Consider the following 71,835-nt stretch of genomic DNA (forward strand, 5'->3'; position numbering starts at 1 on the left):
AAACCTAGAAACAAACGAACCCATGCAAACCAATCAAACAAAGAGACTAAAAAAACCCCAAATAAAACCAACGGGAATGAAGAGTTAGTATTAGTTTTGAGTTCATCACAGCAGGTAAATGGCTGCTTTCCACAGGATCACCATAAAAAGCCACAGATAAGAGCTGCTCCAAAATACACCCAACAGGAGAACCATCAAAGTGATACATAGCAAGTCTGGGGGCAGCTCCCCATGAAGGTGAGGGATGAGCACAGAGTGGTAGAGCTCCAGCCTTCCCCACCCTGCAGGCTGCTCTTTGCTCCTGATGTAAGAGCCTTGCAGGACTGTGGCCCCTCTCGGTGCATTATAAATCATTCCCACAGCTGTCACTTGAGCCACTGGCATGTCCAGAGCGAGATGCAGGCACAATCCTACTGCCCGCTGAGCCTCTCTGGGAGATCCTGAGCATCTTCCTGCCCAGAGCCACAAAAGAGCTCAGGCTCTGCCTGAACTGGGTGTTCAGGGGAGGTTTCCATATCCCTGCGAGATGTGCTCATCCTTCATCAGGCTGTGCCCAGCCTGGATCAGGGCAGGTTGGAGGCCACATGGGATCCCATCCTTTGCCCTGCCATGTGATCCTCCATGCAGTGGGGATAAAGAGCCCAGCACTGGGGAACCCCAGGTGCTGCAGCAGTGATATTTTTGGGAGAAACACGGAGCTGTGCATGGCCAGCTTGAAGTCTGCACTGCTGTGAGCACCAGGCCTGCCATGCTGAGCCCAGGGCCACAACCAGTGCTCACCCGGGCTGGGACATTGAGTCCCAACATGGGATCCCATGGGACAGGGCACGCTGGGATTCGCCCCTGCAGCTCCCCAGTGTGTCCAGAGAGACAGCAAGGAGACATTGACCTCTGTCAGCGGAACCCTCTGAGTGGGACGACCACTGCTGGGGTGGCTGTGCCAGCTCCCCCATGAACCTCCAGCCCTGGGAACCGGGAGGAAGTGGAAAACACAACTTGGCCAATACTGCCTGTGCCGGAAGCAAATGGAAAGAGAACTGGGGTGTGAAAACCCAAGGTTGTTTATTTACATAAGAACAGCAATGAAAACACAGAACACATTTACTTTTGTAAGAATATTTGTAATAACAACAATTTATAGAAGGTATATACCTAAGAACATATCTAACAACAATATTTGAAATGTATTTACAGAAGACAAAACGAAGCCCTAAAACCTATATGCCAAAAAGATGAACAAACTCTAGAAACTATGTACAAAAAGGTGCCATTTCAGTCCAGGATCTCCATCAGTCCGGGAAGAAAAGCAGGTGCCATGGTCACTCCAGTCAGGCACAGAGGGCTCTTCCGTGTGTCCCCAGGCTGGCACACTGGGACTCTGCTGCCAGAGCTGAGGCTGGCTGGGTCTGGGGGCTGGGCCCCAGGCACTGCCATGGGGCTTGTGTGGCCCAAAGCAAGAACAGGACAGGCTGGGCATGGCCAGCAGAACCCAAGGCACTGGGTACCACGTTCCTGAGCAGGGACCAGCCAGCCCAATCCCGCCCCAGCCTGGCTGCAGGGAACCCACTGTGCCTGTGGGGACCACATGCCTGTCCTGCTGCTGGCATTGCTCTTCATCTCAGGACCATGGCCTCCTCTTCATCTTCCTCATCAATGTCCATCTCCTGGGTGTACTCTTCCATTTCCACGTCCATCTCCTCATCCTCATCAACCTCCATCTCTTCCTCTCCAGTCTGTTCTCCATCCACCTCCATCTCCTCCTCCGTATCCATTATGGTGCCCACCTCCATCTCTTCCTCTCCCCTCTTTTCTCCCTCCACTTCCATCTTCTCCTCTCTATCAGTCTGTCTGTCCACCTCCATCTTGTCTTCTCTACCTGCAACAGCCTGCAGAGGTAGCAAAACCTCAGAGTGGGGTCCCTGTCCCACCCCATCCCCCCAGAACTCCAGCCCACACCCGGGCAGCTGGGGGGATCCACCTCCATGGAATGGCACCGTACCTTCCTCAGGACAAATGTGAGCATCCTGCAGGGATGGATGACACAATCCAGGCCTTAGGCAGCTTTTGAGACTGATGAGATGAGGTCTCGGGGGCAGGAACAAGAAGGGTGACAGGAGCAGCAGGAGCAGCGTGCAGCGTGTGCTGAGCCCAGGGCCAACGGCTGTGTTGTGCTGCTTGCTGGCTGCTGGCAGTTCCAGATGGGACATGGATTGTGACATGACCACTGAGCTAGAGAGCCTTTGGTTCCATGCTTAGCAACGTTCCCCCAGACCATGGTGCTCAGAGCCCTGTTCCCAAGGATGGAGCATCCACAGCCTGGGCCAGTGCCTCAGCACCCTCAGTGGAAGAGAGCAGCTTCCTCAGATCCAACTTCAATCAGCCTCCTGCAGCTGAAAGCCGTCCCCCCCCTTGTCCTGTTGCCACAGGCCCTGTGGACCACCCTGTCCCAATCTTTCTTGTGGCACCCTTGCAGTCCTGCAGAGCTGCAGTGAGGCCTCCCCAGGGTCTCCTCTTTCCAGGCTGAGCATCCCCAGCCCCACGTGGAAAGCAGGCAGTGTGATCAGGGGGAGTCCAGGCTGGAGTCAAATGGCATCAGGAACTGAGAGACGGAAGCTTTAGGCCCAGGATTGCCTCTCAATGTACAAAATTAGTAAGAGTGGAGGGCAAGATGGTGGGACACTGCTTCTGCTCTAATTGGTGAATATAGTCTCTGTTTTTTTCTTTTTTTCTCTCATGCCGTTGCACTTTTGGCTGTTTGAAAGGAAGCTTGGCACAATATCCATTGTCTTCTCCATTTGTGAATCACCGAGCAGAGTCTGGGCAAGCTGATGTTGCAGAGCAAATCCTGCAAATGGACTGGTCATCCTGAGCCTGGAGAATGCAGTTAAACCCAGCCAAAAGTAATTTCTGGAAAGTCAAGCCTGGTGTACATTCTCTTGACTTTGGCTATGCCAACTTCACCTGAGTCTTATGAAAAAGCAAACAAAAGACTCAAACCAAAACAGACAAAACCTAGAAACAAACGAACCCATGCAAACCAATCAAACAAAGAGACTAAAAAAACCCCAAATAAAACTAACGGGAATGAAGAGTTAGTATTAGTTTTGAGTTCATCACAGCAGGTAAATGGCTGCTTTCCACAGGATCACCATAAAAAGCCACAAATAACAGCTGCTCCAAAATACACCCAACAGGAGAACCATCAAAGTGATACATAGCAAGTCTGGGGGCAGCTCCCCATGAAGGTGAGGGATGAGCACAGAGTGGTAGAGCTCCAGCCTTCCCCACCCTGCAGGCTGCTCTTTGCTCCTGATGTAAGAGCCTTGCAGGACTGTGGCCCCTCTCGGTGCATTATAAATCATTCCCACAGCTGTCACTTGAGCCACTGGCATGTCCAGAGCGAGATCCAGGCACAATCCTACTGCCCGCTGAGCCTCTCTGGGAGATCCTGAGCATCTTCCTGCCCAGAGCCACAAAAGAGCTCAGGCTCTGCCTGAACTGGGTGTTCAGGGGAGGTTTCCATATCCCTGCGAGATGTGCTCATCCTTCATCAGGCTGTGCCCAGCCTGGATCAGGGCAGGTTGGAGGCCACATGGGATCCCATCCTTTGCCCTGCCATGTGATCCTCCATGCAGTGGGGATAAAGAGCCCAGCACTGGGGAACCCCAGGTGCTGCAGCAGTGATATTTTTGGGAGAAACACGGAGCTGTGCATGGCCAGCTTGAAGTCTGCACTGCTGTGAGCACCAGGCCTGCCATGCTGAGCCCAGGGCCACAACCAGTGCTCACCCGGGCTGGGACATTGAGTCCCAACATGGGATCCCATGGGACAGGGCACGCTGGGATTCGCCCCTGCAGCTCCCCAGTGTGTCCAGAGAGACAGCAAGGAGACATTGACCTCTGTCAGCGGAACCCTCTGAGTGGGACGACCACTGCTGGGGTGGCTGTGCCAGCTCCCCCATGAACCTCCAGCCCTGGGAACCGGGAGCAAGTGGAAAACACAACTTGGCCAATACTGCCTGTGCCGGAAGCAAATGGAAAGAGAACTGGGGTGTGAAAACCCAAGGTTGTTTATTTACATAAGAACAGCAATGAAAACACAGAACACATTTACTTTTGTAAGAATATTTGTAATAACAACAATTTATAGAAGGTATATACCTAAGAACATATCTAACAACAATATTTGAAATGTATTTACAGAAGACAAAACGAAGCCCTAAAACCTATATGCCAAAAAGATGAACAAACTCTAGAAACTATGTACAAAAAGGTGCCATTTCAGTCCAGGATCTCCATCAGTCCGGGAAGAAAAGCAGGTGCCATGGTCACTCCAGTCAGGCACAGAGGGCTCTTCCGTGTGTCCCCAGGCTGGCACACTGGGACTCTGCTGCCAGAGCTGAGGCTGGCTGGGTCTGGGGGCTGGGCCCCAGGCACTGCCATGGGGCTTGTGTGGCCCAAAGCAAGAACAGGACAGGCTGGGCATGGCCAGCAGAACCCAAGGCACTGGGTACCACGTTCCTGAGCAGGGACCAGCCAGCCCAATCCCGCCCCAGCCTGGCTGCAGGGAACCCACTGTGCCTGTGGGGACCACATGCCTGTCCTGCTGCTGGCATTGCTCTTCATCCCAGGACCATGGCCTCCTCTTCATCTTCCTCATCAATGTCCATCTCCTGGGTGTACTCTTCCATTTCCACGTCCATCTCCTCATCCTCATCAACCTCCATCTCTTCCTCTCCAGTCTGTTCTCCATCCACCTCCATCTCCTCCTCCGTATCCATTATGGTGCCCACCTCCATCTCTTCCTCTCCCCTCTTTTCTCCCTCCACTTCCATCTTCTCCTCTCTATCAGTCTGTCTGTCCACCTCCATCTTGTCTTCTCTACCTGCAACAGCCTGCAGAGGTAGCAAAACCTCAGAGTGGGGTCCCTGTCCCACCCCATCCCCCCAGAACTCCAGCCCACACCCGGGCAGCTGGGGGGATCCACCTCCATGGAATGGCACCGTACCTTCCTCAGGACAAATGTGAGCATCCTGCAGGGATGGATGACACAATCCAGGCCTTAGGCAGCTTTTGAGACTGATGAGATGAGGTCTCGGGGGCAGGAACAAGAAGGGTGACAGGAGCAGCAGGAGCAGCGTGCAGCGTGTGCTGAGCCCAGGGCCAACGGCTGTGTTGTGCTGCTTGCTGGCTGCTGGCAGTTCCAGATGGGACATGGATTGTGACATGACCACTGAGCTAGAGAGCCTTTGGTTCCATGCTTAGCAACGTTCCCCCAGACCATGGTGCTCAGAGCCCTGTTCCCAAGGATGGAGCATCCACAGCCTGGGCCAGTGCCTCAGCACCCTCAGTGGAAGAGAGCAGCTTCCTCAGATCCAACTTCAATCAGCCTCCTGCAGCTGAAAGCCGTCCCCCCCCTTGTCCTGTTGCCACAGGCCCTGTGGAACACCCTGTCCCAATCTTTCTTGTGGCACCCTTGCAGTCCTGCAGAGCTGCAGTGAGGCCTCCCCAGGGTCTCCTCTTTCCAGGCTGAGCATCCCCAGCCCCATGTGGAAAGCAGGCAGTGTGATCAGGGGGAGTCCAGGCTGGAGTCAAATGGCATCAGGAACTGAGAGACGGAAGCTTTAGGCCCAGGATTGCCTCTCAATGTACAAAATTAATAAGAGTGGAGGGCAAGATGGTGGGACACTGCTTCTGCTCTAATTGGTGAATATAGTCTCTGTTTTTTTCTTTTTTTCTCTCATGCCGTTGCACTTTTGGCTGTTTGAAAGGAAGCTTGGCACAATATCCATTGTCTTCTCCATTTGTGAATCACCGAGCAGAGTCTGGGCAAGCTGATGTTGCAGAGCAAATCCTGCAAATGGACTGGTCATCCTGAGCCTGGAGAATGCAGTTAAACCCAGCCAAAAGTAATTTCTGGAAAGTCAAGCCTGGTGTACATTCTCTTGACTTTGGCTATGCCAACTTCACCTGATTCTTATGAAAAAGCAAACAAAAGACTCAAACCAAAACAGACAAAACCTAGAAACAAACGAACCCATGCAAACCAATCAAACAAAGAGACTAAAAAAACCCCAAATAAAACCAACGGGAATGAAGAGTTAGTATTAGTTTTGAGTTCATCACAGCAGGTAAATGGCTGCTTTCCACAGGATCACCATAAAAAGCCACAGATAAGAGCTGCTCCAAAATACACCCAACAGGAGAACCATCAAAGTGATACATAGCAAGTCTGGGGGCAGCTCCCCATGAAGGTGAGGGATGAGCACAGAGTGGTAGAGCTCCAGCCTTCCCCACCCTGCAGGCTGCTCTTTGCTCCTGATGTAAGAGCCTTGCAGGACTGTGGCCCCTCTCGGTGCATTATAAATCATTCCCACAGCTGTCACTTGAGCCACTGGCATGTCCAGAGCGAGATGCAGGCACAATCCTACTGCCCGCTGAGCCTCTCTGGGAGATCCTGAGCATCTTCCTGCCCAGAGCCACAAAAGAGCTCAGGCTCTGCCTGAACTGGGTGTTCAGGGGAGGTTTCCATATCCCTGCGAGATGTGCTCATCCTTCATCAGGCTGTGCCCAGCCTGGATCAGGGCAGGTTGGAGGCCACATGGGATCCCATCCTTTGCCCTGCCATGTGATCCTCCATGCAGTGGGGATAAAGAGCCCAGCACTGGGGAACCCCAGGTGCTGCAGCAGTGATATTTTTGGGAGAAACACGGAGCTGTGCATGGCCAGCTTGAAGTCTGCACTGCTGTGAGCACCAGGCCTGCCATGCTGAGCCCAGGGCCACAACCAGTGCTCACCCGGGCTGGGACATTGAGTCCCAACATGGGATCCCATGGGACAGGGCACGCTGGGATTCGCCCCTGCAGCTCCCCAGTGTGTCCAGAGAGACAGCAAGGAGACATTGACCTCTGTCAGCGGAACCCTCTGAGTGGGACGACCACTGCTGGGGTGGCTGTGCCAGCTCCCCCATGAACCTCCAGCCCTGGGAACCGGGAGGAAGTGGAAAACACAACTTGGCCAATACTGCCTGTGCCGGAAGCAAATGGAAAGAGAACTGGGGTGTGAAAACCCAAGGTTGTTTATTTACATAAGAACAGCAATGAAAACACAGAACACATTTACTTTTGTAAGAATATTTGTAATAACAACAATTTATAGAAGGTATATACCTAAGAACATATCTAACAACAATATTTGAAATGTATTTACAGAAGACAAAACGAAGCCCTAAAACCTATATGCCAAAAAGATGAACAAACTCTAGAAACTATGTACAAAAAGGTGCCATTTCAGTCCAGGATCTCCATCAGTCCGGGAAGAAAAGCAGGTGCCATGGTCACTCCAGTCAGGCACAGAGGGCTCTTCCGTGTGTCCCCAGGCTGGCACACTGGGACTCTGCTGCCAGAGCTGAGGCTGGCTGGGTCTGGGGGCTGGGCCCCAGGCACTGCCATGGGGCTTGTGTGGCCCAAAGCAAGAACAGGACAGGCTGGGCATGGCCAGCAGAACCCAAGGCACTGGGTACCACGTTCCTGAGCAGGGACCAGCCAGCCCAATCCCGCCCCAGCCTGGCTGCAGGGAACCCACTGTGCCTGTGGGGACCACATGCCTGTCCTGCTGCTGGCATTGCTCTTCATCTCAGGACCATGGCCTCCTCTTCATCTTCCTCATCAATGTCCATCTCCTGGGTGTACTCTTCCATTTCCACGTCCATCTCCTCATCCTCATCAACCTCCATCTCTTCCTCTCCAGTCTGTTCTCCATCCACCTCCATCTCCTCCTCCGTATCCATTATGGTGCCCACCTCCATCTCTTCCTCTCCCCTCTTTTCTCCCTCCACTTCCATCTTCTCCTCTCTATCAGTCTGTCTGTCCACCTCCATCTTGTCTTCTCTACCTGCAACAGCCTGCAGAGGTAGCAAAACCTCAGAGTGGGGTCCCTGTCCCACCCCATCCCCCCAGAACTCCAGCCCACACCCGGGCAGCTGGGGGGATCCACCTCCATGGAATGGCACCGTACCTTCCTCAGGACAAATGTGAGCATCCTGCAGGGATGGATGACACAATCCAGGCCTTAGGCAGCTTTTGAGACTGATGAGATGAGGTCTCGGGGGCAGGAACAAGAAGGGTGACAGGAGCAGCAGGAGCAGCGTGCAGCGTGTGCTGAGCCCAGGGCCAACGGCTGTGTTGTGCTGCTTGCTGGCTGCTGGCAGTTCCAGATGGGACATGGATTGTGACATGACCACTGAGCTAGAGAGCCTTTGGTTCCATGCTTAGCAACGTTCCCCCAGACCATGGTGCTCAGAGCCCTGTTCCCAAGGATGGAGCATCCACAGCCTGGGCCAGTGCCTCAGCACCCTCAGTGGAAGAGAGCAGCTTCCTCAGATCCAACTTCAATCAGCCTCCTGCAGCTGAAAGCCGTCCCCCCCCTTGTCCTGTTGCCACAGGCCCTGTGGACCACCCTGTCCCAATCTTTCTTGTGGCACCCTTGCAGTCCTGCAGAGCTGCAGTGAGGCCTCCCCAGGGTCTCCTCTTTCCAGGCTGAGCATCCCCAGCCCCACGTGGAAAGCAGGCAGTGTGATCAGGGGGAGTCCAGGCTGGAGTCAAATGGCATCAGGAACTGAGAGACGGAAGCTTTAGGCCCAGGATTGCCTCTCAATGTACAAAATTAGTAAGAGTGGAGGGCAAGATGGTGGGACACTGCTTCTGCTCTAATTGGTGAATATAGTCTCTGTTTTTTTCTTTTTTTCTCTCATGCCGTTGCACTTTTGGCTGTTTGAAAGGAAGCTTGGCACAATATCCATTGTCTTCTCCATTTGTGAATCACCGAGCAGAGTCTGGGCAAGCTGATGTTGCAGAGCAAATCCTGCAAATGGACTGGTCATCCTGAGCCTGGAGAATGCAGTTAAACCCAGCCAAAAGTAATTTCTGGAAAGTCAAGCCTGGTGTACATTCTCTTGACTTTGGCTATGCCAACTTCACCTGAGTCTTATGAAAAAGCAAACAAAAGACTCAAACCAAAACAGACAAAACCTAGAAACAAACGAACCCATGCAAACCAATCAAACAAAGAGACTAAAAAAACCCCAAATAAAACTAACGGGAATGAAGAGTTAGTATTAGTTTTGAGTTCATCACAGCAGGTAAATGGCTGCTTTCCACAGGATCACCATAAAAAGCCACAAATAACAGCTGCTCCAAAATACACCCAACAGGAGAACCATCAAAGTGATACATAGCAAGTCTGGGGGCAGCTCCCCATGAAGGTGAGGGATGAGCACAGAGTGGTAGAGCTCCAGCCTTCCCCACCCTGCAGGCTGCTCTTTGCTCCTGATGTAAGAGCCTTGCAGGACTGTGGCCCCTCTCGGTGCATTATAAATCATTCCCACAGCTGTCACTTGAGCCACTGGCATGTCCAGAGCGAGATCCAGGCACAATCCTACTGCCCGCTGAGCCTCTCTGGGAGATCCTGAGCATCTTCCTGCCCAGAGCCACAAAAGAGCTCAGGCTCTGCCTGAACTGGGTGTTCAGGGGAGGTTTCCATATCCCTGCGAGATGTGCTCATCCTTCATCAGGCTGTGCCCAGCCTGGATCAGGGCAGGTTGGAGGCCACATGGGATCCCATCCTTTGCCCTGCCATGTGATCCTCCATGCAGTGGGGATAAAGAGCCCAGCACTGGGGAACCCCAGGTGCTGCAGCAGTGATATTTTTGGGAGAAACACGGAGCTGTGCATGGCCAGCTTGAAGTCTGCACTGCTGTGAGCACCAGGCCTGCCATGCTGAGCCCAGGGCCACAACCAGTGCTCACCCGGGCTGGGACATTGAGTCCCAACATGGGATCCCATGGGACAGGGCACGCTGGGATTCGCCCCTGCAGCTCCCCAGTGTGTCCAGAGAGACAGCAAGGAGACATTGACCTCTGTCAGCGGAACCCTCTGAGTGGGACGACCACTGCTGGGGTGGCTGTGCCAGCTCCCCCATGAACCTCCAGCCCTGGGAACCGGGAGCAAGTGGAAAACACAACTTGGCCAATACTGCCTGTGCCGGAAGCAAATGGAAAGAGAACTGGGGTGTGAAAACCCAAGGTTGTTTATTTACATAAGAACAGCAATGAAAACACAGAACACATTTACTTTTGTAAGAATATTTGTAATAACAACAATTTATAGAAGGTATATACCTAAGAACATATCTAACAACAATATTTGAAATGTATTTACAGAAGACAAAACGAAGCCCTAAAACCTATATGCCAAAAAGATGAACAAACTCTAGAAACTATGTACAAAAAGGTGCCATTTCAGTCCAGGATCTCCATCAGTCCGGGAAGAAAAGCAGGTGCCATGGTCACTCCAGTCAGGCACAGAGGGCTCTTCCGTGTGTCCCCAGGCTGGCACACTGGGACTCTGCTGCCAGAGCTGAGGCTGGCTGGGTCTGGGGGCTGGGCCCCAGGCACTGCCATGGGGCTTGTGTGGCCCAAAGCAAGAACAGGACAGGCTGGGCATGGCCAGCAGAACCCAAGGCACTGGGTACCACGTTCCTGAGCAGGGACCAGCCAGCCCAATCCCGCCCCAGCCTGGCTGCAGGGAACCCACTGTGCCTGTGGGGACCACATGCCTGTCCTGCTGCTGGCATTGCTCTTCATCTCAGGACCATGGCCTCCTCTTCATCTTCCTCATCAATGTCCATCTCCTGGGTGTACTCTTCCATTTCCACGTCCATCTCCTCATCCTCATCAACCTCCATCTCTTCCTCTCCAGTCTGTTCTCCATCCACCTCCATCTCCTCCTCCGTATCCATTATGGTGCCCACCTCCATCTCTTCCTCTCCCCTCTTTTCTCCCTCCACTTCCATCTTCTCCTCTCTATCAGTCTGTCTGTCCACCTCCATCTTGTCTTCTCTACCTGCAACAGCCTGCAGAGGTAGCAAAACCTCAGAGTGGGGTCCCTGTCCCACCCCATCCCCCCAGAACTCCAGCCCACACCCGGGCAGCTGGGGGGATCCACCTCCATGGAATGGCACCGTACCTTCCTCAGGACAAATGTGAGCATCCTGCAGGGATGGATGACACAATCCAGGCCTTAGGCAGCTTTTGAGACTGATGAGATGAGGTCTCGGGGGCAGGAACAAGAAGGGTGACAGGAGCAGCAGGAGCAGCGTGCAGCGTGTGCTGAGCCCAGGGCCAACGGCTGTGTTGTGCTGCTTGCTGGCTGCTGGCAGTTCCAGATGGGACATGGATTGTGACATGACCACTGAGCTAGAGAGCCTTTGGTTCCATGCTTAGCAACGTTCCCCCAGACCATGGTGCTCAGAGCCCTGTTCCCAAGGATGGAGCATCCACAGCCTGGGCCAGTGCCTCAGCACCCTCAGTGGAAGAGAGCAGCTTCCTCAGATCCAACTTCAATCAGCCTCCTGCAGCTGAAAGCCGTCCCCCCCCTTGTCCTGTTGCCACAGGCCCTGTGGACCACCCTGTCCCAATCTTTCTTGTGGCACCCTTGCAGTCCTGCAGAGCTGCAGTGAGGCCTCCCCAGGGTCTCCTCTTTCCAGGCTGAGCATCCCCAGCCCCACGTGGAAAGCAGGCAGTGTGATCAGGGGGAGTCCAGGCTGGAGTCAAATGGCATCAGGAACTGAGAGACGGAAGCTTTAGGCCCAGGATTGCCTCTCAATGTACAAAATTAGTAAGAGTGGAGGGCAAGATGGTGGGACACTGCTTCTGCTCTAATTGGTGAATATAGTCTCTGTTTTTTTCTTTTTTTCTCTCATGCCGTTGCACTTTTGGCTGTTTGAAAGGAAGCTTGGCACAATATCCATTGTCTTCTCCATTTGTGAATCACCGAGCAGAGTCTGGGCAAGCTGATGTTGCAGAGCAAATCCTGCAAATGGACTGGTCATCCTGAGCCTGGAGAATGCAGTTAAACCCAGCCAAAAGTAATTTCTGGAAAGTCAAGCCTGGTGTACATTCTCTTGACTTTGGCTATGCCAACTTCACCTGAGTCTTATGAAAAAGCAAACAAAAGACTCAAACCAAAACAGACAAAACCTAGAAACAAACGAACCCATGCAAACCAATCAAACAAAGAGACTAAAAAAACCCCAAATAAAACTAACGGGAATGAAGAGTTAGTATTAGTTTTGAGTTCATCACAGCAGGTAAATGGCTGCTTTCCACAGGATCACCATAAAAAGCCACAAATAACAGCTGCTCCAAAATACACCCAACAGGAGAACCATCAAAGTGATACATAGCAAGTCTGGGGGCAGCTCCCCATGAAGGTGAGGGATGAGCACAGAGTGGTAGAGCTCCAGCCTTCCCCACCCTGCAGGCTGCTCTTTGCTCCTGATGTAAGAGCCTTGCAGGACTGTGGCCCCTCTCGGTGCATTATAAATCATTCCCACAGCTGTCACTTGAGCCACTGGCATGTCCAGAGCGAGATCCAGGCACAATCCTACTGCCCGCTGAGCCTCTCTGGGAGATCCTGAGCATCTTCCTGCCCAGAGCCACAAAAGAGCTCAGGCTCTGCCTGAACTGGGTGTTCAGGGGAGGTTTCCATATCCCTGCGAGATGTGCTCATCCTTCATCAGGCTGTGCCCAGCCTGGATCAGGGCAGGTTGGAGGCCACATGGGATCCCATCCTTTGCCCTGCCATGTGATCCTCCATGCAGTGGGGATAAAGAGCCCAGCACTGGGGAACCCCAGGTGCTGCAGCAGTGATATTTTTGGGAGAAACACGGAGCTGTGCATGGCCAGCTTGAAGTCTGCACTGCTGTGAGCACCAGGCCTGCCATGCTGAGCCCAGGGCCACAACCAGTGCTCACCCGGGCTGGGACATTGAGTCCCAACATGGGATCCCATGGGACAGGGCACGCTGGGATTCGCCCCTGCAGCTCCCCAGTGTGTCCAGAGAGACAGCAAGGAGACATTGACCTCTGTCAGCGGAACCCTCTGAGTGGGACGACCACTGCTGGGGTGGCTGTGCCAGCTCCCCCATGAACCTCCAGCCCTGGGAACCGGGAGGAAGTGGAAAACACAACTTGGCCAATACTGCCTGTGCCGGAAGCAAATGGAAAGAGAACTGGGGTGTGAAAACCCAAGGTTGTTTATTTACATAAGAACAGCAATGAAAACACAGAACACATTTACTTTTGTAAGAATATTTGTAATAACAACAATTTATAGAAGGTATATACCTAAGAACATATCTAACAACAATATTTGAAATGTATTTACAGAAGACAAAACGAAGCCCTAAAACCTATATGCCAAAAAGATGAACAAACTCTAGAAACTATGTACAAAAAGGTGCCATTTCAGTCCAGGATCTCCATCAGTCCGGGAAGAAAAGCAGGTGCCATGGTCACTCCAGTCAGGCACAGAGGGCTCTTCCGTGTGTCCCCAGGCTGGCACACTGGGACTCTGCTGCCAGAGCTGAGGCTGGCTGGGTCTGGGGGCTGGGCCCCAGGCACTGCCATGGGGCTTGTGTGGCCCAAAGCAAGAACAGGACAGGCTGGGCATGGCCAGCAGAACCCAAGGCACTGGGTACCACGTTCCTGAGCAGGGACCAGCCAGCCCAATCCCGCCCCAGCCTGGCTGCAGGGAACCCACTGTGCCTGTGGGGACCACATGCCTGTCCTGCTGCTGGCATTGCTCTTCATCCCAGGACCATGGCCTCCTCTTCATCTTCCTCATCAATGTCCATCTCCTGGGTGTACTCTTCCATTTCCACGTCCATCTCCTCATCCTCATCAACCTCCATCTCTTCCTCTCCAGTCTGTTCTCCATCCACCTCCATCTCCTCCTCCGTATCCATTATGGTGCCCACCTCCATCTCTTCCTCTCCCCTCTTTTCTCCCTCCACTTCCATCTTCTCCTCTCTATCAGTCTGTCTGTCCACCTCCATCTTGTCTTCTCTACCTGCAACAGCCTGCAGAGGTAGCAAAACCTCAGAGTGGGGTCCCTGTCCCACCCCATCCCCCCAGAACTCCAGCCCACACCCGGGCAGCTGGGGGGATCCACCTCCATGGAATGGCACCGTACCTTCCTCAGGACAAATGTGAGCATCCTGCAGGGATGGATGACACAATCCAGGCCTTAGGCAGCTTTTGAGACTGATGAGATGAGGTCTCGGGGGCAGGAACAAGAAGGGTGACAGGAGCAGCAGGAGCAGCGTGCAGCGTGTGCTGAGCCCAGGGCCAACGGCTGTGTTGTGCTGCTTGCTGGCTGCTGGCAGTTCCAGATGGGACATGGATTGTGACATGACCACTGAGCTAGAGAGCCTTTGGTTCCATGCTTAGCAACGTTCCCCCAGACCATGGTGCTCAGAGCCCTGTTCCCAAGGATGGAGCATCCACAGCCTGGGCCAGTGCCTCAGCACCCTCAGTGGAAGAGAGCAGCTTCCTCAGATCCAACTTCAATCAGCCTCCTGCAGCTGAAAGCCGTCCCCCCCCTTGTCCTGTTGCCACAGGCCCTGTGGAACACCCTGTCCCAATCTTTCTTGTGGCACCCTTGCAGTCCTGCAGAGCTGCAGTGAGGCCTCCCCAGGGTCTCCTCTTTCCAGGCTGAGCATCCCCAGCCCCATGTGGAAAGCAGGCAGTGTGATCAGGGGGAGTCCAGGCTGGAGTCAAATGGCATCAGGAACTGAGAGACGGAAGCTTTAGGCCCAGGATTGCCTCTCAATGTACAAAATTAATAAGAGTGGAGGGCAAGATGGTGGGACACTGCTTCTGCTCTAATTGGTGAATATAGTCTCTGTTTTTTTCTTTTTTTCTCTCATGCCGTTGCACTTTTGGCTGTTTGAAAGGAAGCTTGGCACAATATCCATTGTCTTCTCCATTTGTGAATCACCGAGCAGAGTCTGGGCAAGCTGATGTTGCAGAGCAAATCCTGCAAATGGACTGGTCATCCTGAGCCTGGAGAATGCAGTTAAACCCAGCCAAAAGTAATTTCTGGAAAGTCAAGCCTGGTGTACATTCTCTTGACTTTGGCTATGCCAACTTCACCTGATTCTTATGAAAAAGCAAACAAAAGACTCAAACCAAAACAGACAAAACCTAGAAACAAACGAACCCATGCAAACCAATCAAACAAAGAGACTAAAAAAACCCCAAATAAAACCAACGGGAATGAAGAGTTAGTATTAGTTTTGAGTTCATCACAGCAGGTAAATGGCTGCTTTCCACAGGATCACCATAAAAAGCCACAGATAAGAGCTGCTCCAAAATACACCCAACAGGAGAACCATCAAAGTGATACATAGCAAGTCTGGGGGCAGCTCCCCATGAAGGTGAGGGATGAGCACAGAGTGGTAGAGCTCCAGCCTTCCCCACCCTGCAGGCTGCTCTTTGCTCCTGATGTAAGAGCCTTGCAGGACTGTGGCCCCTCTCGGTGCATTATAAATCATTCCCACAGCTGTCACTTGAGCCACTGGCATGTCCAGAGCGAGATGCAGGCACAATCCTACTGCCCGCTGAGCCTCTCTGGGAGATCCTGAGCATCTTCCTGCCCAGAGCCACAAAAGAGCTCAGGCTCTGCCTGAACTGGGTGTTCAGGGGAGGTTTCCATATCCCTGCGAGATGTGCTCATCCTTCATCAGGCTGTGCCCAGCCTGGATCAGGGCAGGTTGGAGGCCACATGGGATCCCATCCTTTGCCCTGCCATGTGATCCTCCATGCAGTGGGGATAAAGAGCCCAGCACTGGGGAACCCCAGGTGCTGCAGCAGTGATATTTTTGGGAGAAACACGGAGCTGTGCATGGCCAGCTTGAAGTCTGCACTGCTGTGAGCACCAGGCCTGCCATGCTGAGCCCAGGGCCACAACCAGTGCTCACCCGGGCTGGGACATTGAGTCCCAACATGGGATCCCATGGGACAGGGCACGCTGGGATTCGCCCCTGCAGCTCCCCAGTGTGTCCAGAGAGACAGCAAGGAGACATTGACCTCTGTCAGCGGAACCCTCTGAGTGGGACGACCACTGCTGGGGTGGCTGTGCCAGCTCCCCCATGAACCTCCAGCCCTGGGAACCGGGAGGAAGTGGAAAACACAACTTGGCCAATACTGCCTGTGCCGGAAGCAAATGGAAAGAGAACTGGGGTGTGAAAACCCAAGGTTGTTTATTTACATAAGAACAGCAATGAAAACACAGAACACATTTACTTTTGTAAGAATATTTGTAATAACAACAATTTATAGAAGGTATATACCTAAGAACATATCTAACAACAATATTTGAAATGTATTTACAGAAGACAAAACGAAGCCCTAAAACCTATATGCCAAAAAGATGAACAAACTCTAGAAACTATGTACAAAAAGGTGCCATTTCAGTCCAGGATCTCCATCAGTCCGGGAAGAAAAGCAGGTGCCATGGTCACTCCAGTCAGGCACAGAGGGCTCTTCCGTGTGTCCCCAGGCTGGCACACTGGGACTCTGCTGCCAGAGCTGAGGCTGGCTGGGTCTGGGGGCTGGGCCCCAGGCACTGCCATGGGGCTTGTGTGGCCCAAAGCAAGAACAGGACAGGCTGGGCATGGCCAGCAGAACCCAAGGCACTGGGTACCACGTTCCTGAGCAGGGACCAGCCAGCCCAATCCCGCCCCAGCCTGGCTGCAGGGAACCCACTGTGCCTGTGGGGACCACATGCCTGTCCTGCTGCTGGCATTGCTCTTCATCTCAGGACCATGGCCTCCTCTTCATCTTCCTCATCAATGTCCATCTCCTGGGTGTACTCTTCCATTTCCACGTCCATCTCCTCATCCTCATCAACCTCCATCTCTTCCTCTCCAGTCTGTTCTCCATCCACCTCCATCTCCTCCTCCGTATCCATTATGGTGCCCACCTCCATCTCTTCCTCTCCCCTCTTTTCTCCCTCCACTTCCATCTTCTCCTCTCTATCAGTCTGTCTGTCCACCTCCATCTTGTCTTCTCTACCTGCAACAGCCTGCAGAGGTAGCAAAACCTCAGAGTGGGGTCCCTGTCCCACCCCATCCCCCCAGAACTCCAGCCCACACCCGGGCAGCTGGGGGGATCCACCTCCATGGAATGGCACCGTACCTTCCTCAGGACAAATGTGAGCATCCTGCAGGGATGGATGACACAATCCAGGCCTTAGGCAGCTTTTGAGACTGATGAGATGAGGTCTCGGGGGCAGGAACAAGAAGGGTGACAGGAGCAGCAGGAGCAGCGTGCAGCGTGTGCTGAGCCCAGGGCCAACGGCTGTGTTGTGCTGCTTGCTGGCTGCTGGCAGTTCCAGATGGGACATGGATTGTGACATGACCACTGAGCTAGAGAGCCTTTGGTTCCATGCTTAGCAACGTTCCCCCAGACCATGGTGCTCAGAGCCCTGTTCCCAAGGATGGAGCATCCACAGCCTGGGCCAGTGCCTCAGCACCCTCAGTGGAAGAGAGCAGCTTCCTCAGATCCAACTTCAATCAGCCTCCTGCAGCTGAAAGCCGTCCCCCCCCTTGTCCTGTTGCCACAGGCCCTGTGGACCACCCTGTCCCAATCTTTCTTGTGGCACCCTTGCAGTCCTGCAGAGCTGCAGTGAGGCCTCCCCAGGGTCTCCTCTTTCCAGGCTGAGCATCCCCAGCCCCATGTGGAAAGCAGGCAGTGTGATCAGGGGGAGTCCAGGCTGGAGTCAAATGGCATCAGGAACTGAGAGACGGAAGCTTTAGGCCCAGGATTGCCTCTCAATGTACAAAATTAGTAAGAGTGGAGGGCAAGATGGTGGGACACTGCTTCTGCTCTAATTGGTGAATATAGTCTCTGTTTTTTTCTTTTTTTCTCTCATGCCGTTGCACTTTTGGCTGTTTGAAAGGAAGCTTGGCACAATATCCATTGTCTTCTCCATTTGTGAATCACCGAGCAGAGTCTGGGCAAGCTGATGTTGCAGAGCAAATCCTGCAAATGGACTGGTCATCCTGAGCCTGGAGAATGCAGTTAAACCCAGCCAAAAGTAATTTCTGGAAAGTCAAGCCTGGTGTACATTCTCTTGACTTTGGCTATGCCAACTTCACCTGAGTCTTATGAAAAAGCAAACAAAAGACTCAAACCAAAACAGACAAAACCTAGAAACAAACGAACCCATGCAAACCAATCAAACAAAGAGACTAAAAAAACCCCAAATAAAACTAACGGGAATGAAGAGTTAGTATTAGTTTTGAGTTCATCACAGCAGGTAAATGGCTGCTTTCCACAGGATCACCATAAAAAGCCACAAATAACAGCTGCTCCAAAATACACCCAACAGGAGAACCATCAAAGTGATACATAGCAAGTCTGGGGGCAGCTCCCCATGAAGGTGAGGGATGAGCACAGAGTGGTAGAGCTCCAGCCTTCCCCACCCTGCAGGCTGCTCTTTGCTCCTGATGTAAGAGCCTTGCAGGACTGTGGCCCCTCTCGGTGCATTATAAATCATTCCCACAGCTGTCACTTGAGCCACTGGCATGTCCAGAGCGAGATGCAGGCACAATCCTACTGCCCGCTGAGCCTCTCTGGGAGATCCTGAGCATCTTCCTGCCCAGAGCCACAAAAGAGCTCAGGCTCTGCCTGAACTGGGTGTTCAGGGGAGGTTTCCATATCCCTGCGAGATGTGCTCATCCTTCATCAGGCTGTGCCCAGCCTGGATCAGGGCAGGTTGGAGGCCACATGGGATCCCATCCTTTGCCCTGCCATGTGATCCTCCATGCAGTGGGGATAAAGAGCCCAGCACTGGGGAACCCCAGGTGCTGCAGCAGTGATATTTTTGGGAGAAACACGGAGCTGTGCATGGCCAGCTTGAAGTCTGCACTGCTGTGAGCACCAGGCCTGCCATGCTGAGCCCAGGGCCACAACCAGTGCTCACCCGGGCTGGGACATTGAGTCCCAACATGGGATCCCATGGGACAGGGCACGCTGGGATTCGCCCCTGCAGCTCCCCAGTGTGTCCAGAGAGACAGCAAGGAGACATTGACCTCTGTCAGCGGAACCCTCTGAGTGGGACGACCACTGCTGGGGTGGCTGTGCCAGCTCCCCCATGAACCTCCAGCCCTGGGAACCGGGAGCAAGTGGAAAACACAACTTGGCCAATACTGCCTGTGCCGGAAGCAAATGGAAAGAGAACTGGGGTGTGAAAACCCAAGGTTGTTTATTTACATAAGAACAGCAATGAAAACACAGAACACATTTACTTTTGTAAGAATATTTGTAATAACAACAATTTATAGAAGGTATATACCTAAGAACATATCTAACAACAATATTTGAAATGTATTTACAGAAGACAAAACGAAGCCCTAAAACCTATATGCCAAAAAGATGAACAAACTCTAGAAACTATGTACAAAAAGGTGCCATTTCAGTCCAGGATCTCCATCAGTCCGGGAAGAAAAGCAGGTGCCATGGTCACTCCAGTCAGGCACAGAGGGCTCTTCCGTGTGTCCCCAGGCTGGCACACTGGGACTCTGCTGCCAGAGCTGAGGCTGGCTGGGTCTGGGGGCTGGGCCCCAGGCACTGCCATGGGGCTTGTGTGGCCCAAAGCAAGAACAGGACAGGCTGGGCATGGCCAGCAGAACCCAAGGCACTGGGTACCACGTTCCTGAGCAGGGACCAGCCAGCCCAATCCCGCCCCAGCCTGGCTGCAGGGAACCCACTGTGCCTGTGGGGACCACATGCCTGTCCTGCTGCTGGCATTGCTCTTCATCCCAGGACCATGGCCTCCTCTTCATCTTCCTCATCAATGTCCATCTCCTGGGTGTACTCTTCCATTTCCACGTCCATCTCCTCATCCTCATCAACCTCCATCTCTTCCTCTCCAGTCTGTTCTCCATCCACCTCCATCTCCTCCTCCGTATCCATTATGGTGCCCACCTCCATCTCTTCCTCTCCTCTCTTTTCTCCCTCCACTTCCATCTTCTCCTCTCTATCAGTCTGTCTGTCCACCTGCATCTTGTCTTCTCTACCTGCAACAGCCTGCAGAGGTAGCAAAACCTCAGAGTGGGGTCCCTGTCCCACCCCATCCCCCCAGAACTCCAGCCCACACCCGGGCAGCTGGGGGGATCCACCTCCATGGAATGGCACCGTACCTTCCTCAGGACAAATGTGAGCATCCTGCAGGGATGGATGACACAATCCAGGCCTTAGGCAGCTTTTGAGACTGATGAGATGAGGTCTCGGGGGCAGGAACAAGAAGGGTGACAGGAGCAGCAGGAGCAGCGTGCAGCGTGTGCTGAGCCCAGGGCCAACGGCTGTGTTGTGCTGCTTGCTGGCTGCTGGCAGTTCCAGATGGGACATGGATTGTGACATGACCACTGAGCTAGAGAGCCTTTGGTTCCATGCTTAGCAACGTTCCCCCAGACCATGGTGCTCAGAGCCCTGTTCCCAAGGATGGAGCATCCACAGCCTGGGCCAGTGCCTCAGCACCCTCAGTGGAAGAGAGCAGCTTCCTCAGATCCAACTTCAATCAGCCTCCTGCAGCTGAAAGCCGTCCCCCCCCTTGTCCTGTTGCCACAGGCCCTGTGGAACACCCTGTCCCAATCTTTCTTGTGGCACCCTTGCAGTCCTGCAGAGCTGCAGTGAGGCCTCCCCAGGGTCTCCTCTTTCCAGGCTGAGCATCCCCAGCCCCATGTGGAAAGCAGGCAGTGTGATCAGGGGGAGTCCAGGCTGGAGTCAAATGGCATCAGGAACTGAGAGACGGAAGCTTTAGGCCCAGGATTGCCTCTCAATGTACAAAATTAATAAGAGTGGAGGGCAAGATGGTGGGACACTGCTTCTGCTCTAATTGGTGAATATAGTCTCTGTTTTTTTCTTTTTTTCTCTCATGCCGTTGCACTTTTGGCTGTTTGAAAGGAAGCTTGGCACAATATCCATTGTCTTCTCCATTTGTGAATCACCGAGCAGAGTCTGGGCAAGCTGATGTTGCAGAGCAAATCCTGCAAATGGACTGGTCATCCTGAGCCTGGAGAATGCAGTTAAACCCAGCCAAAAGTAATTTCTGGAAAGTCAAGCCTGGTGTACATTCTCTTGACTTTGGCTATGCCAACTTCACCTGATTCTTATGAAAAAGCAAACAAAAGACTCAAACCAAAACAGACAAAACCTAGAAACAAACGAACCCATGCAAACCAATCAAACAAAGAGACTAAAAAAACCCCAAATAAAACCAACGGGAATGAAGAGTTAGTATTAGTTTTGAGTTCATCACAGCAGGTAAATGGCTGCTTTCCACAGGATCACCATAAAAAGCCACAGATAAGAGCTGCTCCAAAATACACCCAACAGGAGAACCATCAAAGTGATACATAGCAAGTCTGGGGGCAGCTCCCCATGAAGGTGAGGGATGAGCACAGAGTGGTAGAGCTCCAGCCTTCCCCACCCTGCAGGCTGCTCTTTGCTCCTGATGTAAGAGCCTTGCAGGACTGTGGCCCCTCTCGGTGCATTATAAATCATTCCCACAGCTGTCACTTGAGCCACTGGCATGTCCAGAGCGAGATGCAGGCACAATCCTACTGCCCGCTGAGCCTCTCTGGGAGATCCTGAGCATCTTCCTGCCCAGAGCCACAAAAGAGCTCAGGCTCTGCCTGAACTGGGTGTTCAGGGGAGGTTTCCATATCCCTGCGAGATGTGCTCATCCTTCATCAGGCTGTGCCCAGCCTGGATCAGGGCAGGTTGGAGGCCACATGGGATCCCATCCTTTGCCCTGCCATGTGATCCTCCATGCAGTGGGGATAAAGAGCCCAGCACTGGGGAACCCCAGGTGCTGCAGCAGTGATATTTTTGGGAGAAACACGGAGCTGTGCATGGCCAGCTTGAAGTCTGCACTGCTGTGAGCACCAGGCCTGCCATGCTGAGCCCAGGGCCACAACCAGTGCTCACCCGGGCTGGGACATTGAGTCCCAACATGGGATCCCATGGGACAGGGCACGCTGGGATTCGCCCCTGCAGCTCCCCAGTGTGTCCAGAGAGACAGCAAGGAGACATTGACCTCTGTCAGCGGAACCCTCTGAGTGGGACGACCACTGCTGGGGTGGCTGTGCCAGCTCCCCCATGAACCTCCAGCCCTGGGAACCGGGAGGAAGTGGAAAACACAACTTGGCCAATACTGCCTGTGCCGGAAGCAAATGGAAAGAGAACTGGGCTGTGAAAACCCAAGGTTGTTTATTTACATAAGAACAGCAATGAAAACACAGAACACATTTACTTTTGTAAGAATATTTGTAATAACAACAATTTATAGAAGGTATATACCTAAGAACATATCTAACAACAATATTTGAAATGTATTTACAGAAGACAAAACGAAGCCCTAAAACCTATATGGCAAAAAGATGAACAAACTCTAGAAACTATGTACAAAAAGGTGCCATTTCAGTCCAGGATCTCCATCAGTCCGGGAAGAAAAGCAGGTGCCATGGTCACTCCAGTCAGGCACAGAGGGCTCTTCCGTGTGTCCCCAGGCTGGCACACTGGGACTCTGCTGCCAGAGCTGAGGCTGGCTGGGTCTGGGGGCTGGGCCCCAGGCACTGCCATGGGGCTTGTGTGGCCCAAAGCAAGAACAGGACAGGCTGGGCATGGCCAGCAGAACCCAAGGCACTGGGTACCACGTTCCTGAGCAGGGACCAGCCAGCCCAATCCCGCCCCAGCCTGGCTGCAGGGAACCCACTGTGCCTGTGGGGACCACATGCCTGTCCTGCTGCTGGCATTGCTCTTCATCTCAGGACCATGGCCTCCTCTTCATCTTCCTCATCAATGTCCATCTCCTGGGTGTACTCTTCCATTTCCACGTCCATCTCCTCATCCTCATCAACCTCCATCTCTTCCTCTCCAGTCTGTTCTCCATCCACCTCCATCTCCTCCTCCGTATCCATTATGGTGCCCACCTCCATCTCTTCCTCTCCCCTCTTTTCTCCCTCCACTTCCATCTTCTCCTCTCCATCAGTCTGTCTGTCCACCTCCATCTTGTCTTCTCTACCTGCAACAGCCTGCAGAGGTAGCAAAACCTCAGAGTGGGGTCCCTGTCCCACCCCATCCCCCCAGAACTCCAGCCCACACCCGGGCAGCTGGGGGGATCCACCTCCATGGAATGGCACCGTACCTTCCTCAGGACAAATGTGAGCATCCTGCAGGGATGGATGACACAATCCAGGCCTTAGGCAGCTTTTGAGACTGATGAGATGAGGTCTCGGGGGCAGGAACAAGAAGGGTGACAGGAGCAGCAGGAGCAGCGTGCAGCGTGTGCTGAGCCCAGGGCCAACGGCTGTGTTGTGCTGCTTGCTGGCTGCTGGCAGTTCCAGATGGGACATGGATTGTGACATGACCACTGAGCTAGAGAGCCTTTGGTTCCATGCTTAGCAACGTTCCCCCAGACCATGGTGCTCAGAGCCCTGTTCCCAAGGATGGAGCATCCACAGCCTGGGCCAGTGCCTCAGCACCCTCAGTGGAAGAGAGCAGCTTCCTCAGATCCAACTTCAATCAGCCTCCTGCAGCTGAAAGCCGTCCCCCCCCTTGTCCTGTTGCCACAGGCCCTGTGGAACACCCTGTCCCAATCTTTCTTGTGGCACCCTTGCAGTCCTGCAGAGCTGCAGTGAGGCCTCCCCAGGGTCTCCTCTTTCCAGGCTGAGCATCCCCAGCCCCACGTGGAAAGCAGGCAGTGTGATCAGGGGGAGTCCAGGCTGGAGTCAAATGGCATCAGGAACTGAGAGACGGAAGCTTTAGGCCCAGGATTGCCTCTCAATGTACAAAATTAATAAGAGTGGAGGGCAAGATGGTGGGACACTGCTTCTGCTCTAATTGGTGAATATAGTCTCTGTTTTTTTCTTTTTTTCTCTCATGCCGTTGCAGTTTTGGCTGTTTGAAAGGAAGCTTGGCACAATATCCATTGTCTTCTCCATTTGTGAATCACCGAGCAGAGTCTGGGCAAGCTGATGTTGCAGAGCAAATCCTGCAAATGGACTGGTCATCCTGAGCCTGGAGAATGCAGTTAAACCCAGCCAAAAGTAATTTCTGGAAAGTCAAGCCTGGTGTACATTCTCTTGACTTTGGCTATGCCAACTTCACCTGATTCTTATGAAAAAGCAAACAAAAGACTCAAACCAAAACAGACAAAACCTAGAAACAAACGAACCCATGCAAACCAATCAAACAAAGAGACTAAAAAAAACCCAAATAAAACCAAAGGGAATGAAGAGTTAGTATTAGTTTTGAGTTCATCACAGCAGGTAAATGGCTGCTTTCCACAGGATCACCATAAAAAGCCACAGATAACAGCTGCTCCAAAATACACCCAACAGGAGAACCATCAAAGTGATACATAGCAAGTCTGGGGGCAGCTCCCCATGAAGGTGAGGGATGAGCACAGAGTGGTAGAGCTCCAGCCTTCCCCACCCTGCAGGCTGCTCTTTGCTCCTGATGTAAGAGCCTTGCAGGACTGTGGCCCCTCTCGGTGCATTATAAATCATTCCCACAGCTGTCACTTGAGCCACTGGCATGTCCAGAGCGAGATGCAGGCACAATCCTACTGCCCGCTGAGCCTCTCTGGGAGATCCTGAGCATCTTCCTGCCCAGAGCCACAAAAGAGCTCAGGCTCTGCCTGAACTGGGTGTTCAGGGGAGGTTTCCATATCCCTGCGAGATGTGCTCATCCTTCATCAGGCTGTGCCCAGCCTGGATCAGGGCAGGTTGGAGGCCACATGGGATCCCATCCTTTGCCCTGCCATGTGATCCTCCATGCAGTGGGGATAAAGAGCCCAGCACTGGGGAACCCCAGGTGCTGCAGCAGTGATATTTTTGGGAGAAACACGGAGCTGTGCATGGCCAGCTTGAAGTCTGCACTGCTGTGAGCACCAGGCCTGCCATGCTGAGCCCAGGGCCACAACCAGTGCTCACCCGGGCTGGGACATTGAGTCCCAACATGGGATCCCATGGGACAGGGCACGCTGGGATTCGCCCCTGCAGCTCCCCAGTGTGTCCAGAGAGACAGCAAGGAGACATTGACCTCTGTCAGCGGAACCCTCTGAGTGGGACGACCACTGCTGGGGTGGCTGTGCCAGCTCCCCCATGAACCTCCAGCCCTGGGAACCGGGAGCAAGTGGAAAACACAACTTGGCCAATACTGCCTGTGCCGGAAGCAAATGGAAAGAGAACTGGGGTGTGAAAACCCAAGGTTGTTTATTTACATAAGAACAGCAATGAAAACACAGAACACATTTACTTTTGTAAGAATATTTGTAATAACAACAATTTATAGAAGGTATATACCTAAGAACATATCTAACAACAATATTTGAAATGTATTTACAGAAGACAAAACGAAGCCCTAAAACCTATATGCCAAAAAGATGAACAAACTCTAGAAACTATGTACAAAAAGGTGCCATTTCAGTCCAGGATCTCCATCAGTCCGGGAAGAAAAGCAGGTGCCATGGTCACTCCAGTCAGGCACAGAGGGCTCTTCCGTGTGTCCCCAGGCTGGCACACTGGGACTCTGCTGCCAGAGCTGAGGCTGGCTGGGTCTGGGGGCTGGGCCCCAGGCACTGCCATGGGGCTTGTGTGGCCCAAAGCAAGAACAGGACAGGCTGGGCATGGCCAGCAGAACCCAAGGCACTGGGTACCACGTTCCTGAGCAGGGACCAGCCAGCCCAATCCCGCCCCAGCCTGGCTGCAGGGAACCCACTGTGCCTGTGGGGACCACATGCCTGTCCTGCTGCTGGCATTGCTCTTCATCTCAGGACCATGGCCTCCTCTTCATCTTCCTCATCAATGTCCATCTCCTGGGTGTACTCTTCCATTTCCACGTCCATCTCCTCATCCTCATCAACCTCCATCTCTTCCTCTCCAGTCTGTTCTCCATCCACCTCCATCTCCTCCTCCGTATCCATTATGGTGCCCACCTCCATCTCTTCCTCTCCCCTCTTTTCTCCCTCCACTTCCATCTTCTCCTCTCTATCAGTCTGTCTGTCCACCTCCATCTTGTCTTCTCTACCTGCAACAGCCTGCAGAGGTAGCAAAACCTCAGAGTGGGGTCCCTGTCCCACCCCATCCCCCCAGAACTCCAGCCCACACCCGGGCAGCTGGGGGGATCCACCTCCATGGAATGGCACCGTACCTTCCTCAGGACAAATGTGAGCATCCTGCAGGGATGGATGACACAATCCAGGCCTTAGGCAGCTTTTGAGACTGATGAGATGAGGTCTCGGGGGCAGGAACAAGAAGGGTGACAGGAGCAGCAGGAGCAGCGTGCAGCGTGTGCTGAGCCCAGGGCCAACGGCTGTGTTGTGCTGCTTGCTGGCTGCTGGCAGTTCCAGATGGGACATGGATTGTGACATGACCACTGAGCTAGAGAGCCTTTGGTTCCATGCTTAGCAACGTTCCCCCAGACCATGGTGCTCAGAGCCCTGTTCCCAAGGATGGAGCATCCACAGCCTGGGCCAGTGCCTCAGCACCCTCAGTGGAAGAGAGCAGCTTCCTCAGATCCAACTTCAATCAGCCTCCTGCAGCTGAAAGCCGTCCCCCCCCTTGTCCTGTTGCCACAGGCCCTGTGGAACACCCTGTCCCAATCTTTCTTGTGGCACCCTTGCAGTCCTGCAGAGCTGCAGTGAGGCCTCCCCAGGGTCTCCTCTTTCCAGGCTGAGCATCCCCAGCCCCACGTGGAAAGCAGGCAGTGTGATCAGGGGGAGTCCAGGCTGGAGTCAAATGGCATCAGGAACTGAGAGACGGAAGCTTTAGGCCCAGGATTGCCTCTCAATGTACAAAATTAATAAGAGTGGAGGGCAAGATGGTGGGACACTGCTTCTGCTCTAATTGGTGAATATAGTCTCTGTTTTTTTCTTTTTTTCTCTCATGCCGTTGCACTTTTGGCTGTTTGAAAGGAAGCTTGGCACAATATCCATTGTCTTCTCCATTTGTGAATCACCGAGCAGAGTCTGGGCAAGCTGATGTTGCAGAGCAAATCCTGCAAATGGACTGGTCATCCTGAGCCTGGAGAATGCAGTTAAACCCAGCCAAAAGTAATTTCTGGAAAGTCAAGCCTGGTGTACATTCTCTTGACTTTGGCTATGCCAACTTCACCTGATTCTTATGAAAAAGCAAACAAAAGACTCAAACCAAAACAGACAAAACCTAGAAACAAACGAACCCATGCAAACCAATCAAACAAAGAGACTAAAAAAACCCCAAATAAAACCAAAGGGAATGAAGAGTTAGTATTAGTTTTGAGTTCATCACAGCAGGTAAATGGATGCTTTCCACAGGATCACCATAAAAAGCCACAGATAACAGCTGCTCCAAAATACACCCAACAGGAGAACCATCAAAGTGATACATAGCAAGTCTGGGGGCAGCTCCCCATTAAGGTGAGGGATGAGCACACAGTGCTACAGCTCCAGCCTTCCCCACCCTGCAGGCTGCTCTTTGCTCCTGATGTAAGAGCCTTGCAGGACTGTGGCCCCTCTCGGTGCATTATAAATCATTCCCACAGCTGTCACTTGAGCCACTGGCATGTCCAGAGCGAGATGCAGGCACAATCCTACTGCCCGCTGAGCCTCTCTGGGAGATCCTGAGCATCTTCCTGCCCAGAGCCACAAAAGAGCTCAGGCTCGGCCTGAACTGGGTGTTCAGGGGAGGTTTCCATATCCCTGCGAGATGTGCTCATCCTTCATCAGGCTGTGCCCAGCCTGGATCAGGGCAGGTTGGAGGCCACATGGGATCCATCCTTTGCCCTGCCATGTGATCCTCCATGCAGTGGGGATAAAAAGTCCAGCACTGGGGAACCCCAGGTGCTGCAGCAGTGATATTTTTGGGAGAAACACGGAGCTGTGCATGGCCAGCTTGAAGTCTGCACTGCTGTGAGCACCAGGCCTGCCATGCTGAGCCCAGGGCCACAACCAGTGCTCACCCGGGCTGGGACATTGAGTCCCAACATGGGATCCCATGGGACAGGGCACGCTGGGATTCGCCCCTGCAGCTCCCCAGTGTGTCCAGAGAGACAGCAATGAGACAGTTACCTCTGTCAGCGGAACCCTCTGAGTGGGACGACCACTGCTGGGGTGGCTGTGCCAGCTCCCCCATGAACCTCCAGCCCTGGGAACCGGGAGCAAGTGGAAAACACAACTTGGCCAATACTGCCTGTGCCGGAAGCAAATGGAAAGAGAACTGGGGTGTGAAAACCCAAGGTTGTTTATTTACATAAGAACAGCAATGAAAACACAGAACACATTTACTTTTGTAAGAATATTTGTAATAACAACAATTTATAGAAGGTATATACCTAAGAACATATCTAACAACAATATTTGAAATGTATTTACAGAAGACAAAACGAAGCCCTAAAACCTATATGCCAAAAACAAGAACAAACTCTAAAAACTATGTACAAAAAGGTGCCATTTCAGTCCAGGATCTCCATCAGTCCGGGAAGAAAAGCAGGTGCCATGGTCACTCCAGTCAGGCACAGAGGGCTCTTCCGTGTGTCCCCAGGCTGGCACACTGGGACTCTGCTGCCAGAGCTGAGGCTGGCTGGGTCTGGGGGCTGGGCCCCAGGCACTGCCATGGGGCTTGTGTGGCCCAAAGCAAGAACAGGACAGGCTGGGCATGGCCAGCAGAACCCAAGGCACTGGGTACCACGTTCCTGAGCAGGGACCAGCCAGCCCAATCCCGCCCCAGCCTGGCTGCAGGGAACCCACTGTGCCTGTGGGGACCACATGCCTGTCCTGCTGCTGGCATTGCTCTTCATCCCAGGACCATGGCCTCCTCTTCATCTTCCTCATCAATGTCCATCTCCTGGGTGTACTCTTCCATTTCCACGTCCATCTCCTCATCCTCATCAACCTCCATCTCTTCCTCTCCAGTCTGTTCTCCATCCACCTCCATCTCCTCCTCCGTATCCATTATGGTGCCCACCTCCATCTCTTCCTCTCCCCTCTTTTCTCCCTCCACTTCCATCTTCTCCTCTCTATCAGTCTGTCTGTCCACCTCCATCTTGTCTTCTCTACCTGCAACAGCCTGCAGAGGTAGCAAAACCTCAGAGTGGGGTCCCTGTCCCACCCCATCCCCCCAGAACTCCAGCCCACACCCGGGCAGCTGGGGGGATCCACCTCCATGGAATGGCACCGTACCTTCCTCAGGACAAATGTGAGCATCCTGCAGGGATGGATGACACAATCCAGGCCTTAGGCAGCTTTTGAGACTGATGAGATGAGGTCTCGGGGGCAGGAACAAGAAGGGTGACAGGAGCAGCAGGAGCAGCGTGCAGCGTGTGCTGAGCCCAGGGCCAACGGCTGTGTTGTGCTGCTTGCTGGCTGCTGGCAGTTCCAGATGGGACATGGATTGTGACATGACCACTGAGCTAGAGAGCCTTTGGTTCCATGCTTAGCAACGTTCCCCCAGACCATGGTGCTCAGAGCCCTGTTCCCAAGGATGGAGCATCCACAGCCTGGGCCAGTGCCTCAGCACCCTCAGTGGAAGAGAGCAGCTTCCTCAGATCCAACTTCAATCAGCCTCCTGCAGCTGAAAGCCGTCCCCCCCCTTGTCCTGTTGCCACAGGCCCTGTGGAACACCCTGTCCCAATCTTTCTTGTGGCACCCTTGCAGTCCTGCAGAGCTGCAGTGAGGCCTCCCCAGGGTCTCCTCTTTCCAGGCTGAGCATCCCCAGCCCCACGTGGAAAGCAGGCAGTGTGATCAGGGGGAGTCCAGGCTGGAGTCAAATGGCATCAGGAACTGAGAGACGGAAGCTTTAGGCCCAGGATTGCCTCTCAATGTACAAAATTAATAAGAGTGGAGGGCAAGATGGTGGGACACTGCTTCTGCTCTAATTGGTGAATATAGTCTCTGTTTTTTTCTTTTTTTCTCTCATGCCGTTGCACTTTTGGCTGTTTGAAAGGAAGCTTGGCACAATATCCATTGTCTTCTCCATTTGTGAATCACCGAGCAGAGTCTGGGCAAGCTGATGTTGCAGAGCAAATCCTGCAAATGGACTGGTCATCCTGAGCCTGGAGAATGCAGTTAAACCCAGCCAAAAGTAATTTCTGGAAAGTCAAGCCTGGTGTACATTCTCTTGACTTTGGCTATGCCAACTTCACCTGATTCTTATGAAAAAGCAAACAAAAGACTCAAACCAAAACAGACAAAACCTAGAAACAAACGAACCCATGCAAACCAATCAAACAAAGAGACTAAAAAAACCCCAAATAAAACCAACGGGAATGAAGAGTTAGTATTAGTTTTGAGTTCATCACAGCAGGTAAATGGCTGCTTTCCACAGGATCACCATAAAAAGCCACAGATAACAGCTGCTCCAAAATACACCCAACAGGAGAACCATCAAAGTGATACATAGCAAGTCTGGGGGCAGCTCCCCATGAAGGTGAGGGATGAGCACAGAGTGGTAGAGCTCCAGCCTTCCCCACCCTGCAGGCTGCTCTTTGCTCCTGATGTAAGAGCCTTGCAGGACTGTGGCCCCTCTCGGTGCATTATAAATCATTCCCACAGCTGTCACTTGAGCCACTGGCATGTCCAGAGCGAGATGCAGGCACAATCCTACTGCCCGCTGAGCCTCTCTGGGAGATCCTGAGCATCTTCCTGCCCAGAGCCACAAAAGAGCTCAGGCTCTGCCTGAACTGGGTGTTCAGGGGAGGTTTCCATATCCCTGCGAGATGTGCTCATCCTTCATCAGGCTGTGCCCAGCCTGGATCAGGGCAGGTTGGAGGCCACATGGGATCCCATCCTTTGCCCTGCCATGTGATCCTCCATGCAGTGGGGATAAAGAGCCCAGCACTGGGGAACCCCAGGTGCTGCAGCAGTGATATTTTTGGGAGAAACACGGAGCTGTGCATGGCCAGCTTGAAGTCTGCACTGCTGTGAGCACCAGGCCTGCCATGCTGAGCCCAGGGCCACAACCAGTGCTCACCCGGGCTGGGACATTGAGTCCCAACATGGGATCCCATGGGACAGGGCACGCTGGGATTCGCCCCTGCAGCTCCCCAGTGTGTCCAGAGAGACAGCAAGGAGACATTGACCTCTGTCAGCGGAACCCTCTGAGTGGGACGACCACTGCTGGGGTGGCTGTGCCAGCTCCCCCATGAACCTCCAGCCCTGGGAACCGGGAGCAAGTGGAAAACACAACTTGGCCAATACTGCCTGTGCCGGAAGCAAATGGAAAGAGAACTGGGGTGTGAAAACCCAAGGTTGTTTATTTACATAAGAACAGCAATGAAAACACAGAACACATTTACTTTTGTAAGAATATTTGTAATAACAACAATTTATAGAAGGTATATACCTAAGAACATATCTAACAACAATATTTGAAATGTATTTACAGAAGACAAAACGAAGCCCTAAAACCTATATGCCAAAAAGATGAACAAACTCTAGAAACTATGTACAAAAAGGTGCCATTTCAGTCCAGGATCTCCATCAGTCCGGGAAGAAAAGCAGGTGCCATGGTCACTCCAGTCAGGCACAGAGGGCTCTTCCGTGTGTCCCCAGGCTGGCACACTGGGACTCTGCTGCCAGAGCTGAGGCTGGCTGGGTCTGGGGGCTGGGCCCCAGGCACTGCCATGGGGCTTGTGTGGCCCAAAGCAAGAACAGGACAGGCTGGGCATGGCCAGCAGAACCCAAGGCACTGGGTACCACGTGCCTGAGCAGGGACCAGCCAGCCCAATCCCGCCCCAGCCTGGCTGCAGGGAACCCACTGTGCCTGTGGGGACCACATGCCTGTCCTGCTGCTGGCATTGCTCTTCATCCCAGGACCATGGCCTCCTCTTCATCTTCCTCATCAATGTCCATCTCCTGGGTGTACTCTTCCATTTCCACGTCCATCTCCTCATCCTCATCAACCTCCATCTCTTCCTCTCCAGTCTGTTCTCCATCCACCTCCATCTCCTCCTCCGTATCCATTATGGTGCCCACCTCCATCTCTTCCTCTCCTCTCTTTTCTCCCTCCACTTCCATCTTCTCCTCTCTATCAGTCTGTCTGTCCACCTCCATCTTGTCTTCTCTACCTGCAACAGCCTGCAGAGGTAGCAAAACCTCAGAGTGGGGTCCCTGTCCCACCCCATCCCCCCAGAACTCCAGCCCACACCCGGGCAGCTGGGGGGATCCACCTCCATGGAATGGCACCGTACCTTCCTCAGGACAAATGTGAGCATCCTGCAGGGATGGATGACACAATCCAGGCCTTAGGCAGCTTTTGAGACTGATGAGATGAGGTCTCGGGGGCAGGAACAAGAAGGGTGACAGGAGCAGCAGGAGCAGCGTGAAGCGTGTGCTGAGCCCAGGGCCAATGGCTGTGTTGTGCTGCTTGCTGGCTGCTGGCAGTTCCAGATGGGACATGGATTGTGACATGACCACTGAGCTAGAGAGCCTTTGGTTCCATGCTTAGCAACGTTCCCCCAGACCATGGTGCTCAGAGCCCTGTTCCCAAGGATGGAGCATCCACAGCCTGGGCCAGTGCCTCAGCACCCTCAGTGGAAGAGAGCAGCTTCCTCAGATCCAACTTCAATCAGCCTCCTGCAGCTGAAAGCCGTCCCCCCCCTTGTCCTGTTGCCACAGGCCCTGTGGAACACCCTGTCCCAATCTTTCTTGTGGCACCCTTGCAGTCCTGCAGAGCTGCAGTGAGGCCTCCCCAGGGTCTCCTCTTTCCAGGCTGAGCATCCCCAGCCCCACGTGGAAAGCAGGCAGTGTGATCAGGGGGAGTCCAGGCTGGAGTCAAATGGCATCAGGAACTGAGAGACGGAAGCTTTAGGCCCAGGATTGCCTCTCAATGTACAAAATTAAAAGGAGTGGAAGGCAAGATGGTGGGACACTGCTTCTGCTCTAATTGGTGAATATAGTCTCTGTTTTTTTCTTTTTTTCTCTCATGCCGTTGCACTTTTGGCTGTTTGAAAGGAAGCTTGGCACAATATCCATTGTCTTCTCCATTTTTGAATCACCGAGCAGAGTCTGGGCAAGCTGATGTTGCAGAGCAAATCCTGCAAATGGACTGGTCATCCTGAGCCTGGAGAATGCAGTTAAACCCAGCCAAAAGTAATTTCTGGAAAGTCAAGCCTGGTGTACATTCTCTTGACTTTGGCTATGCCAACTTCACCTGAGTCTTATGAAAAAGCAAACAAAAGACTCAAACCAAAACAGACAAAACCTAGAAACAAACGAACCCATGCAAACCAATCAAACAAAGAGACTAAAAAAACCCCAAATAAAACCAACGGGAATGAAGAGTTAGTATTAGTTTTGAGTTCATCACAGCAGGTAAATGGCTGCTTTCCACAGGATCACCATAAAAAGCCACAAATAACAGCTGCTCCAAAATACACCCAACAGGAGAACCATCAAAGTGATACATAGCAACTCTGGGGGCAGCTCCCCATTAAGGTGAGGGATGAGCACAGAGTGGTAGAGCTCCAGCCTTCCCCACCCTGCAGGCTGCTCTTTGCTCCTGATGTAAGAGCCTTGCAGGACTGTGGCCCCTCTCGGTGCATTATAAATCATTCCCACAGCTGTCACTTGAGCCACTGGCATGTCCAGAGCGAGATCCAGGCACAATCCTACTGCCCGCTGAGCCTCTCTGGGAGATCCTGAGCATCTTCCTGCCCAGAGCCACAAAAGAGCTCAGGCTCGGCCTGAACTGGGTGTTCAGGGGAGGTTTCCATATCCCTGCGAGATGTGCTCATCCTTCATCAGGCTGTGCCCAGCCTGGATCAGGGCAGGTTGGAGGCCACATGGGATCCCATCCTTTGCCCTGCCATGTGATCCTCCATGCAGTGGGGATAAAAAGCCCAGCACTGGGGAACCCCAGGTGCTGCAGCAGTGATATTTTTGGGAGAAACACGGAGCTGTGCATGGCCAGCTTGAAGTCTGCACTGCTGTGAGCACCAGGCCTGCCATGCTGAGCCCAGGGCCACAACCAGTGCTCACCCGGGCTGGGACATTGAGTCCCAACATGGGATCCCATGGGACAGGGCACGCTGGGATTCGCCCCTGCAGCTCCCCAGTGTGTCCAGAGAGACAGCAAGGAGACAGTGACCTCTGTCAGCGGAACCCTCTGAGTGGGACGACCACTGCTGGGGTGGCTGTGCCAGCTCCCCCATGAACCTCCAGCCCTGGGAAGCGGGAGCAAGTGGAAAACACAACTTGGCCAATACTGCCTGTGCCGGAAGCAAATGGAAAGAGAACTGGGCTGTGAAAACCCAAGGTTGTTTATTTACATAAGAACAGCAATGAAAACACAGAACACATTTACTTTTGTAAGAATATTTGTAATAACAACAATTTATAGAAGGTATATACCTAAGAACATATCTAACAACAATATTTGAAATGTATTTACAGAAGACAAAACGAAGCCCTAAAACCTATATGCCAAAAAGAAGAACAAACTCTAAAAACTATGTACAAAAAGGTGCCATTTCAGTCCAGGATCTCCATCAGTCCGGGAATAAAAGCAGGTGCCATGGTCACTCCAGTCAGGCACAGAGGGCTCTTCCGTGTGTCCCCAGGCTGGCACACTGGGACTCTGCTGCCAGAGCTGAGGCTGGCTGGGTCTGGGGGCTGGGCCCCAGGCACTGCCATGGGGCTTGTGTGGCCCAAAGCAAGAACAGGACAGGCTGGGCATGGCCAGCAGAACCCAAGGCACTGGGTACCACGTTCCTGAGCAGGGACCAGCCAGCCCAATCCCGCCCCAGCCTGGCTGCAGGGAACCCACTGTGCCTGTGGGGACCACATGCCTGTCCTGCTGCTGGCATTGCTCTTCATCCCAGGACCATGGCCTCCTCTTCATCTTCCTCATCAATGTCCATCTCCTGGGTGTACTCTTCCATTTCCACGTCCATCTCCTCATCCTCATCAACCTCCATCTCTTCCTCTCCAGTCTGTTCTCCATCCACCTCCATCTCCTCCTCCGTATCCATTATGGTGCCCACCTCCATCTCTTCCTCTCCTCTCTTTTCTCCCTCCACTTCCATCTTCTCCTCTCTATCAGTCTGTCTGTCCACCTCCATCTTGTCTTCTCTACCTGCAACAGCCTGCAGAGGTAGCAAAACCTCAGAGTGGGGTCCCTGTCCCACCCCATCCCCCCAGAACTCCAGCCCACACCCGGGCAGCTGGGGGGATCCACCTCCATGGAATGGCACCGTACCTTCCTCAGGACAAATGTGAGCATCCTGCAGGGATGGATGACACAATCCAGGCCTTAGGCAGCTTTTGAGACTGATGAGATGAGGTCTCGGGGGCAGGAACAAGAAGGGTGACAGGAGCAGCAGGAGCAGCGTGCAGCGTGTGCTGAGCCCAGGGCCAACGGCTGTGTTGTGCTGCTTGCTGGCTGCTGGCAGTTCCAGATGGGACATGGATTGTGACATGACCACTGAGCTAGAGAGCCTTTGGTTCCATGCTTAGCAACGTTCCCCCAGACCATGGTGCTCAGAGCCCTGTTCCCAAGGATGGAGCATCCACAGCCTGGGCCAGTGCCTCAGCACCCTCAGTGGAAGAGAGCAGCTTCCTCAGATCCAACTTCAATCAGCCTCCTGCAGCTGAAAGCCGTCCCCCCCCTTGTCCTGTTGCCACAGGCCCTGTGGAACACCCTGTCCCAATCTTTCTTGTGGCACCCTTGCAGTCCTGCAGAGCTGCAGTGAGGCCTCCCCAGGGTCTCCTCTTTCCAGGCTGAGCATCCCCAGCCCCACGTGGAAAGCAGGCAGTGTGATCAGGGGGAGTCCAGGCTGGAGTCAAATGGCATCAGGAACTGAGAGACGGAAGCTTTAGGCCCAGGATTGCCTCTCAATGTACAAAATTAATAAGAGTGGAGGGCAAGATGGTGGGACACTGCTTCTGCTCTAATTGGTGAATATAGTCTCTGTTTTTTTCTTTTTTTCTCTCATGCCGTTGCACTTTTGGCTGTTTGAAAGGAAGCTTGGCACAATATCCATTGTCTTCTCCATTTGTGAATCACCGAGCAGAGTCTGGGCAAGCTGATGTTGCAGAGCAAATCCTGCAAATGGACTGGTCATCCTGAGCCTGGAGAATGCAGTTAAACCCAGCCAAAAGTAATTTCTGGAAAGTCAAGCCTGGTGTACATTCTCTTGACTTTGGCTATGCCAACTTCACCTGAGTCTTATGAAAAAGCAAACAAAAGACTCAAACCAAAACAGACAAAACCTAGAAACAAACGAACCCATGCAAACCAATCAAACAAAGAGACTAAAAAAACCCCAAATAAAACCAACGGGAATGAAGAGTTAGTATTAGTTTTGAGTTCATCACAGCAGGTAAATGGCTGCTTTCCACAGGATCACCATAAAAAGCCACAGATAACAGCTGCTCCAAAATACACCCAACAGGAGAACCATCAAAGTGATACATAGCAACTCTGGGGGCAGCTCCCCATGAAGGTGAGGGATGAGCACACAGTGCTACAGCTCCAGCCTTCCCCACCCTGCAGGCTGCTCTTTGCTCCTGATGTAAGAGCCTTGCAGGACTGTGGCCCCTCTCGGTGCATTATAAATCATTCCCACAGCTGTCACTTGAGCCACTGGCATGTCCAGAGCGAGATCCAGGCACAATCCTACTGCCCGCTGAGCCTCTCTGGGAGATCCTGAGCATCTTCCTGCCCAGAGCCACAAAAGAGCTCAGGCTCGGCCTGAACTGGGTGTTCAGGGGAGGTTTCCATATCCCTGCGAGATGTGCTCATCCTTCATCAGGCTGTGCCCAGCCTGGATCAGGGCAGGTTGGAGGCCACATGGGATCCCATCCTTTGCCCTGCCATGTGATCCTCCATGCAGTGGGGATAAAAAGTCCAGCACTGGGGAACCCCAGGTGCTGCAGCAGTGATATTTTTGGGAGAAACACGGAGCTGTGCATGGCCAGCTTGAAGTCTGCACTGCTGTGAGCACCAGGCCTGCCATGCTGAGCCCAGGGCCACAACCAGTGCTCACCCGGGCTGGGACATTGAGTCCCAACATGGGATCCCATGGGACAGGGCACGCTGGGATTCGCCCCTGCAGCTCCCCAGTGTGTCCAGAGAGACAGCAAGGAGACAGTGACCTCTGTCAGCGGAACCCTCTGAGTGGGACGACCACTGCTGGGGTGGCTGTGCCAGCTCCCCCATGAACCTCCAGCCCTGGGAACCGGGAGCAAGTGGAAAACACAACTTGGCCAATACTGCCTGTGCCGGAAGCAAATGGAAAGAGAACTGGGGTGTGAAAACCCAAGGTTGTTTATTTACATAAGAACAGCAATGAAAACACAGAACACATTTACTTTTGTAAGAATATTTGTAATAACAACAATTTATAGAAGGTATATACCTAAGAACATATCTAACAACAATATTTGAAATGTATTTACAGAAGACAAAACGAAGCCCTAAAACCTATATGCCAAAAAGATGAACAAACTCTAGAAACTATGTACAAAAAGGTGCCATTTCAGTCCAGGATCTCCATCAGTCCGGGAAGAAAAGCAGGTGCCATGGTCACTCCAGTCAGGCACAGAGGGCTCTTCCGTGTGTCCCCAGGCTGGCACACTGGGACTCTGCTGCCAGAGCTGAGGCTGGCTGGGTCTGGGGGCTGGGCCCCAGGCACTGCCATGGGGCTTGTGTGGCCCAAAGCAAGAACAGGACAGGCTGGGCATGGCCAGCAGAACCCAAGGCACTGGGTACCACGTTCCTGAGCAGGGACCAGCCAGCCCAATCCCGCCCCAGCCTGGCTGCAGGGAACCCACTGTGCCTGTGGGGACCACATGCCTGTCCTGCTGCTGGCATTGCTCTTCATCCCAGGACCATGGCCTCCTCTTCATCTTCCTCATCAATGTCCATCTCCTGGGTGTACTCTTCCATTTCCACGTCCATCTCCTCATCCTCATCAACCTCCATCTCTTCCTCTCCAGTCTGTTCTCCATCCACCTCCATCTCCTCCTCCGTATCCATTATGGTGCCCACCTCCATCTCTTCCTCTCCTCTCTTTTCTCCCTCCACTTCCATCTTCTCCTCTCTATCAGTCTGTCTGTCCACCTGCATCTTGTCTTCTCTACCTGCAACAGCCTGCAGAGGTAGCAAAACCTCAGAGTGGGGTCCCTGTCCCACCCCATCCCCCCAGAACTCCAGCCCACACCCGGGCAGCTGGGGGGATCCACCTCCATGGAATGGCACCGTACCTTCCTCAGGACAAATGTGAGCATCCTGCAGGGATGGATGACACAATCCAGGCCTTAGGCAGCTTTTGAGACTGATGAGATGAGGTCTCGGGGGCAGGAACAAGAAGGGTGACAGGAGCAGCAGGAGCAGCGTGCAGCGTGTGCTGAGCCCAGGGCCAACGGCTGTGTTGTGCTGCTTGCTGGCTGCTGGCAGTTCCAGATGGGACATGGATTGTGACATGACCACTGAGCTAGAGAGCCTTTGGTTCCATGCTTAGCAACGTTCCCCCAGACCATGGTGCTCAGAGCCCTGTTCCCAAGGATGGAGCATCCACAGCCTGGGCCAGTGCCTCAGCACCCTCAGTGGAAGAGAGCAGCTTCCTCAGATCCAACTTCAATCAGCCTCCTGCAGCTGAAAGCCGTCCCCCCCCTTGTCCTGTTGCCACAGGCCCTGTGGAACACCCTGTCCCAATCTTTCTTGTGGCACCCTTGCAGTCCTGCAGAGCTGCAGTGAGGCCTCCCCAGGGTCTCCTCTTTCCAGGCTGAGCATCCCCAGCCCCACGTGGAAAGCAGGCAGTGTGATCTGGGGGAGTCCAGGCTGGAGTCAAATGGCATCAGGAACTGAGAGACGGAAGCTTTAGGCCCAGGATTGCCTCTCAATGTACAAAATTAATAAGAGTGGAGGGCAAGATGGTGGGACACTGCTTCTGCTCTAATTGGTGAATATAGTCTCTGTTTTTTTCTTTTTTTCTCTCATGCCGTTGCAGTTTTGGCTGTTTGAAAGGAAGCTTGGCACAATATCCATTGTCTTCTCCATTTGTGAATCACCGAGCAGAGTCTGGGCAAGCTGATGTTGCAGAGCAAATCCTGCAAATGGACTGGTCATCCTGAGCCTGGAGAATGCAGTTAAACCCAGCCAAAAGTAATTTCTGGAAAGTCAAGCCTGGTGTACATTCTCTTGACTTTGGCTATGCCAACTTCACCTGAGTCTTATGAAAAAGCAAACAAAAGACTCAAACCAAAACAGACAAAACCTAGAAACAAACGAACCCATGCAAACCAATCAAACAAAGAGACTAAAAAAACCCCAAATAAAACCAACGGGAATGAAGAGTTAGTATTAGTTTTGAGTTCATCACAGCAGGTAAATGGCTGCTTTCCACAGGATCACCATAAAAAGCCACAAATAACAGCTGCTCCAAAATACACCCAACAGGAGAACCATCAAAGTGATACATAGCAACTCTGGGGGCAGCTCCCCATTAAGGTGAGGGATGAGCACAGAGTGGTAGAGCTCCAGCCTTCCCCACCCTGCAGGCTGCTCTTTGCTCCTGATGTAAGAGCCTTGCAGGACTGTGGCCCCTCTCGGTGCATTATAAATCATTCCCACAGCTGTCACTTGAGCCACTGGCATGTCCAGAGCGAGATCCAGGCACAATCCTACTGCCCGCTGAGCCTCTCTGGGAGATCCTGAGCATCTTCCTGCCCAGAGCCACAAAAGAGCTCAGGCTCGGCCTGAACTGGGTGTTCAGGGGAGGTTTCCATATCCCTGCGAGATGTGCTCATCCTTCATCAGGCTGTGCCCAGCCTGGATCAGGGCAGGTTGGAGGCCACATGGGATCCCATCCTTTGCCCTGCCATGTGATCCTCCATGCAGTGGGGATAAAAAGCCCAGCACTGGGGAACCCCAGGTGCTGCAGCAGTGATATTTTTGGGAGAAACACGGAGCTGTGCATGGCCAGCTTGAAGTCTGCACTGCTGTGAGCACCAGGCCTGCCATGCTGAGCCCAGGGCCACAAGCAGTGCTCACCCGGGCTGGGACATTGAGTCCCAACATGGGATCCCATGGGACAGGGCACGCTGGGATTCGCCCCTGCAGCTCCCCAGTGTGTCCAGAGAGACAGCAAGGAGACAGTGACCTCTGTCAGCGGAACCCTCTGAGTGGGACGACCACTGCTGGGGTGGCTGTGCCAGCTCCCCCATGAACCTCCAGCCCTGGGAAGCGGGAGCAAGTGGAAAACACAACTTGGCCAATACTGCCTGTGCCGGAAGCAAATGGAAAGAGAACTGGGCTGTGAAAACCCAAGGTTGTTTATTTACATAAGAACAGCAATGAAAACACAGAACACATTTACTTTTGTAAGAATATTTGTAATAACAACAATTTATAGAAGGTATATACCTAAGAACATATCTAACAACAATATTTGAAATGTATTTACAGAAGACAAAACGAAGCCCTAAAACCTATATGCCAAAAAGAAGAACAAACTCTAAAAACTATGTACAAAAGGGTGCCATTTCAGTCCAGGATCTCCATCAGTCCGGGAATAAAAGCAGGTGCCATGGTCACTCCAGTCAGGCACAGAGGGCTCTTCCGTGTGTCCCCAGGCTGGCACACTGGGACTCTGCTGCCAGAGCTGAGGCTGGCTGGGTCTGGGGGCTGGGCCCCAGGCACTGCCATGGGGCTTGTGTGGCCCAAAGCAAGAACAGGACAGGCTGGGCATGGCCAGCAGAACCCAAGGCACTGGGTACCACGTTCCTGAGCAGGGACCAGCCAGCCCAATCCCGCCCCAGCCTGGCTGCAGGGAACCCACTGTGCCTGTGGGGACCACATGCCTGTCCTGCTGCTGGCATTGCTCTTCATCCCAGGACCATGGCCTCCTCTTCATCTTCCTCATCAATGTCCATCTCTTGGGTGTACTCTTCCATTTCCACGTCCATCTCCTCATCCTCATCAACCTCCATCTCTTCCTCTCCAGTCTGTTCTCCATCCACCTCCATCTCCTCCTCCGTATCCATTATGGTGCCCACCTCCATCTCTTCCTCTCCTCTCTTTTCTCCCTCCACTTCCATCTTCTCCTCTCTATCAGTCTGTCTGTCCACCTCCATCTTGTCTTCTCTACCTGCAACAGCCTGCAGAGGTAGCAAAACCTCAGAGTGGGGTCCCTGTCCCACCCCATCCCCCCAGAACTCCAGCCCACACCCGGGCAGCTGGGGGGATCCACCTCCATGGAATGGCACCGTACCTTCCTCAGGACAAATGTGAGCATCCTGCAGGGATGGATGACACAATCCAGGCCTTAGGCAGCTTTTGAGACTGATGAGATGAGGTCTCGGGGGCAGGAACAAGAAGGGTGACAGGAGCAGCAGGAGCAGCGTGCAGCGTGTGCTGAGCCCAGGGCCAACGGCTGTGTTGTGCTGCTTGCTGGCTGCTGGCAGTTCCAGATGGGACATGGATTGTGACATGACCACTGAGCTAGAGAGCCTTTGGTTCCATGCTTAGCAACGTTCCCCCAGACCATGGTGCTCAGAGCCCTGTTCCCAAGGATGGAGCATCCACAGCCTGGGCCAGTGCCTCAGCACCCTCAGTGGAAGAGAGCAGCTTCCTCAGATCCAACTTCAATCAGCCTCCTGCAGCTGAAAGCCGTCCCCCCCCTTGTCCTGTTGCCACAGGCCCTGTGGAACACCCTGTCCCAATCTTTCTTGTGGCACCCTTGCAGTCCTGCAGAGCTGCAGTGAGGCCTCCCCAGGGTCTCCTCTTTCCAGGCTGAGCATCCCCAGCCCCACGTGGAAAGCAGGCAGTGTGATCAGGGGGAGTCCAGGCTGGAGTCAAATGGCATCAGGAACTGAGAGACGGAAGCTTTAGGCCCAGGATTGCCTCTCAATGTACAAAATTAATAAGAGTGGAGGGCAAGATGGTGGGACACTGCTTCTGCTCTAATTGGTGAATATAGTCTCTGTTTTTTTCTTTTTTTCTCTCATGCCGTTGCAGTTTTGGCTGTTTGAAAGGAAGCTTGGCACAATATCCATTGTCTTCTCCATTTGTGAATCACCGAGCAGAGTCTGGGCAAGCTGATGTTGCAGAGCAAATCCTGCAAATGGACTGGTCATCCTGAGCCTGGAGAATGCAGTTAAACCCAGCCAAAAGTAATTTCTGGAAAGTCAAGCCTGGTGTACATTCTCTTGACTTTGGCTATGCCAACTTCACCTGAGTCTTATGAAAAAGCAAACAAAAGACTCAAACCAAAACAGACAAAACCTAGAAACAAACGAACCCATGCAAACCAATCAAACAAAGAGACTAAAAAAACCCCAAATAAAACCAACGGGAATGAAGAGTTAGTATTAGTTTTGAGTTCATCACAGCAGGTAAATGGCTGCTTTCCACAGGATCACCATAAAAAGCCACAGATAACAGCTGCTCCAAAATACACCCAACAGGAGAACCATCAAAGTGATACATAGCAACTCTGGGGGCAGCTCCCCATGAAGGTGAGGGATGAGCACACAGTGCTACAGCTCCAGCCTTCCCCACCCTGCAGGCTGCTCTTTGCTCCTGATGTAAGAGCCTTGCAGGACTGTGGCCCCTCTCGGTGCATTATAAATCATTCCCACAGCTGTCACTTGAGCCACTGGCATGTCCAGAGCGAGATCCAGGCACAATCCTACTGCCCGCTGAGCCTCTCTGGGAGATCCTGAGCATCTTCCTGCCCAGAGCCACAAAAGAGCTCAGGCTCGGCCTGAACTGGGTGTTCAGGGGAGGTTTCCATATCCCTGCGAGATGTGCTCATCCTTCATCAGGCTGTGCCCAGCCTGGATCAGGGCAGGTTGGAGGCCACATGGGATCCCATCCTTTGCCCTGCCATGTGATCCTCCATGCAGTGGGGATAAAAAGTCCAGCACTGGGGAACCCCAGGTGCTGCAGCAGTGATATTTTTGGGAGAAACACGGAGCTGTGCATGGCCAGCTTGAAGTCTGCACTGCTGTGAGCACCAGGCCTGCCATGCTGAGCCCAGGGCCACAACCAGTGCTCACCCGGGCTGGGACATTGAGTCCCAACATGGGATCCCATGGGACAGGGCACGCTGGGATTCGCCCCTGCAGCTCCCCAGTGTGTCCAGAGAGACAGCAAGGAGACAGTGACCTCTGTCAGCGGAACCCTCTGAGTGGGACGACCACTGCTGGGGTGGCTGTGCCAGCTCCCCCATGAACCTCCAGCCCTGGGAAGCGGGAGCAAGTGGAAAACACAACTTGGCCAATACTGCCTGTGCCGGAAGCAAATGGAAAGAGAACTGGGCTGTGAAAACCCAAGGTTGTTTATTTACATAAGAACAGCAATGAAAACACAGAACACATTTACTTTTGTAAGAATATTTGTAATAACAACAATTTATAGAAGGTATATACCTAAGAACATATCTAACAACAATATTTGAAATGTATTTACAGAAGACAAAACGAAGCCCTAAAACCTATATGCCAAAAAGAAGAACAAACTCTAAAAACTATGTACAAAAGGGTGCCATTTCAGTCCAGGATCTCCATCAGTCCGGGAATAAAAGCAGGTGCCATGGTCACTCCAGTCAGGCACAGAGGGCTCTTCCGTGTGTCCCCAGGCTGGCACACTGGGACTCTGCTGCCAGAGCTGAGGCTGGCTGGGTCTGGGGGCTGGGCCCCAGGCACTGCCATGGGGCTTGTGTGGCCCAAAGCAAGAACAGGACAGGCTGGGCATGGCCAGCAGAACCCAAGGCACTGGGTACCACGTTCCTGAGCAGGGACCAGCCAGCCCAATCCCGCCCCAGCCTGGCTGCAGGGAACCCACTGTGCCTGTGGGGACCACATGCCTGTCCTGCTGCTGGCATTGCTCTTCATCCCAGGACCATGGCCTCCTCTTCATCTTCCTCATCAATGTCCATCTCCTGGGTGTACTCTTCCATTTCCACGTCCATCTCCTCATCCTCATCAACCTCCATCTCTTCCTCTCCAGTCTGTTCTCCATCCACCTCCATCTCCTCCTCCGTATCCATTATGGTGCCCACCTCCATCTCTTCCTCTCCTCTCTTTTCTCCCTCCACTTCCATCTTCTCCTCTCTATCAGTCTGTCTGTCCACCTGCATCTTGTCTTCTCTACCTGCAACAGCCTGCAGAGGTAGCAAAACCTCAGAGTGGGGTACCTGTCCCACCCCATCCCCCCAGAACTCCAGCCCACACCCGGGCAGCTGGGGGGATCCACCTCCATGGAATGGCACCGTACCTTCCTCAGGACAAATGTGAGCATCCTGCAGGGATGGATGACACAATCCAGGCCTTAGGCAGCTTTTGAGACTGATGAGATGAGGTCTCGGGGGCAGGAACAAGAAGGGTGACAGGAGCAGCAGGAGCAGCGTGCAGCGTGTGCTGAGCCCAGGGCCAACGGCTGTGTTGTGCTGCTTGCTGGCTGCTGGCAGTTCCAGATGGGACATGGATTGTGACATGACCACTGAGCTAGAGAGCCTTTGGTTCCATGCTTAGCAACGTTCCCCCAGACCATGGTGCTCAGAGCCCTGTTCCCAAGGATGGAGCATCCACAGCCTGGGCCAGTGCCTCAGCACCCTCAGTGGAAGAGAGCAGCTTCCTCAGATCCAACTTCAATCAGCCTCCTGCAGCTGAAAGCCGTCCCCCCCCTTGTCCTGTTGCCACAGGCCCTGTGGAACACCCTGTCCCAATCTTTCTTGTGGCACCCTTGCAGTCCTGCAGAGCTGCAGTGAGGCCTCCCCAGGGTCTCCTCTTTCCAGGCTGAGCATCCCCAGCCCCACGTGGAAAGCAGGCAGTGTGATCTGGGGGAGTCCAGGCTGGAGTCAAATGGCATCAGGAACTGAGAGACGGAAGCTTTAGGCCCAGGATTGCCTCTCAATGTACAAAATTAATAAGAGTGGAGGGCAAGATGGTGGGACACTGCTTCTGCTCTAATTGGTGAATATAGTCTCTGTTTTTTTCTTTTTTTCTCTCATGCCGTTGCAGTTTTGGCTGTTTGAAAGGAAGCTTGGCACAATATCCATTGTCTTCTCCATTTGTGAATCACCGAGCAGAGTCTGGGCAAGCTGATGTTGCAGAGCAAATCCTGCAAATGGACTGGTCATCCTGAGCCTGGAGAATGCAGTTAAACCCAGCCAAAAGTAATTTCTGGAAAGTCAAGCCTGGTGTACATTCTCTTGACTTTGGCTATGCCAACTTCACCTGAGTCTTATGAAAAAGCAAACAAAAGACTCAAACCAAAACAGACAAAACCTAGAAACAAACGAACCCATGCAAACCAATCAAACAAAGAGACTAAAAAAACCCCAAATAAAACCAAAGGGAATGAAGAGTTAGTATTAGTTTTGAGTTCATCACAGCAGGTAAATGGCTGCTTTCCACAGGATCACCATAAAAAGCCACAGATAACAGCTGCTCCAAAATACACCCAACAGGAGAACCATCAAAGTGATACATAGCAACTCTGGGGGCAGCTCCCCATGAAGGTGAGGGATGAGCACACAGTGCTACAGCTCCAGCCTTCCCCACCCTGCAGGCTGCTCTTTGCTCCTGATGTAAGAGCCTTGCAGGACTGTGGCCCCTCTCGGTGCATTATAAATCATTCCCACAGCTGTCACTTGAGCCACTGGCATGTCCAGAGCGAGATCCAGGCACAATCCTACTGCCCGCTGAGCCTCTCTGGGAGATCCTGAGCATCTTCCTGCCCAGAGCCACAAAAGAGCTCAGGCTCGGCCTGAACTGGGTGTTCAGGGGAGGTTTCCATATCCCTGCGAGATGTGCTCATCCTTCATCAGGCTGTGCCCAGCCTGGATCAGGGCAGGTTGGAGGCCACATGGGATCCCATCCTTTGCCCTGCCATGTGATCCTCCATGCAGTGGGGATAAAAAGTCCAGCACTGGGGAACCCCAGGTGCTGCAGCAGTGATATTTTTGGGAGAAACACGGAGCTGTGCATGGCCAGCTTGAAGTCTGCACTGCTGTGAGCACCAGGCCTGCCATGCTGAGCCCAGGGCCACAACCAGTGCTCACCCGGGCTGGGACATTGAGTCCCAACATGGGATCCCATGGGACAGGGCACGCTGGGATTCGCCCCTGCAGCTCCCCAGTGTGTCCAGAGAGACAGCAAGGAGACAGTGACCTCTGTCAGCGGAACCCTCTGAGTGGGACGACCACTGCTGGGGTGGCTGTGCCAGCTCCCCCATGAACCTCCAGCCCTGGGAAGCGGGAGCAAGTGGAAAACACAACTTGGCCAATACTGCCTGTGCCGGAAGCAAATGGAAAGAGAACTGGGCTGTGAAAACCCAAGGTTGTTTATTTACATAAGAACAGCAATGAAAACACAGAACACATTTACTTTTGTAAGAATATTTGTAATAACAACAATTTATAGAAGGTATATACCTAAGAACATATCTAACAACAATATTTGAAATGTATTTACAGAAGACAAAACGAAGCCCTAAAACCTATATGCCAAAAAGAAGAACAAACTCTAAAAACTATGTACAAAAGGGTGCCATTTCAGTCCAGGATCTCCATCAGTCCGGGAATAAAAGCAGGTGCCATGGTCACTCCAGTCAGGCACAGAGGGCTCTTCCGTGTGTCCCCAGGCTGGCACACTGGGACTCTGCTGCCAGAGCTGAGGCTGGCTGGGTCTGGGGGCTGGGCCCCAGGCACTGCCATGGGGCTTGTGTGGCCCAAAGCAAGAACAGGACAGGCTGGGCATGGCCAGCAGAACCCAAGGCACTGGGTACCACGTTCCTGAGCAGGGACCAGCCAGCCCAATCCCGCCCCAGCCTGGCTGCAGGGAACCCACTGTGCCTGTGGGGACCACATGCCTGTCCTGCTGCTGGCATTGCTCTTCATCCCAGGACCATGGCCTCCTCTTCATCTTCCTCATCAATGTCCATCTCCTGGGTGTACTCTTCCATTTCCACGTCCATCTCCTCATCCTCATCAACCTCCATCTCTTCCTCTCCAGTCTGTTCTCCATCCACCTCCATCTCCTCCTCCGTATCCATTATGGTGCCCACCTCCATCTCTTCCTCTCCTCTCTTTTCTCCCTCCACTTCCATCTTCTCCTCTCTATCAGTCTGTCTGTCCACCTCCATCTTGTCTTCTCTACCTGCAACAGCCTGCAGAGGTAGCAAAACCTCAGAGTGGGGTCCCTGTCCCACCCCATCCCCCCAGAACTCCAGCCCACACCCGGGCAGCTGGGGGGATCCACCTCCATGGAATGGCACCGTACCTTCCTCAGGACAAATGTGAGCATCCTGCAGGGATGGATGACACAATCCAGGCCTTAGGCAGCTTTTGAGACTGATGAGATGAGGTCTCGGGGGCAGGAACAAGAAGGGTGACAGGAGCAGCAGGAGCAGCGTGCAGCGTGTGCTGAGCCCAGGGCCAACGGCTGTGTTGTGCTGCTTGCTGGCTGCTGGCAGTTCCAGATGGGACATGGATTGTGACATGACCACTGAGCTAGAGAGCCTTTGGTTCCATGCTTAGCAACGTTCCCCCAGACCATGGTGCTCAGAGCCCTGTTCCCAAGGATGGAGCATCCACAGCCTGGGCCAGTGCCTCAGCACCCTCAGTGGAAGAGAGCAGCTTCCTCAGATCCAACTTCAATCAGCCTCCTGCAGCTGAAAGCCGTCCCCCCCCTTGTCCTGTTGCCACAGGCCCTGTGGAACACCCTGTCCCAATCTTTCTTGTGGCACCCTTGCAGTCCTGCAGAGCTGCAGTGAGGCCTCCCCAGGGTCTCCTCTTTCCAGGCTGAGCATCCCCAGCCCCACGTGGAAAGCAGGCAGTGTGATCAGGGGGAGTCCAGGCTGGAGTCAAATGGCATCAGGAACTGAGAGACGGAAGCTTTAGGCCCAGGATTGCCTCTCAATGTACAAAATTAATAAGAGTGGAGGGCAAGATGGTGGGACACTGCTTCTGCTCTAATTGGTGAATATAGTCTCTGTTTTTTTCTTTTTTTCTCTCATGCCGTTGCAGTTTTGGCTGTTTGAAAGGAAGCTTGGCACAATATCCATTGTCTTCTCCATTTGTGAATCACCGAGCAGAGTCTGGGCAAGCTGATGTTGCAGAGCAAATCCTGCAAATGGACTGGTCATCCTGAGCCTGGAGAATGCAGTTAAACCCAGCCAAAAGTAATTTCTGGAAAGTCAAGCCTGGTGTACATTCTCTTGACTTTGGCTATGCCAACTTCACCTGAGTCTTATGAAAAAGCAAACAAAAGACTCAAACCAAAACAGACAAAACCTAGAAACAAACGAACCCATGCAAACCAATCAAACAAAGAGACTAAAAAAACCCCAAATAAAACCAACGGGAATGAAGAGTTAGTATTAGTTTTGAGTTCATCACAGCAGGTAAATGGCTGCTTTCCACAGGATCACCATAAAAAGCCACAGATAACAGCTGCTCCAAAATACACCCAACAGGAGAACCATCAAAGTGATACATAGCAACTCTGGGGGCAGCTCCCCATGAAGGTGAGGGATGAGCACACAGTGCTACAGCTCCAGCCTTCCCCACCCTGCAGGCTGCTCTTTGCTCCTGATGTAAGAGCCTTGCAGGACTGTGGCCCCTCTCGGTGCATTATAAATCATTCCCACAGCTGTCACTTGAGCCACTGGCATGTCCAGAGCGAGATCCAGGCACAATCCTACTGCCCGCTGAGCCTCTCTGGGAGATCCTGAGCATCTTCCTGCCCAGAGCCACAAAAGAGCTCAGGCTCGGCCTGAACTGGGTGTTCAGGGGAGGTTTCCATATCCCTGCGAGATGTGCTCATCCTTCATCAGGCTGTGCCCAGCCTGGATCAGGGCAGGTTGGAGGCCACATGGGATCCCATCCTTTGCCCTGCCATGTGATCCTCCATGCAGTGGGGATAAAAAGTCCAGCACTGGGGAACCCCAGGTGCTGCAGCAGTGATATTTTTGGGAGAAACACGGAGCTGTGCATGGCCAGCTTGAAGTCTGCACTGCTGTGAGCACCAGGCCTGCCATGCTGAGCCCAGGGCCACAACCAGTGCTCACCCGGGCTGGGACATTGAGTCCCAACATGGGATCCCATGGGACAGGGCACGCTGGGATTCGCCCCTGCAGCTCCCCAGTGTGTCCAGAGAGACAGCAAGGAGACAGTGACCTCTGTCAGCGGAACCCTCTGAGTGGGACGACCACTGCTGGGGTGGCTGTGCCAGCTCCCCCATGAACCTCCAGCCCTGGGAACCGGGAGCAAGTGGAAAACACAACTTGGCCAATACTGCCTGTGCCGGAAGCAAATGGAAAGAGAACTGGGGTGTGAAAACCCAAGGTTGTTTATTTACATAAGAACAGCAATGAAAACACAGAACACATTTACTTTTGTAAGAATATTTGTAATAACAACAATTTATAGAAGGTATATACCTAAGAACATATCTAACAACAATATTTGAAATGTATTTACAGAAGACAAAACGAAGCCCTAAAACCTATATGCCAAAAAGATGAACAAACTCTAGAAACTATGTACAAAAAGGTGCCATTTCAGTCCAGGATCTCCATCAGTCCGGGAAGAAAAGCAGGTGCCATGGTCACTCCAGTCAGGCACAGAGGGCTCTTCCGTGTGTCCCCAGGCTGGCACACTGGGACTCTGCTGCCAGAGCTGAGGCTGGCTGGGTCTGGGGGCTGGGCCCCAGGCACTGCCATGGGGCTTGTGTGGCCCAAAGCAAGAACAGGACAGGCTGGGCATGGCCAGCAGAACCCAAGGCACTGGGTACCACGTTCCTGAGCAGGGACCAGCCAGCCCAATCCCGCCCCAGCCTGGCTGCAGGGAACCCACTGTGCCTGTGGGGACCACATGCCTGTCCTGCTGCTGGCATTGCTCTTCATCCCAGGACCATGGCCTCCTCTTCATCTTCCTCATCAATGTCCATCTCCTGGGTGTACTCTTCCATTTCCACGTCCATCTCCTCATCCTCATCAACCTCCATCTCTTCCTCTCCAGTCTGTTCTCCATCCACCTCCATCTCCTCCTCCGTATCCATTATGGTGCCCACCTCCATCTCTTCCTCTCCTCTCTTTTCTCCCTCCACTTCCATCTTCTCCTCTCTATCAGTCTGTCTGTCCACCTCCATCTTGTCTTCTCTACCTGCAACAGCCTGCAGAGGTAGCAAAACCTCAGAGTGGGGTCCCTGTCCCACCCCATCCCCCCAGAACTCCAGCCCACACCCGGGCAGCTGGGGGGATCCACCTCCATGGAATGGCACCGTACCTTCCTCAGGACAAATGTGAGCATCCTGCAGGGATGGATGACACAATCCAGGCCTTAGGCAGCTTTTGAGACTGATGAGATGAGGTCTCGGGGGCAGGAACAAGAAGGGTGACAGGAGCAGCAGGAGCAGCGTGCAGCGTGTGCTGAGCCCAGGGCCAACGGCTGTGTTGTGCTGCTTGCTGGCTGCTGGCAGTTCCAGATGGGACATGGATTGTGACATGACCACTGAGCTAGAGAGCCTTTGGTTCCATGCTTAGCAACGTTCCCCCAGACCATGGTGCTCAGAGCCCTGTTCCCAAGGATGGAGCATCCACAGCCTGGGCCAGTGCCTCAGCACCCTCAGTGGAAGAGAGCAGCTTCCTCAGATCCAACTTCAATCAGCCTCCTGCAGCTGAAAGCCGTCCCCCCCCTTGTCCTGTTGCCACAGGCCCTGTGGAACACCCTGTCCCAATCTTTCTTGTGGCACCCTTGCAGTCCTGCAGAGCTGCAGTGAGGCCTCCCCAGGGTCTCCTCTTTCCAGGCTGAGCATCCCCAGCCCCACGTGGAAAGCAGGCAGTGTGATCAGGGGGAGTCCAGGCTGGAGTCAAATGGCATCAGGAACTGAGAGACGGAAGCTTTAGGCCCAGGATTGCCTCTCAATGTACAAAATTAATAAGAGTGGAGGGCAAGATGGTGGGACACTGCTTCTGCTCTAATTGGTGAATATAGTCTCTGTTTTTTTCTTTTTTTCTCTCATGCCGTTGCAGTTTTGGCTGTTTGAAAGGAAGCTTGGCACAATATCCATTGTCTTCTCCATTTGTGAATCACCGAGCAGAGTCTGGGCAAGCTGATGTTGCAGAGCAAATCCTGCAAATGGACTGGTCATCCTGAGCCTGGAGAATGCAGTTAAACCCAGCCAAAAGTAATTTCTGGAAAGTCAAGCCTGGTGTACATTCTCTTGACTTTGGCTATGCCAACTTCACCTGAGTCTTATGAAAAAGCAAACAAAAGACTCAAACCAAAACAGACAAAACCTAGAAACAAACGAACCCATGCAAACCAATCAAACAAAGAGACTAAAAAAACCCCAAATAAAACCAACGGGAATGAAGAGTTAGTATTAGTTTTGAGTTCATCACAGCAGGTAAATGGCTGCTTTCCACAGGATCACCATAAAAAGCCACAGATAACAGCTGCTCCAAAATACACCCAACAGGAGAACCATCAAAGTGATACATAGCAACTCTGGGGGCAGCTCCCCATGAAGGTGAGGGATGAGCACACAGTGCTACAGCTCCAGCCTTCCCCACCCTGCAGGCTGCTCTTTGCTCCTGATGTAAGAGCCTTGCAGGACTGTGGCCCCTCTCGGTGCATTATAAATCATTCCCACAGCTGTCACTTGAGCCACTGGCATGTCCAGAGCGAGATCCAGGCACAATCCTACTGCCCGCTGAGCCTCTCTGGGAGATCCTGAGCATCTTCCTGCCCAGAGCCACAAAAGAGCTCAGGCTCGGCCTGAACTGGGTGTTCAGGGGAGGTTTCCATATCCCTGCGAGATGTGCTCATCCTTCATCAGGCTGTGCCCAGCCTGGATCAGGGCAGGTTGGAGGCCACATGGGATCCCATCCTTTGCCCTGCCATGTGATCCTCCATGCAGTGGGGATAAAAAGTCCAGCACTGGGGAACCCCAGGTGCTGCAGCAGTGATATTTTTGGGAGAAACACGGAGCTGTGCATGGCCAGCTTGAAGTCTGCACTGCTGTGAGCACCAGGCCTGCCATGCTGAGCCCAGGGCCACAACCAGTGCTCACCCGGGCTGGGACATTGAGTCCCAACATGGGATCCCATGGGACAGGGCAGGCTGGGATTCGCCCCTGCAGCTCCCCAGTGTGTCCAGAGAGACAGCAAGGAGACAGTGACCTCTGTCAGCGGAACCCTCTGAGTGGGACGACCACTGCTGGGGTGGCTGTGCCAGCTCCCCCATGAACCTCCAGCCCTGGGAAGCGGGAGCAAGTGGAAAACACAACTTGGCCAATACTGCCTGTGCCGGAAGCAAATGGAAAGAGAACTGGGGTGTGAAAACCCAAGGTTGTTTATTTACATAAGAACAGCAATGAAAACACAGAACACATTTACTTTTGTAAGAATATTTGTAATAACAACAATTTATAGAAGGTATATACCTAAGAACATATCTAACAACAATATTTGAAATGTATTTACAGAAGACAAAACAAAGCCCTAAAACCTATATGCCAAAAAGAAGAACAAACTCTAGAAACTATGTACAAAAAGGTGCCATTTCAGTCCAGGATCTCCATCAGTCCGGGAAGAAAAGCAGGTGCCATGGTCACTCCAGTCAGGCACAGAGGGCTCTTCCGTGTGTCCCCAGGCTGGCACACTGGGACTCTGCTGCCAGAGCTGAGGCTGGCTGGGTCTGGGGGCTGGGCCCCAGGCACTGCCATGGGGCTTGTGTGGCCCAAAGCAAGAACAGGACAGGCTGGGCATGGCCAGCAGAACCCAAGGCACTGGGTACCACGTTCCTGAGCAGGGACCAGCCAGCCCAATCCCGCCCCAGCCTGGCTGCAGGGAACCCACTGTGCCTGTGGGGACCACATGCCTGTCCTGCTGCTGGCATTGCTCTTCATCCCAGGACCATGGCCTCCTCTTCATCTTCCTCATCAATGTCCATCTCCTGGGTGTACTCTTCCATTTCCACGTCCATCTCCTCATCCTCATCAACCTCCATCTCTTCCTCTCCAGTCTGTTCTCCATCCACCTCCATCTCCTCCTCCGTATCCATTATGGTGCCCACCTCCATCTCTTCCTCTCCTCTCTTTTCTCCCTCCACTTCCATCTTCTCCTCTCTATCAGTCTGTCTGTCCACCTCCATCTTGTCTTCTCTACCTGCAACAGCCTGCAGAGGTAGCAAAACCTCAGAGTGGGGTCCCTGTCCCACCCCATCCCCCCAGAACTCCAGCCCACACCCGGGCAGCTGGGGGGATCCACCTCCATGGAATGGCACCGTACCTTCCTCAGGACAAATGTGAGCATCCTGCAGGGATGGATGACACAATCCAGGCCTTAGGCAGCTTTTGAGACTGATGAGATGAGGTCTCGGGGGCAGGAACAAGAAGGGTGACAGGAGCAGCAGGAGCAGCGTGCAGCGTGTGCTGAGCCCAGGGCCAACGGCTGTGTTGTGCTGCTTGCTGGCTGCTGGCAGTTCCAGATGGGACATGGATTGTGACATGACCACTGAGCTAGAGAGCCTTTGGTTCCATGCTTAGCAACGTTCCCCCAGACCATGGTGCTCAGAGCCCTGTTCCCAAGGATGGAGCATCCACAGCCTGGGCCAGTGCCTCAGCACCCTCAGTGGAAGAGAGCAGCTTCCTCAGATCCAACTTCAATCAGCCTCCTGCAGCTGAAAGCCGTCCCCCCCCTTGTCCTGTTGCCACAGGCCCTGTGGAACACCCTGTCCCAATCTTTCTTGTGGCACCCTTGCAGTCCTGCAGAGCTGCAGTGAGGCCTCCCCAGGGTCTCCTCTTTCCAGGCTGAGCATCCCCAGCCCCACGTGGAAAGCAGGCAGTGTGATCAGGGGGAGTCCAGGCTGGAGTCAAATGGCATCAGGAACTGAGAGACGGAAGCTTTAGGCCCAGGATTGCCTCTCAATGTACAAAATTAAAAGGAGTGGAAGGCAAGATGGTGGGACACTGCTTCTGCTCTAATTGGTGAATATAGTCTCTGTTTTTTTCTTTTTTTTCTCTCATGCCGTTGCACTTTTGGCTGTTTGAAAGGAAGCTTGGCACAATATCCATTGTCTTCTCCATTTGTGAATCACCGAGCAGAGTCTGGGCAAGCTGATGTTGCAGAGCAAATCCTGCAAATGGACTGGTCATCCTGAGCCTGGAGAATGCAGTTAAACCCAGCCAAAAGTAATTTCTGGAAAGTCAAGCCTGGTGTACATTCTCTTGACTTTGGCTATGCCAACTTCACCTGAGTCTTATGAAAAAGCAAACAAAAGACTCAAACCAAAACAGACAAAACCTAGAAACAAACGAACCCATGCAAACCAATCAAACAAAGAGACTAAAAAAACCCCAAATAAAACCAACGGGAATGAAGAGTTAGTATTAGTTTTGAGTTCATCACAGCAGGTAAATGGCTGCTTTCCACAGGATCACCATAAAAAGCCACAGATAACAGCTGCTCCAAAATACACCCAACAGGAGAACCATCAAAGTGATACATAGCAACTCTGGGGGCAGCTCCCCATGAAGGTGAGGGATGAGCACAGAGTGGTAGAGCTCCAGCCTTCCCCACCCTGCAGGCTGCTCTTTGCTCCTGATGTAAGAGCCTTGCAGGACTGTGGCCCCTCTCGGTGCATTATAAATCATTCCCACAGCTGTCACTTGAGCCACTGGCATGTCCAGAGCGAGATCCAGGCACAATCCTACTGCCCGCTGAGCCTCTCTGGGAGATCCTGAGCATCTTCCTGCCCAGAGCCACAAAAGAGCTCAGGCTCTGCCTGAACTGGGTGTTCAGGGGAGGTTTCCATATCCCTGCGAGATGTGCTCATCCTTCATCAGGCTGTGCCCAGCCTGGATCAGGGCAGGTTGGAGGCCACATGGGATCCCATCCTTTGCCCTGCCATGTGATCCTCCATGCAGTGGGGATAAAAAGCCCAGCACTGGGGAACCCCAGGTGCTGCAGCAGTGATATTTTTGGGAGAAACACGGAGCTGTGCATGGCCAGCTTGAAGTCTGCACTGCTGTGAGCACCAGGCCTGCCATGCTGAGCCCAGGGCCACAACCAGTGCTCACCCGGGCTGGGACATTGAGTCCCAACATGGGATCCCATGGGACAGGGCACGCTGGGATTCGCCCCTGCAGCTCCCCAGTGTGTCCAGAGAGACAGCAAGGAGACAGTGACCTCTGTCAGCGGAACCCTCTGAGTGGGACGACCACTGCTGGGGTGGCTGTGCCAGCTCCCCCATGAACCTCCAGCCCTGGGAAGCGGGAGCAAGTGGAAAACACAACTTGGCCAATACTGCCTGTGCCGGAAGCAAATGGAAAGAGAACTGGGCTGTGAAAACCCAAGGTTGTTTATTTACATAAGAACAGCAATGAAAACACAGAACACATTTACTTTTGTAAGAATATTTGTAATAACAACAATTTATAGAAGGTATATACCTAAGAACATATCTAACAACAATATTTGAAATGTATTTACAGAAGACAAAACGAAGCCCTAAAACCTATATGCCAAAAAGAAGAACAAACTCTAAAAACTATGTACAAAAGGGTGCCATTTCAGTCCAGGATCTCCATCAGTCCGGGAATAAAAGCAGGTGCCATGGTCACTCCAGTCAGGCACAGAGGGCTTTTCCGTGTGTCCCCAGGCTGGCACACTGGGACTCTGCTGCCAGAGCTGAGGCTGGCTGGGTCTGGGGGCTGGGCCCCAGGCACTGCCATGGGGCTTGTGTGGCCCAAAGCAAGAACAGGACAGGCTGGGCATGGCCAGCAGAACCCAAGGCACTGGGTACCACGTTCCTGAGCAGGGACCAGCCAGCCCAATCCCGCCCCAGCCTGGCTGCAGGGAACCCACTGTGCCTGTGGGGACCACATGCCTGTCCTGCTGCTGGCATTGCTCTTCATCCCAGGACCATGGCCTCCTCTTCATCTTCCTCATCAATGTCCATCTCCTGGGTGTACTCTTCCATTTCCACGTCCATCTCCTCATCCTCATCAACCTCCATCTCTTCCTCTCCAGTCTGTTCTCCATCCACCTCCATCTCCTCCTCCGTATCCATTATGGTGCCCACCTCCATCTCTTCCTCTCCTCTCTTTTCTCCCTCCACTTCCATCTTCTCCTCTCTATCAGTCTGTCTGTCCACCTCCATCTTGTCTTCTCTACCTGCAACAGCCTGCAGAGGTAGCAAAACCTCAGAGTGGGGTCCCTGTCCCACCCCATCCCCCCAGAACTCCAGCCCACACCCGGGCAGCTGGGGGGATCCACCTCCATGGAATGGCACCGTACCTTCCTCAGGACAAATGTGAGCATCCTGCAGGGATGGATGACACAATCCAGGCCTTAGGCAGCTTTTGAGACTGATGAGATGAGGTCTCGGGGGCAGGAACAAGAAGGGTGACAGGAGCAGCAGGAGCAGCGTGCAGCGTGTGCTGAGCCCAGGGCCAACGGCTGTGTTGTGCTGCTTGCTGGCTGCTGGCAGTTCCAGATGGGACATGGATTGTGACATGACCACTGAGCTAGAGAGCCTTTGGTTCCATGCTTAGCAACGTTCCCCCAGACCATGGTGCTCAGAGCCCTGTTCCCAAGGATGGAGCATCCACAGCCTGGGCCAGTGCCTCAGCACCCTCAGTGGAAGAGAGCAGCTTCCTCAGATCCAACTTCAATCAGCCTCCTGCAGCTGAAAGCCGTCCCCCCCCTTGTCCTGTTGCCACAGGCCCTGTGGAACACCCTGTCCCAATCTTTCTTGTGGCACCCTTGCAGTCCTGCAGAGCTGCAGTGAGGCCTCCCCAGGGTCTCCTCTTTCCAGGCTGAGCATCCCCAGCCCCACGTGGAAAGCAGGCAGTGTGATCAGGGGGAGTCCAGGCTGGAGTCAAATGGCATCAGGAACTGAGAGACGGAAGCTTTAGGCCCAGGATTGCCTCTCAATGTACAAAATTAATAAGAGTGGAGGGCAAGATGGTGGGACACTGCTTCTGCTCTAATTGGTGAATATAGTCTCTGTTTTTTTCTTTCTTTCTCTCATGCCGTTGCACTTTTGGCTGTTTGAAAGGAAGCTTGGCACAATATCCATTGTCTTCTCCATTTGTGAATCACCGAGCAGAGTCTGGGCAAGCTGATGTTGCAGAGCAAATCCTGCAAATGGACTGGTCATCCTGAGCCTGGAGAATGCAGTTAAACCCAGCCAAAAGTAATTTCTGGAAAGTCAAGCCTGGTGTACATTCTCTTGACTTTGGCTATGCCAACTTCACCTGAGTCTTATGAAAAAGCAAACAAAAGACTCAAACCAAAACAGACAAAACCTAGAAACAAACGAACCCATGCAAACCAATCAAACAAAGAGACTAAAAAAACCCCAAATAAAACCAACGGGAATGAAGAGTTAGTATTAGTTTTGAGTTCATCACAGCAGGTAAATGGCTGCTTTCCACAGGATCACCATAAAAAGCCACAGATAACAGCTGCTCCAAAATACACCCAACAGGAGAACCATCAAAGTGATACATAGCAACTCTGGGGGCAGCTCCCCATGAAGGTGAGGGATGAGCACACAGTGCTACAGCTCCAGCCTTCCCCACCCTGCAGGCTGCTCTTTGCTCCTGATGTAAGAGCCTTGCAGGACTGTGGCCCCTCTCGGTGCATTATAAATCATTCCCACAGCTGTCACTTGAGCCACTGGCATGTCCAGAGCGAGATCCAGGCACAATCCTACTGCCCGCTGAGCCTCTCTGGGAGATCCTGAGCATCTTCCTGCCCAGAGCCACAAAAGAGCTCAGGCTCTGCCTGAACTGGGTGTTCAGGGGAGGTTTCCATATCCCTGCGAGATGTGCTCATCCTTCATCAGGCTGTGCCCAGCCTGGATCAGGGCAGGTTGGAGGCCACATGGGATCCCATCCTTTGCCCTGCCATGTGATCCTCCATGCAGTGGGGATAAAAAGTCCAGCACTGGGGAACCCCAGGTGCTGCAGCAGTGATATTTTTGGGAGAAACACGGAGCTGTGCATGGCCAGCTTGAAGTCTGCACTGCTGTGAGCACCAGGCCTGCCATGCTGAGCCCAGGGCCACAACCAGTGCTCACCCGGGCTGGGACATTGAGTCCCAACATGGGATCCCATGGGACAGGGCACGCTGGGATTCGCCCCTGCAGCTCCCCAGTGTGTCCAGAGAGACAGCAAGGAGACAGTGACCTCTGTCAGCGGAACCCTCTGAGTGGGACGACCACTGCTGGGGTGGCTGTGCCAGCTCCCCCATGAACCTCCAGCCCTGGGAACCGGGAGCAAGTGGAAAACACAACTTGGCCAATACTGCCTGTGCCGGAAGCAAATGGAAAGAGAACTGGGGTGTGAAAACCCAAGGTTGTTTATTTACATAAGAACAGCAATGAAAACACAGAACACATTTACTTTTGTAAGAATATTTGTAATAACAACAATTTATAGAAGGTATATACCTAAGAACATATCTAACAACAATATTTGAAATGTATTTACAGAAGACAAAACGAAGCCCTAAAACCTATATGCCAAAAAGATGAACAAACTCTAGAAACTATGTACAAAAAGGTGCCATTTCAGTCCAGGATCTCCATCAGTCCGGGAAGAAAAGCAGGTGCCATGGTCACTCCAGTCAGGCACAGAGGGCTCTTCCGTGTGTCCCCAGGCTGGCACACTGGGACTCTGCTGCCAGAGCTGAGGCTGGCTGGGTCTGGGGGCTGGGCCCCAGGCACTGCCATGGGGCTTGTGTGGCCCAAAGCAAGAACAGGACAGGCTGGGCATGGCCAGCAGAACCCAAGGCACTGGGTACCACGTTCCTGAGCAGGGACCAGCCAGCCCAATCCCGCCCCAGCCTGGCTGCAGGGAACCCACTGTGCCTGTGGGGACCACATGCCTGTCCTGCTGCTGGCATTGCTCTTCATCCCAGGACCATGGCCTCCTCTTCATCTTCCTCATCAATGTCCATCTCCTGGGTGTACTCTTCCATTTCCACGTCCATCTCCTCATCCTCATCAACCTCCATCTCTTCCTCTCCAGTCTGTTCTCCATCCACCTCCATCTCCTCCTCCGTATCCATTATGGTGCCCACCTCCATCTCTTCCTCTCCTCTCTTTTCTCCCTCCACTTCCATCTTCTCCTCTCTATCAGTCTGTCTGTCCACCTGCATCTTGTCTTCTCTACCTGCAACAGCCTGCAGAGGTAGCAAAACCTCAGAGTGGGGTCCCTGTCCCACCCCATCCCCCCAGAACTCCAGCCCACACCCGGGCAGCTGGGGGGATCCACCTCCATGGAATGGCACCGTACCTTCCTCAGGACAAATGTGAGCATCCTGCAGGGATGGATGACACAATCCAGGCCTTAGGCAGCTTTTGAGACTGATGAGATGAGGTCTCGGGGGCAGGAACAAGAAGGGTGACAGGAGCAGCAGGAGCAGCGTGCAGCGTGTGCTGAGCCCAGGGCCAACGGCTGTGTTGTGCTGCTTGCTGGCTGCTGGCAGTTCCAGATGGGACATGGATTGTGACATGACCACTGAGCTAGAGAGCCTTTGGTTCCATGCTTAGCAACGTTCCCCCAGACCATGGTGCTCAGAGCCCTGTTCCCAAGGATGGAGCATCCACAGCCTGGGCCAGTGCCTCAGCACCCTCAGTGGAAGAGAGCAGCTTCCTCAGATCCAACTTCAATCAGCCTCCTGCAGCTGAAAGCCGTCCCCCCCCTTGTCCTGTTGCCACAGGCCCTGTGGAACACCCTGTCCCAATCTTTCTTGTGGCACCCTTGCAGTCCTGCAGAGCTGCAGTGAGGCCTCCCCAGGGTCTCCTCTTTCCAGGCTGAGCATCCCCAGCCCCACGTGGAAAGCAGGCAGTGTGATCTGGGGGAGTCCAGGCTGGAGTCAAATGGCATCAGGAACTGAGAGACGGAAGCTTTAGGCCCAGGATTGCCTCTCAATGTACAAAATTAATAAGAGTGGAGGGCAAGATGGTGGGACACTGCTTCTGCTCTAATTGGTGAATATAGTCTCTGTTTTTTTCTTTTTTTCTCTCATGCCGTTGCACTTTTGGCTGTTTGAAAGGAAGCTTGGCACAATATCCATTGTCTTCTCCATTTGTGAATCACCGAGCAGAGTCTGGGCAAGCTGATGTTGCAGAGCAAATCCTGCAAATGGACTGGTCATCCTGAGCCTGGAGAATGCAGTTAAACCCAGCCAAAAGTAATTTCTGGAAAGTCAAGCCTGGTGTACATTCTCTTGACTTTGGCTATGCCAACTTCACCTGAGTCTTATGAAAAAGCAAACAAAAGACTCAAACCAAAACAGACAAAACCTAGAAACAAACGAACCCATGCAAACCAATCAAACAAAGAGACTAAAAAAACCCCAAATAAAACCAACGGGAATGAAGAGTTAGTATTAGTTTTGAGTTCATCACAGCAGGTAAATGGCTGCTTTCCACAGGATCACCATAAAAAGCCACAGATAACAGCTGCTCCAAAATACACCCAACAGGAGAACCATCAAAGTGATACATAGCAAGTCTGGGGGCAGCTCCCCATGAAGGTGAGGGATGAGCACACAGTGCTACAGCTCCAGCCTTCCCCACCCTGCAGGCTGCTCTTTGCTCCTGATGTAAGAGCCTTGCAGGACTGTGGCCCCTCTCGGTGCATTATAAATCATTCCCACAGCTGTCACTTGAGCCACTGGCATGTCCAGAGCGAGATCCAGGCACAATCCTACTGCCCGCTGAGCCTCTCTGGGAGATCCTGAGCATCTTCCTGCCCAGAGCCACAAAAGAGCTCAGGCTCGGCCTGAACTGGGTGTTCAGGGGAGGTTTCCATATCCCTGCGAGATGTGCTCATCCTTCATCAGGCTGTGCCCAGCCTGGATCAGGGCAGGTTGGAGGCCACATGGGATCCCATCCTTTGCCCTGCCATGTGATCCTCCATGCAGTGGGGATAAAAAGTCCAGCACTGGGGAACCCCAGGTGCTGCAGCAGTGATATTTTTGGGAGAAACACGGAGCTGTGCATGGCCAGCTTGAAGTCTGCACTGCTGTGAGCACCAGGCCTGCCATGCTGAGCCCAGGGCCACAACCAGTGCTCACCCGGGCTGGGACATTGAGTCCCAACATGGGATCCCATGGGACAGGGCACGCTGGGATTCGCCCCTGCAGCTCCCCAGTGTGTCCAGAGAGACAGCAAGGAGACAGTGACCTCTGTCAGCGGAACCCTCTGAGTGGGACGACCACTGCTGGGGTGGCTGTGCCAGCTCCCCCATGAACCTCCAGCCCTGGGAACCGGGAGCAAGTGGAAAACACAACTTGGCCAATACTGCCTGTGCCGGAAGCAAATGGAAAGAGAACTGGGGTGTGAAAACCCAAGGTTGTTTATTTACATAAGAACAGCAATGAAAACACAGAACACATTTACTTTTGTAAGAATATTTGTAATAACAACAATTTATAGAAGGTATATACCTAAGAACATATCTAACAACAATATTTGAAATGTATTTACAGAAGACAAAACAAAGCCCTAAAACCTATATGCCAAAAAGAAGAACAAACTCTAGAAACTATGTACAAAAAGGTGCCATTTCAGTCCAGGATCTCCATCAGTCCGGGAAGAAAAGCAGGTGCCATGGTCACTCCAGTCAGGCACAGAGGGCTCTTCCGTGTGTCCCCAGGCTGGCACACTGGGACTCTGCTGCCAGAGCTGAGGCTGGCTGGGTCTGGGGGCTGGGCCCCAGGCACTGCCATGGGGCTTGTGTGGCCCAAAGCAAGAACAGGACAGGCTGGGCATGGCCAGCAGAACCCAAGGCACTGGGTACCACGTTCCTGAGCAGGGACCAGCCAGCCCAATCCCGCCCCAGCCTGGCTGCAGGGAACCCACTGTGCCTGTGGGGACCACATGCCTGTCCTGCTGCTGGCATTGCTCTTCATCCCAGGACCATGGCCTCCTCTTCATCTTCCTCATCAATGTCCATCTCCTGGGTGTACTCTTCCATTTCCACGTCCATCTCCTCATCCTCATCAACCTCCATCTCTTCCTCTCCAGTCTGTTCTCCATCCACCTCCATCTCCTCCTCCGTATCCATTATGGTGCCCACCTCCATCTCTTCCTCTCCTCTCTTTTCTCCCTCCACTTCCATCTTCTCCTCTCTATCAGTCTGTCTGTCCACCTCCATCTTGTCTTCTCTACCTGCAACAGCCTGCAGAGGTAGCAAAACCTCAGAGTGGGGTCCCTGTCCCACCCCATCCCCCCAGAACTCCAGCCCACACCCGGGCAGCTGGGGGGATCCACCTCCATGGAATGGCACCGTACCTTCCTCAGGACAAATGTGAGCATCCTGCAGGGATGGATGACACAATCCAGGCCTTAGGCAGCTTTTGAGACTGATGAGATGAGGTCTCGGGGGCAGGAACAAGAAGGGTGACAGGAGCAGCAGGAGCAGCGTGCAGCGTGTGCTGAGCCCAGGGCCAACGGCTGTGTTGTGCTGCTTGCTGGCTGCTGGCAGTTCCAGATGGGACATGGATTGTGACATGACCACTGAGCTAGAGAGCCTTTGGTTCCATGCTTAGCAACGTTCCCCCAGACCATGGTGCTCAGAGCCCTGTTCCCAAGGATGGAGCATCCACAGCCTGGGCCAGTGCCTCAGCACCCTCAGTGGAAGAGAGCAGCTTCCTCAGATCCAACTTCAATCAGCCTCCTGCAGCTGAAAGCCGTCCCCCCCCTTGTCCTGTTGCCACAGGCCCTGTGGAACACCCTGTCCCAATCTTTCTTGTGGCACCCTTGCAGTCCTGCAGAGCTGCAGTGAGGCCTCCCCAGGGTCTCCTCTTTCCAGGCTGAGCATCCCCAGCCCCACGTGGAAAGCAGGCAGTGTGATCAGGGGGAGTCCAGGCTGGAGTCAAATGGCATCAGGAACTGAGAGACGGAAGCTTTAGGCCCAGGATTGCCTCTCAATGTACAAAATTAAAAGGAGTGGAAGGCAAGATGGTGGGACACTGCTTCTGCTCTAATTGGTGAATATAGTCTCTGTTTTTTTCTTTTTTTTCTCTCATGCCGTTGCACTTTTGGCTGTTTGAAAGGAAGCTTGGCACAATATCCATTGTCTTCTCCATTTGTGAATCACCGAGCAGAGTCTGGGCAAGCTGATGTTGCAGAGCAAATCCTGCAAATGGACTGGTCATCCTGAGCCTGGAGAATGCAGTTAAACCCAGCCAAAAGTAATTTCTGGAAAGTCAAGCCTGGTGTACATTCTCTTGACTTTGGCTATGCCAACTTCACCTGAGTCTTATGAAAAAGCAAACAAAAGACTCAAACCAAAACAGACAAAACCTAGAAACAAACGAACCCATGCAAACCAATCAAACAAAGAGACTAAAAAAACCCCAAATAAAACCAACGGGAATGAAGAGTTAGTATTAGTTTTGAGTTCATCACAGCAGGTAAATGGCTGCTTTCCACAGGATCACCATAAAAAGCCACAGATAACAGCTGCTCCAAAATACACCCAACAGGAGAACCATCAAAGTGATACATAGCAACTCTGGGGGCAGCTCCCCATTAAGGTGAGGGATGAGCACAGAGTGGTAGAGCTCCAGCCTTCCCCACCCTGCAGGCTGCTCTTTGCTCCTGATGTAAGAGCCTTGCAGGACTGTGGCCCCTCTCGGTGCATTATAAATCATTCCCACAGCTGTCACTTGAGCCACTGGCATGTCCAGAGCGAGATCCAGGCACAATCCTACTGCCCGCTGAGCCTCTCTGGGAGATCCTGAGCATCTTCCTGCCCAGAGCCACAAAAGAGCTCAGGCTCTGCCTGAACTGGGTGTTCAGGGGAGGTTTCCATATCCCTGCGAGATGTGCTCATCCTTCATCAGGCTGTGCCCAGCCTGGATCAGGGCAGGTTGGAGGCCACATGGGATCCCATCCTTTGCCCTGCCATGTGATCCTCCATGCAGTGGGGATAAAAAGCCCAGCACTGGGGAACCCCAGGTGCTGCAGCAGTGATATTTTTGGGAGAAACACGGAGCTGTGCATGGCCAGCTTGAAGTCTGCACTGCTGTGAGCACCAGGCCTGCCATGCTGAGCCCAGGGCCACAACCAGTGCTCACCCGGGCTGGGACATTGAGTCCCAACATGGGATCCCATGGGACAGGGCACGCTGGGATTCGCCCCTGCAGCTCCCCAGTGTGTCCAGAGAGACAGCAAGGAGACATTGACCTCTGTCAGCGGAACCCTCTGAGTGGGACGACCACTGCTGGGGTGGCTGTGCCAGCTCCCCCATGAACCTCCAGCCCTGGGAACCGGGAGCAAGTGGAAAACACAACTTGGCCAATACTGCCTGTGCCGGAAGCAAATGGAAAGAGAACTGGGGTGTGAAAACCCAAGGTTGTTTATTTACATAAGAACAGCAATGAAAACACAGAACACATTTACTTTTGTAAGAATATTTGTAATAACAACAATTTATAGAAGGTATATACCTAAGAACATATCTAACAACAATATTTGAAATGTATTTACAGAAGACAAAACGAAGCCCTAAAACCTATATGCCAAAAACAAGAACAAACTCTAAAAACTATGTACAAAAAGGTGCCATTTCAGTCCAGGATCTCCATAAGTCCGGGAAGAAAAGCAGGTGCCATGGTCACTCCAGTCAGGCACAGAGGGCTCTTCCGTGTGTCCCCAGGCTGGCACACTGGGACTCTGCTGCCAGAGCTGAGGCTGGCTGGGTCTGGGGGCTGGGCCCCAGGCACTGCCATGGGGCTTGTGTGGCCCAAAGCAAGAACAGGACAGGCTGGGCATGGCCAGCAGAACCCAAGGCACTGGGTACCACGTTCCTGAGCAGGGACCAGCCAGCCCAATCCCGCCCCAGCCTGGCTGCAGGGAACCCACTGTGCCTGTGGGGACCACATGCCTGTCCTGCTGCTGGCATTGCTCTTCATCCCAGGACCATGGCCTCCTCTTCATCTTCCTCATCAATGTCCATCTCCTGGGTGTACTCTTCCATTTCCACGTCCATCTCCTCATCCTCATCAACCTCCATCTCTTCCTCTCCAGTCTGTTCTCCATCCACCTCCATCTCCTCCTCCGTATCCATTATGGTGCCCACCTCCATCTCTTCCTCTCCTCTCTTTTCTCCCTCCACTTCCATCTTCTCCTCTCTATCAGTCTGTCTGTCCACCTCCATCTTGTCTTCTCTACCTGCAACAGCCTGCAGAGGTAGCAAAACCTCAGAGTGGGGTCCCTGTCCCACCCCATCCCCCCAGAACTCCAGCCCACACCCGGGCAGCTGGGGGGATCCACCTCCATGGAATGGCACCGTACCTTCCTCAGGACAAATGTGAGCATCCTGCAGGGATGGATGACACAATCCAGGCCTTAGGCAGCTTTTGAGACTGATGAGATGAGGTCTCGGGGGCAGGAACAAGAAGGGTGACAGGAGCAGCAGGAGCAGCGTGCAGCGTGTGCTGAGCCCAGGGCCAACGGCTGTGTTGTGCTGCTTGCTGGCTGCTGGCAGTTCCAGATGGGACATGGATTGTGACATGACCACTGAGCTAGAGAGCCTTTGGTTCCATGCTTAGCAACGTTCCCCCAGACCATGGTGCTCAGAGCCCTGTTCCCAAGGATGGAGCATCCACAGCCTGGGCCAGTGCCTCAGCACCCTCAGTGGAAGAGAGCAGCTTCCTCAGATCCAACTTCAATCAGCCTCCTGCAGCTGAAAGCCGTCCCCCCCCTTGTCCTGTTGCCACAGGCCCTGTGGAACACCCTGTCCCAATCTTTCTTGTGGCACCCTTGCAGTCCTGCAGAGCTGCAGTGAGGCCTCCCCAGGGTCTCCTCTTTCCAGGCTGAGCATCCCCAGCCCCACGTGGAAAGCAGGCAGTGTGATCAGGGGGAGTCCAGGCTGGAGTCAAATGGCATCAGGAACTGAGAGACGGAAGCTTTAGGCCCAGGATTGCCTCTCAATGTACAAAATTAATAAGAGTGGAAGGCAAGATGGTGGGACACTGCTTCTGCTCTAATTGGTGAATATAGTCTCTGTTTTTTTCTTTTTTTTCTCTCATGCCGTTGCAGTTTTGGCTGTTTGAAAGGAAGCTTGGCACAATATCCATTGTCTTCTCCATTTGTGAATCACCGAGCAGAGTCTGGGCAAGCTGATGTTGCAGAGCAAATCCTGCAAATGGACTGGTCATCCTGAGCCTGGAGAATGCAGTTAAACCCAGCCAAAAGTAATTTCTGGAAAGTCAAGCCTGGTGTACATTCTCTTGACTTTGGCTATGCCAACTTCACCTGAGTCTTATGAAAAAGCAAACAAAAGACTCAAACCAAAACAGACAAAACCTAGAAACAAACGAACCCATGCAAACCAATCAAACAAAGAGACTAAAAAAACCCCAAATAAAACCAACGGGAATGAAGAGTTAGTATTAGTTTTGAGTTCATCACAGCAGGTAAATGGCTGCTTTCCACAGGATCACCATAAAAAGCCACAAATAACAGCTGCTCCAAAATACACCCAACAGGAGAACCATCAAAGTGATACATAGCAAGTCTGGGGGCAGCTCCCCATTAAGGTGAGGGATGAGCACAGAGTGGTAGAGCTCCAGCCTTCCCCACCCTGCAGGCTGCTCTTTGCTCCTGATGTAAGAGCCTTGCAGGACTGTGGCCCCTCTCGGTGCATTATAAATCATTCCCACAGCTGTCACTTGAGCCACTGGCATGTCCAGAGCGAGATCCAGGCACAATCCTACTGCCCGCTGAGCCTCTCTGGGAGATCCTGAGCATCTTCCTGCCCAGAGCCACAAAAGAGCTCAGGCTCGGCCTGAACTGGGTGTTCAGGGGAGGTTTCCATATCCCTGCGAGATGTGCTCATCCTTCATCAGGCTGTGCCCAGCCTGGATCAGGGCAGGTTGGAGGCCACATGGGATCCCATCCTTTGCCCTGCCATGTGATCCTCCATGCAGTGGGGATAAAAAGCCCAGCACTGGGGAACCCCAGGTGCTGCAGCAGTGATATTTTTGGGAGAAACACGGAGCTGTGCATGGCCAGCTTGAAGTCTGCACTGCTGTGAGCACCAGGCCTGCCATGCTGAGCCCAGGGCCACAAGCAGTGCTCACCCGGGCTGGGACATTGAGTCCCAACATGGGATCCCATGGGACAGGGCACGCTGGGATTCGCCCCTGCAGCTCCCCAGTGTGTCCAGAGAGACAGCAAGGAGACAGTGACCTCTGTCAGCGGAACCCTCTGAGTGGGACGACCACTGCTGGGGTGGCTGTGCCAGCTCCCCCATGAACCTCCAGCCCTGGGAACCGGGAGCAAGTGGAAAACACAACTTGGCCAATACTGCCTGTGCCGGAAGCAAATGGAAAGAGAACTGGGGTGTGAAAACCCAAGGTTGTTTATTTACATAAGAACAGCAATGAAAACACAGAACACATTTACTTTTGTAAGAATATTTGTAATAACAACAATTTATAGAAGGTATATACCTAAGAACATATCTAACAACAATATTTGAAATGTATTTACAGAAGACAAAACGAAGCCCTAAAACCTATATGCCAAAAAGAAGAACAAACTCTAAAAACTATGTACAAAAAGGTGCCATTTCAGTCCAGGATCTCCATAAGTCCGGGAAGAAAAGCAGGTGCCATGGTCACTCCAGTCAGGCACAGAGGGCTCTTCCGTGTGTCCCCAGGCTGGCACACTGGGACTCTGCTGCCAGAGCTGAGGCTGGCTGGGTCTGGGGGCTGGGCCCCAGGCACTGCCATGGGGCTTGTGTGGCCCAAAGCAAGAACAGGACAGGCTGGGCATGGCCAGCAGAACCCAAGGCACTGGGTACCACGTTCCTGAGCAGGGACCAGCCAGCCCAATCCCGCCCCAGCCTGGCTGCAGGGAACCCACTGTGCCTGTGGGGACCACATGCCTGTCCTGCTGCTGGCATTGCTCTTCATCCCAGGACCATGGCCTCCTCTTCATCTTCCTCATCAATGTCCATCTCCTGGGTGTACTCTTCCATTTCCACGTCCATCTCCTCATCCTCATCAACCTCCATCTCTTCCTCTCCAGTCTGTTCTCCATCCACCTCCATCTCCTCCTCCGTATCCATTATGGTGCCCACCTCCATCTCTTCCTCTCCTCTCTTTTCTCCCTCCACTTCCATCTTCTCCTCTCTATCAGTCTGTCTGTCCACCTCCATCTTGTCTTCTCTACCTGCAACAGCCTGCAGAGGTAGCAAAACCTCAGAGTGGGGTCCCTGTCCCACCCCATCCCCCCAGAACTCCAGCCCACACCCGGGCAGCTGGGGGGATCCACCTCCATGGAATGGCACCGTACCTTCCTCAGGACAAATGTGAGCATCCTGCAGGGATGGATGACACAATCCAGGCCTTAGGCAGCTTTTGAGACTGATGAGATGAGGTCTCGGGGGCAGGAACAAGAAGGGTGACAGGAGCAGCAGGAGCAGCGTGCAGCGTGTGCTGAGCCCAGGGCCAACGGCTGTGTTGTGCTGCTTGCTGGCTGCTGGCAGTTCCAGATGGGACATGGATTGTGACATGACCACTGAGCTAGAGAGCCTTTGGTTCCATGCTTAGCAACGTTCCCCCAGACCATGGTGCTCAGAGCCCTGTTCCCAAGGATGGAGCATCCACAGCCTGGGCCAGTGCCTCAGCACCCTCAGTGGAAGAGAGCAGCTTCCTCAGATCCAACTTCAATCAGCCTCCTGCAGCTGAAAGCCGTCCCCCCCCTTGTCCTGTTGCCACAGGCCCTGTGGAACACCCTGTCCCAATCTTTCTTGTGGCACCCTTGCAGTCCTGCAGAGCTGCAGTGAGGCCTCCCCAGGGTCTCCTCTTTCCAGGCTGAGCATCCCCAGCCCCACGTGGAAAGCAGGCAGTGTGATCAGGGGGAGTCCAGGCTGGAGTCAAATGGCATCAGGAACTGAGAGACGGAAGCTTTAGGCCCAGGATTGCCTCTCAATGTACAAAATTAATAAGAGTGGAGGGCAAGATGGTGGGACACTGCTTCTGCTCTAATTGGTGAATATAGTCTCTGTTTTTTTCTTTTTTTCTCTCATGCCGTTGCAGTTTTGGCTGTTTGAAAGGAAGCTTGGCACAATATCCATTGTCTTCTCCATTTGTGAATCACCGAGCAGAGTCTGGGCAAGCTGATGTTGCAGAGCAAATCCTGCAAATGGACTGGTCATCCTGAGCCTGGAGAATGCAGTTAAACCCAGCCAAAAGTAATTTCTGGAAAGTCAAGCCTGGTGTACATTCTCTTGACTTTGGCTATGCCAACTTCACCTGAGTCTTATGAAAAAGCAAACAAAAGACTCAAACCAAAACAGACAAAACCTAGAAACAAACGAACCCATGCAAACCAATCAAACAAAGAGACTAAAAAAACCCCAAATAAAACCAACGGGAATGAAGAGTTAGTATTAGTTTTGAGTTCATCACAGCAGGTAAATGGCTGCTTTCCACAGGATCACCATAAAAAGCCACAGATAACAGCTGCTCCAAAATACACCCAACAGGAGAACCATCAGTGATACATAGCAAGTCTGGGGGCAGCTCCCCATGAAGGTGAGGGATGAGCACAGAGTGGTAGAGCTCCAGCCTTCCCCACCCTGCAGGCTGCTCTTTGCTCCTGATGTAAGAGCCTTGCAGGACTGTGGCCCCTCTCGGTGCATTATAAATCATTCCCACAGCTGTCACTTGAGCCACTGGCATGTCCAGAGCGAGATGCAGGCACAATCCTACTGCCCGCTGAGCCTCTCTGGGAGATCCTGAGCATCTTCCTGCCCAGAGCCACAAAAGAGCTCAGGCTCTGCCTGAACTGGGTGTTCAGGGGAGGTTTCCATATCCCTGCGAGATGTGCTCATCCTTCATCAGGCTGTGCCCAGCCTGGATCAGGGCAGGTTGGAGGCCACATGGGATCCCATCCTTTGCCCTGCCATGTGATCCTCCATGCAGTGGGGATAAAAAGCCCAGCACTGGGGAACCCCAGGTGCTGCAGCAGTGATATTTTTGGGAGAAACACGGAGCTGTGCATGGCCAGCTTGAAGTCTGCACTGCTGTGAGCACCAGGCCTGCCATGCTGAGCCCAGGGCCACAAGCAGTGCTCACCCGGGCTGGGACATTGAGTCCCAACATGGGATCCCATGGGACAGGGCACGCTGGGATTCGCCCCTGCAGCTCCCCAGTGTGTCCAGAGAGACAGCAAGGAGACAGTGACCTCTGTCAGCGGAACCCTCTGAGTGGGACGACCACTGCTGGGGTGGCTGTGCCAGCTCCCCCATGAACCTCCAGCCCTGGGAAGCGGGAGCAAGTGGAAAACACAACTTGGCCAATACTGCCTGTGCCGGAAGCAAATGGAAAGAGAACTGGGGTGTGAAAACCCAAGGTTGTTTATTTACATAAGAACAGCAATGAAAACACAGAACACATTTACTTTTGTAAGAATATTTGTAATAACAACAATTTATAGAAGGTATATACCTAAGAACATATCTAACAACAATATTTGAAATGTATTTACAGAAGACAAAACGAAGCCCTAAAACCTATATGCCAAAAAGAAGAACAAACTCTAAAAACTATGTACAAAAAGGTGCCATTTCAGTCCAGGATCTCCATCAGTCCGGGAAGAAAAGCAGGTGCCATGGTCACTCCAGTCAGGCATAGAGGGCTCTTCCGTGTGTCCCCAGGCTGGCACACTGGGACTCTGCTGCCAGAGCTGAGGCTGGCTGGGTCTGGGGGCTGGGCCCCAGGCACTGCCATGGGGCTTGTGTGGCCCAAAGCAAGAACAGGACAGGCTGGGCATGGCCAGCAGAACCCAAGGCACTGGGTACCACGTTCCTGAGCAGGGACCAGCCAGCCCAATCCCGCCCCAGCCTGGCTGCAGGGAACCCACTGTGCCTGTGGGGACCACATGCCTGTCCTGCTGCTGGCATTGCTCTTCATCCCAGGACCATGGCCTCCTCTTCATCTTCCTCATCAATGTCCATCTCCTGGGTGTACTCTTCCATTTCCACGTCCATCTCCTCATCCTCATCAACCTCCATCTCTTCCTCTCCAGTCTGTTCTCCATCCACCTCCATCTCCTCCTCCGTATCCATTATGGTGCCCACCTCCATCTCTTCCTCTCCTCTCTTTTCTCCCTCCACTTCCATCTTCTCCTCTCTATCAGTCTGTCTGTCCACCTCCATCTTGTCTTCTCTACCTGCAACAGCCTGCAGAGGTAGCAAAACCTCAGAGTGGGGTCCCTGTCCCACCCCATCCCCCCAGAACTCCAGCCCACACCCGGGCAGCTGGGGGGATCCACCTCCATGGAATGGCACCGTACCTTCCTCAGGACAAATGTGAGCATCCTGCAGGGATGGATGACACAATCCAGGCCTTAGGCAGCTTTTGAGACTGATGAGATGAGGTCTCGGGGGCAGGAACAAGAAGGGTGACAGGAGCAGCAGGAGCAGCGTGCAGCGTGTGCTGAGCCCAGGGCCAACGGCTGTGTTGTGCTGCTTGCTGGCTGCTGGCAGTTCCAGATGGGACATGGATTGTGACATGACCACTGAGCTAGAGAGCCTTTGGTTCCATGCTTAGCAACGTTCCCCCAGACCATGGTGCTCAGAGCCCTGTTCCCAAGGATGGAGCATCCACAGCCTGGGCCAGTGCCTCAGCACCCTCAGTGGAAGAGAGCAGCTTCCTCAGATCCAACTTCAATCAGCCTCCTGCAGCTGAAAGCCGTCCCCCCCCTTGTCCTGTTGCCACAGGCCCTGTGGAACACCCTGTCCCAATCTTTCTTGTGGCACCCTTGCAGTCCTGCAGAGCTGCAGTGAGGCCTCCCCAGGGTCTCCTCTTTCCAGGCTGAGCATCCCCAGCCCCACGTGGAAAGCAGGCAGTGTGATCTGGGGGAGTCCAGGCTGGAGTCAAATGGCATCAGGAACTGAGAGACGGAAGCTTTAGGCCCAGGATTGCCTCTCAATGTACAAAATTAA

The sequence above is a fragment of the Lonchura striata genome, chromosome 21, assembly GCF_046129695.1.
Source record: "Lonchura striata isolate bLonStr1 chromosome 21, bLonStr1.mat, whole genome shotgun sequence".
NCBI classification, from domain to species: domain Eukaryota; kingdom Metazoa; phylum Chordata; class Aves; order Passeriformes; family Estrildidae; genus Lonchura; species Lonchura striata.